General features: G+C 58.1%; 3 protein-coding genes and 1 long non-coding RNA gene across 4 annotated transcripts; 3 read left to right on the forward strand and 1 right to left on the reverse strand.

The window, feature by feature from the left end:
* Positions 1–2931: 2931 nt before the first annotated feature.
* LOC139685268 (dnaJ homolog subfamily B member 1-like) lies at positions 2932–6386 on the forward strand (the record flags this gene model as incomplete). Its single annotated transcript, XM_071581933.1, is given in 3 exon segments — positions 2932–3300; positions 6057–6170; positions 6172–6386. Coding segments are annotated over 3 exon segments (600 nt in total), but the record flags the coding sequence as incomplete, so codon positions are not given.
* A 5822-nt stretch (positions 6387–12208) lies between these two features.
* Positions 12209–26750, forward strand: LOC139685264 (PDZ domain-containing protein GIPC1-like). The gene is given in 8 exon segments (XM_071581928.1): positions 12209–12579; positions 15190–15375; positions 19152–19199; positions 19201–19333; positions 20133–20242; positions 20579–20660; positions 21926–22062; positions 26662–26750. Coding segments are annotated over 8 exon segments (1002 nt in total). The 5' UTR covers positions 12209–12291; the 3' UTR covers positions 26680–26750.
* Positions 26689–30259, forward strand: LOC139685263 (zinc finger protein 852-like). Its single transcript, XM_071581927.1, has 2 exons — positions 26689–26830; positions 29023–30259. The coding sequence occupies exons 1-2, from the start codon at positions 26689–26691 to the stop codon at positions 30027–30029; spliced, it is 1149 nt and encodes a 382-aa protein (XP_071438028.1). The 3' UTR covers positions 30030–30259.
* Positions 30260–55300: 25041 nt separating this feature from the next.
* Positions 55301–56872, reverse strand: LOC139685265 (uncharacterized). The gene is made up of 5 exons (XR_011700068.1): positions 56839–56872; positions 56495–56620; positions 55821–55943; positions 55556–55672; positions 55301–55469 (listed from the first exon to the last, which is right to left on the reverse strand). It is a non-coding gene; the product is annotated as an uncharacterized lncRNA (long non-coding RNA).
* Positions 56873–69620: the final 12748 nt, after the last annotated feature.

The following is a 69620-nucleotide window of genomic DNA, read 5'->3' on the forward strand; positions in this document are numbered from 1 at the left end:
AGGCCTGACTTCTTGGCCTATTTGGTTAAACCCATAACAGTGTGTGTGTACACACACATATTTGTACATATATGTATATGTGTGTGTGTGTGTGTGCATATGTATAGATGTGTGTAAATGTATATATATGTACATATGTGTATATGTGTATATATGAATATGTGTGTGTGGCTCGGCTTCGTGAAGGAAGAGTTGGGAAGGGCTGTCCCCATGAAGGAAGAGTTGGGAAGGGCTGTCCCCACAAACGAAGAGTTGGGAAGGACTGTCCCCATGAACGAAGAGTTGGGAAGGGCTGTCCCCATGAATGAAGAGTTGGGCAGGGCTGTCCCCATGAATGAAGGGTTGGGAAGGGCTGTCCCCATGAATGAAGCTTTGGGAAGGGCTGTCCCCATGAATGAAGAGTTGGGAAGGGCTGTCCCTATGAATGAAGATTTGGGAAGGGCTGTCCCCATGAATGAAGATTTGGGAAGGGCTGTCCCCATGAAGGAAGAGTTGGGAAGGGCTGTCCCCATGAAGGAAGAGTTGGGAAGGGCTGTCCCCATGAATGAAGCTTTGGGAAGGGCTGTCCCCACGTGCCCTTCCAGCCTGCGCAGTGGATTTTAGGTGAGGCTCAGCGTGCGCAGAACTGGCCCCACCGTTTCAGTCCTGAGGTTCATCTGCCACGGCCGAGCGAGCTTGGACAGTGCCAGTGAAGTCCTCGGGACTGTCACAGCACCCGGACTAACCGGGGCTGACCCTGCTGAGCTTCTGAGATCTGACGGGATCGGATGGCAGGGAGGCATTTAACTGCCTCTTATATACATATATACACAGACATATATACATATATATATATATATATATATACATGTATATATATATACATGCCCTGGGCTGGTGATCACAGTGAGGTTGGATCAAGGGTTGGACTTGAGGTTGGATCAAGGGTTGGACTTGAGATTGGATCAAGGGTTGGGCTTGAGGTTGGATCAAGGGTTGGACTTGAGGTTGGATCAAGGGTTGGGCTTGAGGTTGGATCAAGGGTTGGACTTGAGGTTGGATCAAGGGTTGGGCTTGAGGTTGGATCAAGGGTTGGGCTTGAGGTTGGATCAAGGGTTGGACTTGAGGTTGGATCAAGGGTTGGGCTTGAGGTTGGATCAAGGGTTGGGCTTGAGGTTGGATCAAGGGTTGGGCTTGAGGTTGGATCAAGGATTGGGCTTGAGGTTGGATCAAGGGTTGGGCTTGAGGTTGGATCAAGGGTTGGGCTTGAGGTTGGATCAAGGGTTGGGCTTGAGGTTGGATCAAGGGTTGGGCTTGAGGTCGGATCAAGGCTTGGGCTTGAGGCTGGATCAAGGGTTGGGCTTGAGGCTGGATCAAGGGTTGGGCTTGATGATCTTGGAGGTCTTTTCCAACCCAATCCATTCTCTGATTCTGTGATTATTTCTTCATGCATAAACATTGGCCACTGAGATCAGCTCAGGTGGTTAAAACTTGGTTGTAGAAACACCAAGGTCGTGGGTTCGACCCCCTGTGTGGACCTTGGACTGAAGGGTTGGACTCGATGATCTTTGTGGGTCCCTTTGATGATCCTTGTGGGTCCCTTTGATGATCCTTGTGGGTCCCTTTGATGATCCTTGTGGGTCCCTTTGATGATCCTCGTGGGTCCCTTCCAGCTCAGAATAGTCTGGGATTCTTTGATTACTTTTGATTCTGGGATTATTTTTAATTAGCCAAGGCAGGGTTGTTACAGTGAGTTCCAAGGACTGATTTGTCACCCCAGTTTGTTGTGGTGGACAAAGAGGGCCCAGCTGTGACGAGTTTATGATACCACAGCAAAAAAGATCATGAAAAAGGAAAAAAAAAAAAAAGAAAAAAGAAGCAAACCCAAGCAGAGAGAAAGACTAAGCACAAACCTTTTACTTCCCCAAGATAACATGGTGGTGAGCTGGGGCTGGGCCTGGGCCTGCCATCCCTCCTGGGACTGAGACAAAGCCCCAAAGAGGCAGAAGCTCCTCCTCCCTCTCTTTCTATATTTCCTGATTATGTCAGATGATATGAAATACCTCTTTGGTTGCTTTAGTCAGGTGGTGCTTGTCCCTCCTGATCTGTGTCCCATCCTCTGGGCCTGCAGAGTTGAGGCCTAGACAAGGCCTAGGGCTGAGTTGAGGCCTAGCTGAGGCCTGGCACTGAGTTGAGGCCTAGGGCTGAGTTGAGGCCTGGCACTGAGTTGAGGCCTGGCACTGAGTTGAGGCCTGGCACTGAGTTGAGGCCTAGGGCTGAGTTGAGGCCTAGCGCTGAGTTGAGGCCTGGCACTGAGTTGAGGCCTAGGGCTGAGTTGAGGCCTAGCTGAGGCCTGGCACTGAGTTGAGGCCTAGCGCTGAGTTGAGGCCTGGCACTGAGTTGAGGCCTGGCACTAAGTTGAGGCCTAGACAAGGCCTAGGGCTGAGTTGAGGCCTAGACAAGGCCTAAGGCTGAGTTGAGTCCTAGGGCTGAGTTGAGGCCTAGGGCTGAGTTGAGGCCTAGCTGAGGCCTGGCACTGAGTTGAGGCCTAGCGCTGAGTTGAGGCCTAGCGCTGAGTTGAGGCCTGGCACTGAGTTGAGGCCTAGGGCTGAGTTGAGGCCTAGGGCTGAGTTGAGGCCTAGACAAGGCCTAGGGCTGAGTTGAGGCCTAGACAAGGCCTAGGGCTGAGTTGAGGCCTGGCACTGAGTTGAGGCCTGGCACTGAGTTGAGGCCTGGCACTGAGTTGAGGCCTAGCACTGAGTTGAGGCCTAGGGCTGAGTTGAGGCCTAGACAAGGCCTAGCGCTGAGTTGAGGCCTAGCGCTGAGTTGAGGCCTAGACAAGGCCTAGGGCTGAGTTGAGGCCTAGGGCTGAGTTGAGGCCTAGACAAGGCCCAGGGCTGAGTTGAGGCCTAGCGCTGAGTTGAGGCCCAGCTGAGGCCTGGCTGCAATTAAAGCCCAAACTCCCCCAATGTCTGGATTAATAAGACTCTCCCCCCCCACCCCAGGCAGGACCCCCCCGTGCTGTACGAGCTCAGGGTGTCCCTGGAGGAGATTTACAGCGGCTGCACCAAGAAGATGAAGATCTCGCACAAGCGCCTGGGCCCCGACGGGAAGACGGTGAGGACGGAGGATAAGATCCTGACCATCGAGGTGAAGAGGGGCTGGAAGGAGGGCACCAAGATCACCTTCCCCAAGGAGGGCGACCAGACCCCCACCAACATCCCCGCGGACGTCGTGTTCGTGCTCAAGGACAAGCCCCACGACGTGTTCCGCAGGGACGGCTCCGACATCGTGTTCCCGGCCACCATCAGCCTGCGCGAGGTGGGGGGCGTTGGGGGGCTGGGTGGGGACATGGGGGGGGACATGATGGGGACATCAGGGGACATGGGGGGGGACACGGGGCTGGGGGGGGACGTGGAGGACATGATGGGGACATCAGGGGGACATGGCGGGGGACATCGGGGTGGACATCGTGTTCCTGGCCACCATCAGCCTGCGCGAGGTGGGAGGCGTTGGGGGGCCTGGGGGGGACATGGAGGACATGATGGGGACATCAGGGGGACATGGGGGGGGGACACGGGGCTGGGGGGGACGTGGAGGACATGATGGGGACATCAGGGGACATGGGGCTGGGGGGGACATGGAGGACATGATGGGGACATCAGGGGGACATGGGGGGGGGACACAGGGCTGGGGGGGACGTGGAGGTCATGATGGGGACATCAGGGGGGACACGGGGCTGGGGGGGACGTGGAGGTCATGATGGGGACATCAGGGGGACACGGGGCTGGGGGGGACGTGGAGGACATGATGGGGACATCAGGGGGACATGGGGGCGACACGGGGCTGGGGGGGGACGTGGAGGACATGATGGGGACATCAGGGGGACATGGGGGGGACCTCAGGGGGTTCTGGGGGGGGACATGGCAGGGACATCGGGGTGGACATCGTGTTCCCGGCCGCCATCAGCCCTGCGCGAGGTGGGGGGCGTTTGGGGGTCTGGGGGGGACATGGGGGGGACATCGGGGGGGGTTCAGGTGGGTTGTTGGTGATGAGGGCGATGTGTGGGGTTGGGTTGGGGGGGATGTGGGGGCTGGGTGGGTCTGGGTAGGGACATCAGGTGGGGGTTTCAGGGGGGTTGATCTTGGTGGAGATGTGGGGGCTGGGGTGGTCTGGGTGGGGATCTCAGGGTGGGGTGGTCTTGGTGGGGCCATCAGGTGGGGCCATCAGGTGGGGCCATCAGGGGGATGTCAGGACTGGGCTGGTTTTGGTGGGCACACGGGGGGTGGGTTGTTGGTGAAGAGATCGTTGTGTGGGGTTGGGTTGGGGGGGAATGTGGGGGTGGGGTGGTCCTTGTGGGGACATCAGGGTGGGGTGGTTTTGGTGGGGACATCAGAGCTGGTTTGTTGGTGATGAGACTGTTGTGTGCGGTTGGCTTGGGTGGAGACCTCGGGGTGGGGTGGTCCTGGGGGGGGACATCAGGGATGGGTTGATCATGGGGGGCACATCAGGTCTGGGGGGGGTCCTGGTGGGGACCTCAGGATGGGGTGGTCTTGGTGGGGACATCAGGGGGATGTCAGGGCTGGTCTGGTTTTGGTGGGGACATCAGGGGTGGGTTGTTGGTGATGAGGGCGTTGTGTGGGGTTGGATTGGGGGGTCTGGGTGTGGGACATCAGGTGGGGTCTGTTCGGTGATGGTTGGGCTGAGTTGGTGTTGGGGACATTTTGGAGGGGCCACTGGGTGGGGGGGACATGGCGGGTGTTGGTGGGGACGTTGTGGGTGGTGGTGGGCACACAGGTGGGCTCTGGTGGTGGGGACCGAGTGGGGGGGGGGGTGGGCACACAGGTGGGCTCTGGTGGTGGGGACGGGGGGGGGGGGTGGGCACACAGGTGGGCTCTGGTGGTGGGGACAGAGTGGGGGGGGTGGGCACACAGGTGGGCTCTGGTGGTGGGGGTGCCACGTGGGGTCACCAGGGCTGGTTTTGGGTGGGTCACGGTGGTTGTGGGGACGTTGGGGCTGGACTGGGATCAGTGGGGACATCTTGGTCATAGTGGGACATCAGGGGTGGGTCACTGGGTGCTGTTGGGACACAGAGGGTGCTCAGGGGGGTCACTGGGTGCTGTCGTGGACACGGAGGGTGCTCAGGGGGGTCCTTTGGGGTGCTGTTGGGACACAGAGGGTGCTCAGGGGGGTCACTGGGTGCTGTTGGGACACAGAGGGTGCTCAGGGGGGTCCTTTGGGTGCTGTTGGGACACAGAGGGTGCTCAGGGGGGCCTTTGGGTGCTGTTGGGACACAGAGGGTGCTCAGGGGGGCCTTTGGGTGCTGTTGGGACACAGAGGGTGCTCAGGGGGGTCACTGGGTGCTGTCGGGACACGGAGGGTGCTCAGGGGGGTCCTTTGGGTGCTGTTTATCCCCCAGAGGTGGTCAGGGAGTCTCTCCATGTGCCCCCTCTGTGCCACAGGGCCGTGCTGGGGTCCCAATGCCCCCCAGTGCCCACCTATGCCCCCCCCGTGCCCCCTCCATGCCCCTCTGTGCCCTCCTGTGTGCTCCTGTGCCCCCATGTGCCCCCCATGCCCCTCCATGCCCCCCTGGCGCTGTGCAGCTGCACACTGATGGTGCCCCCTCTGTGCCCCCTGTGACCTCATGTGCCCCCCCCTATGCCCCCCAGGCTCTCTGCGGCTGCACACTGACCATGCCCGCCCTGGACAGGGGTCCTGGTGCCCCCATAGGCAGGTGCTGATGGTGCCCCCTGTGCCCCCCAGGCTCTCGTGGCTGTACCCTGATGTCCCCCCTGTGCCCCCCCAGGCTCTCTGTGGCTGCTCCCTCTCAGTGCCCACCCCTGGACGGGCACACCCTGCCCATGGTTGTTCCAGGACCTGCTCAAGCCAGGGGTGTCCTGGTGCCCCCCTGTGCCCCCGTGCCCACCCTGGACGGGCACTGACGATGCCCCCTGTGCCCCCCAGGCTCTCTGTGGCTGTGCCCTGATGTCCCCCCTGTGCCCCCCAGGCTCTCTGCGGCTGCTCCCTCTCGGTGCCCACCCTGGACAGGCACTGACGATGCCCCCTGTGCCCCCCAGGCTCTCTGTGGCTGCTCCCTCTCGGTGCCCACCCTGGACGGGCGCACCCTGCCCATGGTGTTCCAGGACGTGCTCAAGCCGGGGGTGAAGCGGCGGGTCCCGGGGGAGGGGCTGCCCCCTGCCCCGCAGTCCCGACCGGCGCGGGGATCTCGTGATCGAGTTCGACGTGAAGTTCCCCGACAGGATCCCCCCGTCGGCCAAGCCCCTCCTGGAGCAGCTTCTGCCTCTCTAGTGCCCCCCCGTGCCCCCCGACCCCTGCCCGGGGGGGCCTGGGGGGGCGTTTGGACTCGGGGGGACCCACCGGGACTTGGGGGGGTCTCGGGGGGACCCACCGGGGTTTGGGGGGGGGGGGCTTGGGGTGCTCCTCTTTGGAGGTCTGGGGGTGTCCTCACCTCGGGGGTCTTGGTGTCCTCCCCCTGATGGGTCTGGGGGTGTCCTTGGTGTCCTCCCCCTGATGGGTCTGGGGGTGTCCTTGGTGTCCTCACCTCGGGGGTCTGGGGGTGTCCTCCATCCCACCTGAGGGGTCTGGGGGTGTCCTTGGTGACCTCACCTCGGGGGTCTGGGGGTGTCCTTGGTGTCCTCACCTCGGGGGTTGGGGGTTGTCCTTGTCCCCATCTCTTTGCTCTGGGGGGCTCAGGGTGTCCCCATCCCCCTCTTGGGGGGTCCCCCCCTCCCCTCCTTGGGGGTCTCAGGGTGTCCCCGCGCCCCCCCTCCCCTTGCCTCCTTGGGGGTCTCAGGGTGTCCCCGCCCCCCTCCCCCTCCTTGGGGGTCTCAGGGTGTTCCGCCCCTCCCCCCCCCTCTTTGGGGGTCTCAGGGTGTCCCCACCCCCCATCTCAGAGCTTGGAGGAGTCCTGGGGGTCCCACTCCCACCTTGGGGGTCCCCAGATGGCCTCGTCCCCCCGTGTCTCAGGGGTCTTTGTGCCCCCTCCTTGGAGGTCCCAGAGGGTCCTCACCCCCCACTCTTTGGGAATCTGAGGGTCTTGCCCATCCCCCCCCCCCCCCCTTGGGGGTCTCAGGGTGTCCCCATCGCCCCCTTTCTGTACCTTGGGTGGTCCCGGGTGCCTTTGGGTGGTCCTGGGTGTCTCCGTGCCCCTCCCCCCTTGGAGGGTCCTCACCCCCCCCCTTAAGGCTTTGAGGGTCCTGGGGTGTCCTTGGAGCTTTGAGGGTGCCCCGTTTTGGGGGTCTTCAGGTGTTCTTGCTCCCCCCATCTCTGCCTTGGGGGTCCCCTGGGCCCCCCTATCTCTTTCCTGGGGGTCTCTGGGGGTCTTTGACCCCCCATCTCTGCCTTGGGGGTCTCTGGGCCCCCCCATCGTTTGCTCTGGGGGTCCCCCCTCCCCATAACTCGGGGGTCTCTGGGTGCCTTTGACCCACCCACCCTCCTCCTTTGGGGGTCCCCTGAGCCCCCCATCTCTTTCTTGGGGGTCCCCTGGGCCCCCCCATCTCTTTCTTGGGGGTCCCCTACCCCGCCCCCCATCTCTGGGGGTCCCCTGGGTGCCCTTGGACCCCCCCCATCTCTTTCCTGGGGGTCTCTGGGTGCCTTTGACCCCCTTCCTCATTTGGGGGGTACCCCCTCCCCTCCATCTCTACTCTGGGGGGTCCCCTCGCCCCCCATCTTGGGGGTCTCTGGATGCCTTTGACCCCCCCCCTCCTCCTTTGGGGGTCTCTGGGCCCCCCCATCTCTTTCCTGGGGGTCCCCTTGCCCCCCCCCCCCCCCCATCTCGGGGGTCTCTGCTGCCCTCCCCCCTCATTTGGGGGTCCCCCTGTGTCCCCCCAGGTGCCCCATCAGGTTTGAGGGTCCTGAGGTGCCCCCTGGGGGGTGCCCCTGTCCCCCCTCCCCCCTCCCCAGGCCGGGGGGGACCCCCGGGGGGGCCGCGGGCGGCTCGGGGGGGGGGCGGGGCGGGGCCCTCGCGATTTTGGGGTAAAACTCCCCGGAAAAGGGGTCCGTTGGGGCCGCGATAAAACAGCGAAAAATGTCCCGGCTCCGAATTTTGGGGGGCACGGGGGGGAGGGGGCGTGGACTGGGGGGGCAGAGGAGTCACCGATTGGGGGGGTGGGGGGTCTGTGGGGTCAGGGATTGGGGGGGTTTGGGGGGGGTGGGGGGTCTGTGGGGTCACGGATTGGGGGGTTTGGGGGGGTGGGGGGGCAGGGATTGGGGGGGGTCAGGGATTGGGGGGGTCTGTGGGGTCAGGGATTTGGGGGGGTCAGGGATTTGGGGGGGTCAGGGATTGGGGGGGTCAGGGATTTGGGGGGGTCAGGGATTGGGGGGGTCAGGGATTGGGGGGGTCAGGGATTTGGGGGGGGTCAGGGATTGGGGGGGTCTGTGGGGTCACGGATTGGGGGGTTTGGGGGGGTGGGGGGGTCAGGGATTGGGGGGTTTGGGGGTGTGGGGGGGTCTGTGGGGTCAGGGATTGGGGGGGTTTGGGGGGGGTCAGGGATGGGGGGTCTGTGGGGTCAGGGATTGGGGGGTTTGGGGGTTGTGGGGGGTCTGTGGGGTCAGAGATTGGGGGCGGGTTTGGGGGTCTGTGGGGTCAGGGATTGGGGGGTTTGGGGGGTCTGTGGGGTCAGGGATTGGGGGGGGTCAGGGATTGGGGGGTCTGTGGGGTCAGAGATTGGGGGCGGGTTTGGGGGTCAGAGGGGGGCTGTTCTGCCCCTCCCCCAAAATAGCGCCGTGGGAAGGGAGGGGGGGGTGACCCCCCCTCGGTGCGTCGACCCCCCGAAATGGGGGTCTGTGCCCCCCCCAGGGATCTGTGCCAGCCCCCCCCTCCCCAAAATGGGGGGTCTGTGCCCCCCCCAGGGATCTGTGCCAGCCCCCCCTCCCCAAAATGGGGGTCTGTGCCCCCCCCCAGGGGTCTGTGCCAGCTCCCCCTCCCCAAAATGGGGGTCTGTGCCCCCCCCAGGGGTCTGTGCCAGCTCCCCCTCCCCAAAATGGGGGTCTGTGCCCCCCCCAGGGGTCTGTGCCAGCTCCCCCTCCCCAAAATGGGGGTCTGTGCCAGCCCCCCCACTCCCCAAAATGGGGGTCTGTGCCCCCCCCAGGGGTCTGTGCCAGCCCCCCCTCCCCAAAATGGGGGTCTGAGCCCCCCCCCAGGGGTCTGTGCCAGCCCCCCCTCCCCTTTATTCCATTCCCTGGCCCCGCCCACTCCCAGCTCCGCCCACCATTGCCACGCCCCTCTATTGGCCCCGCCCGTCTATTGGCCCCGCCCTTCTCTAACCCCGCCCCAATGACCCCGCCCCTTTGGCCCCGCCCCCTGCGCCCGCACGCGCCGTCCCGGCCCCTGATTGGCTGAGCGCGGGCGTGCCCATTGCCCCGGGCGGGGGGGCCCGCCCTTTCCTGCCCCCTCCCCCGCGCTCGCTTCCTATTGGTCCGGACGGGGCGGGGCAGCGGCGCTGATTGGTCAGAGCGGGTTTGGCCACGCCCTCCCGGAAGTGCCGGTCCGGCGGCAGCGCCTGCAGAGGGTGAGGGGGTCGGGGGGGGTTTCTGGGGGGGTTCTGGGGGGGATCTGGGGGTTATTTCGGGGGGTCTGGGGGAGTTTTGTGGGGAACGGAACTTGGGGGGGCTGGGGGAGGGGATCTGGGGGAGGTGGGGTGGGGACGGAGATCGGGAGGGGCCAAGAGTGGGGGGGGGCTTGGGGGGGCTCGGAGGGGGCCCTGGAGGGGCCCAGGGGTGTCTTAGAACAGGGGGGGCCTTTTGGGGGGGTCTGGGGTGAAACAGAAGGGGCTGGGGGCGATCGGGGGGTCCTGGAACAGGGGGGAACTTGGGGAGCCCTGGGGGGGACCGGGGGCTTGGAACAGACGGGGCGTTTTGGGGAGGGGGCTGGGACCGAGGGGGTGGGGGGGACACAGAGGGGGCTTTGGGGGCGATCGGGGGTCCTGGAGCCGAGGGGGCCTTGGGGGGGTGTGGGGGGTGTCGGGTCCAAGGGGGTGAGCCCCTCCCGGGCTGTCCCATCCCCCCCCGGGATCTCCCACACCCCCCGACTGTCCCACCCCTCCCAGAGGGTCCCATTCCCCTCCCGGCTGTCCCATCCCCCCCCCCCCCCGGGGTCTCCCCCTCCCCCCCCCTTCGCCCCCCGACTGTCCCACCCCTCCCAGAGGGTCCCACCCCCCCAGAGGGTCCCATTCCCCCCCAGGCTGTCCCACCCCCACCCCCCGGGGTCTCCCACCCCCCCCTGGAATGTCCCATTTCCCCTCAGGGTCTCCCACCCCTCTCAGTGTCTCCCCTCCCTTTGCAGCCCCCAGAAACACCGCAGGACCCCCCCAGACGCCCCCAGACCCACCAGGGTGTCCCAACCACCCCCCCCAGCGTGTCCCACCCCCCTTCCCAGTGTCCACCCCCCCTTCCCAGTGTCCCGCCCCCCCTTCCCAGTGTCCCGCCCCCCCTTCCCAGTGTCCCACCCCCGTTCCCAGTGTCCCACCCCCCCTTCCCAGTGTCCCACCCCCCCCTTCCAGTGTCCCACCCCCCCCCTTCCCAGTGTCCCACCCCCCCTTCCCAGTGTCCCACCCTCCCTTCCAGTGTCCCACCCCCCTTTCCAGTGTCCCACCCCCCTTCCCAGTGTCCCCACCCCCCCCTTCCCAGTGTCCCAACCCCCCCCTTCCCAGTGTCCCCACCCCTCTTCCCAGTGTCCCACCCCCCCCAGCGTGTCCCACCCCCCCTTCCCAGTGTCCCACCCCCCTTTCCCAGTGTCCCATCCCCCTTCCCAATGTCCCACCCCCCCAGCGTGTCCCACCCCCCTTCCCAGTGTCCCCCCCCACCCCCCCCCCTTCCAGTGTCCCACCCCCCTTCCCAGTGTCCCACCCCCCCTTCCCAGTGTCCCACCCCCCCCTTCCCAGTGTCCCACCCCCCCCTTCCCAGTGTCCCACCCCCCTTCCCAGTGTCCCACCCCCCTTCCCAGTGTCCCATCCCCCTTCCCAGTGTCCCACCCCCCCTTCCCAGTGTCCCACCCCCCCCTTCCCAGTGTCCCACCCCCCCTCCCAGTGTCCCATCCCCCTTCCCAGTGTCCCACCCCCCCTTCCCAGTGTCCCACCCCCCCTTCCCAGTGTCCCACCCCCCTTCCCAGTGTCCCACCCTTCTCGGGGGTCTCCCACCCCCCCTCAGTGTCTCCCCTTCCAGCCCCGCCAGAAGCACCACAGGACCCCCCCCGGCCCGTGACCGCTCCCTGGACCCCTCCCCAGACCCCCGTGGGGTACCCTCAGCCCCCCAGACGCCCCCAGACTCCCCTGGACCCCTCCCCAGACCCCCGTGGGGTACCCTCAGACCCCCCAGGATGTCCCACCCCCCCCTCCCCAGTGTCCTTCCTTCCCACAGTGTCTCCCCTCCCCTTCCAGCCCCCCAGAAGCACCGCAGGACCCCCAGCCCGAGACCGCCCCACAGACACCCCCAGACCCCCGTGGGATCCCCCAGACCCCCCCCCCCCGATCCCTCCAGACCCCCGTGGGATCCCCCAGACACCCCCCAGACCCCCGTGAGATCCCCCAGACCACCCTCCCAGATGCCCCCAGACCCCCGTGGGTCCCCCAGACACCCCCAGACCCTCGTGGGTCCCCCCAGACACCCCCAGACCCCCGTGGGTCCCCCCAGACCCCCAGGGTGTCCCCATCCCCGCCCCGAGTGCCCCACCCCCCCTCCCCAGAGTGTCCCCCCCCACCTCGGGGTCTCCCACCCCCTCTCAGTGTCTCCCCTCCCCTTGCAGCCCCCCAGAAGCACCGCAGGACCCCCAACCCGGGACTGCCCCACAGACACCCCCAGACCCCCGTGGGATCCCCCAGACCCCCCCCCAGATGCCCCCAGACCCCCGTGGGTCCCCCCCAGACCCCCATGGGTCCCCCAGACACCCCCAGACCCCCGTGGGATCCCCCAGACCCCCCCCCCCAGACGCCCCCAGACCCCCATGGGTCCCCCCAGACACCCCCAGACCCCCATGGGTCCCCCCAGACACCCCCAGATCCCCGTGGGATCCCCCAGACCACCCTCCCAGATGCCCCCAGACCCCCATGGGTCCCCCCAGACACTCCCAGACCCCCGTGGGTCCCCCCAGACCCCCCCAGACCCCCAGGGTGTCCCATCCCCCCCCGAGTGCCCCACCCCCCCTCCCCAGAGTGTCCCCCCCTCCCAGGGTCTCCCACCCCTCTCAGTGTCTCCCCTCCCCTTGCAGCCCCCAGAAGCACCGCAGGACCCCCCGTGGGACGCCCCCAGCCCCCCGCGTGTGCCCCCCGTGCCCCCCGTGCCCCCCCGTGCCCCCCGATGCCGCTGGGGCTCGGCCGCCGCAAGAAGCCGCCGCCGCTGGTGGAGAACGAGGAGCGCTCCGAGGGCTCGGGGGGTCGCGGGGCTGCCCCGGGGGGCGACCCCGGGGGGGCCGCGGGGGGCGGGGGCGCCGGGGGGGGCACCGGAGCGACCCCCGCGCTGCGGCCGCGCCTGGTGTTCCACACCCAGCTGGCCCACGGCAGCCCCACGGGCAGGGTGGAGGGATTCGGGAATGTCCGGGAGCTGTACGGGAAGATCGGGGAGGCCTTCGGGATCCCCCCGGGAGAGGTGAGGGGGGGCTGAGGGATCCCCCCCGGGAGAGGTGAGGGGGGGGCTGAGGGATCCCCCAGGGAGAGGTGAGGGGGTTCAGGGGGACTCTGGGGGGGCTTTGGGATCCCCCGGGAGAGGTGAGGGGGGGGCTGAGAGGTGAGGGGGGGGCTGAGGGATCCCCCCGGGAGAGGTGAGGGGGGGGCTGAGGGATCCCCCCGGGAGAGGTGAGGGGGGCTGAGGGATCCCCCGGGAGAGGTGAGGGGGGGGCTGAGGGATCCCCCCGGGAGAGGTGAGGGGGGGGGCTGAGGGATCCCCCCGGGAGAGGTGAGGGGGGGGCTGAGGGATCCCCCCGGGAGAGGTGAGGGGGGGGCTGAGGGATCCCCCCAGGAGAGGTGAGGGGGCTCAGGGGGGCTCTGGGGGGCTTTGGGACCCCCCGGGAGAGGTGGGGGGCTCAGGGGGGCTCTGGGATGCCCCCGGGCAGGGTGGAGGGGTTTGGGAATGTGAGAGAGCTATACAGGAAGATCAGGGAGGCCTTTGGATCCCCCTGGCAGAGGTGAAGGATTGGGGGGCTTTGGGGGGTGTCAGGGGGGCTTTGGGGGGTGTCAGGGGGCTTTGGGGGGTGTCAGGGGGGCTTTGGGGGGTGTCAGGGGGGAGGGTGGAGGGATTTGGGAACGTGAGGGAGCTGTATGGGAAGATCGGGGAGGCCTCCGGGATCCCCCTGGGAGAGGTGAGGGGGGTCAGGGGTGGCTTTGAGGGGGGCTGAGGGATTCCCCCGAGAGAGGTGAGGGATTTGGGGGGTGTCAGGGGGGCTTTGGGGGGGTGTCAGGGGGGTTTTGGGGGGCTTTGGGATCCTCCTAGGGCAGGATGGAGGGATTTGGGAATGTCCGGGAGCTGTATGGGAAAACTGGGGAGGGCTTTTGGATCCCCCTGGGAGAGGTGAGGGGTGTCAGGGGGGATTGGGGGGGCTTTGGGGGGGTGTCAGGGGGGCTCTGAGGGGCTTTGGGATCCCCTGGGCAGGGTCCAGAGGTTTGGAATGTCCAGGAGCTGTACGGGAAAATCGGGGAGTCCTTCGGGATCCCCCCGGGAGAGGTGAGGGGGGTCAGGGGGCTTTGGGATCCCCCCGGGAGAGGTGAGGGGGGTCAGGGGGCTTTGGGATCCCCCCCGGGAGAGGTGAGGGGGGTCAGGGGGCTTTGGGATCCCCCCGGGAGAGGTGAAGGGGGTCAGGGGGCTTTGGGATCCCCCCGGGAGAGGTGAGGGGGGTCAGGGGGCTTTGGGATCCCCCCGGGAGAGGTGAGGGAATAGGGGGGCATTGGGGGGTGTCAGGGGGGCTTTGGGATCCCGCACGGGCAGGGTGGGGGGGTTTGGGAATTTGAGAGAGCCCTGTGGGAAAATTGGGGAGGCCTTTGGGATCCCCCCCTGGGGAGAGGTGAAAGGATTTGGGGGGCTTTTGGGGGGCTTTGGTATTCCCCTGGGAGGGGTCGGGGGGTCACGGAGCCCTTTGGGTTCCCCCCAGCCAAGGGGGGGGTGGGGAGGGCTGGAGGGTTTGGGGGAGGGGGCTGAGGTGGGGGGAGTTTGGGGTCCTCCCTGGAGGGGTCAGGGCTGGGTTTGGGGTCTCCCCATGGGGTGGAGGGTGGGGGTCAGGGGCCTCAGGGGGGTCAGGGCTGGGTTTGGGGACCCTCTTGGGGGGGGTCAGGGGAGTCAGGGCTGGGTTAGGGTCCCCCCCATGGGGTGGGGGTCAGGGGCCTCAGGGGGGTCAGGGCTGAGTTTGGGGTCCCCCCCATGGGGTGGGGGTCAGGGGCCTCAGGGGGGTCAGGGCTGGGTTTGGGGTCCCCCCTATGGGGTGGGGGTCAGGGGCCTCAGGGGGGTCAGGGCTGGGTTTGGGGTCCCCCCATGGTGTGGAGGGTGGGGGTCAGGGGCCTCAGGGGGGTCAGGGCTGGGTTTGGGGTCCCCCCTATGGGGTGGGGGTCAGGGGCCTCAGGGGGGTCAGGGCTGGGTTTAGGGTCCCCCCTATGGGGTGGGGGTCAGGGGCCTCAGGGGGGTCAGGGCTGGGTTTGGGGTCCCCCCCCATGGGGTGGGGGTCAGGGGCCTCAGGGGGGTTCAGGGCTGTGTTGGGGGGGGGCTGGGAGTGCTCAGGTTCAGGACCTGGAGGGGTTTGGGGGCACTTTTAGGGGTGGGGGTGGGGTAAATGGAGGGGTTGGGGGCGGCCCCAGGGCCATTGAGGACCCCCGAGGGGTGGGGGGGACACCTCTCGGGGTGACTGTGGAGGGTGTGGGGACCCCAAGGGGTCCCTCGCGCCCCCCAGAGGTGTCCTGGCTGTCCCCAGGGAGGGGGGTCCCACCTGTTGCCCAGAGGGGTCTCACCTGTCCCCAGGTGTGCCCTGGGGGTCCCCCCAGGTGACCTCAGCCCCCCACACTCCCCCCAAGCCCCCCCTGACCCCAGGTGGGTGCCCCCTCGACCCCAGTAACACCCACCTTCCTCAGGGGCCCCTGGGTGCTCTCAGGTGCCCCCCGATCCCCTGTGCCCCCCTGAGCCCCCTGTACCTCTCCATGCCCCCCATGCCCCCCCAGGTGCCCCCCATGCCCCCCCAGGTGCCCCCCAGGTGCCCCCCTGACCCCCCTGTGCCCCCAGGTGCTGTTCTGCACACTGAACACGCCCAAGGTGGACATGGAGAAGCTGCTGGGGGGGCAGATCGGGCTGGAGGATTTTATCTTTGCCCACACGCGGGGGCAGCGCAAGGAGGTGACGGTGCTGAAGAGCGAGGAGGCCCTGGGGCTGACCATCACTGACAACGGGGCGGGGTACGCCTTCATCAAGGTGAGGGGGCACCTGGGCACACCTGGGCACACCTGGGGCTGACCATCACTGACAACGGGGCGGGGTACGCCTTCATCAAGGTGAGGGGGCACCTGGGCACACCTGGGCACACCTGGGCACACCTGGGCACACCTGGGGCTGACCATCACTGACAACGGGGCGGGGTACGCCTTCATCAAGGTGAGGGGGCACCTGGGCACACCTGGGCACACACCTGGGCACACACCTGGGGCTGACCATCACTGACAACGGGGCGGGGTACGCCTTCATCAAGGTGAGGGGGCACCTGGGCACACCTGGGCACACCTGGGCACACCTGGGCACACCTGGGCACACCTGGGGCTGACCATCACTGACAACGGGGCGGGGTACGCCTTCATCAAGGTGAGGGGGCACCTGGGCACACACCTGGGCACACCTGGGGCTGACCATCACTGACAACGGGGCGGGGTACGCCTTCATCAAGGTGAGGGGGCACCTGGGCACACACCTGGGCACACCTGGGCACACCTGGGCACACCTGGGCACACCTGGGGCTGACCATCACTGACAACGGGGCGGGGTACGCCTTCATCAAGGTGAGGGGGCACCTGGGCACACACCTGGGCACACCTGGGGCTGACCATCACTGACAACGGGGCGGGGTACGCCTTCATCAAGGTGAGGGGGCACCTGGGCACACCTGGGCACACCTGGGCACACCTGGGCACACCTGGGGCTGACCATCACTGACAACGGGGCGGGGTACGCCTTCATCAAGGTGAGGGGGCACCTGGGCACACCTGGGCACACCTGGGCACACCTGGGCACACACCTGGGGCTGACCATCACTGACAACGGGGCGGAGTACGCCTTCATCAAGGTGAGGGGGCACCTGGGCACACCTGGGCACACCTGGGCACACACCTGGGCACACCTGGGGCTGACCATCACTGACAACGGGGCGGGGTACGCCTTCATCAAGGTGAGGGGGGCACCTGGGCACACACCTGGGCACACACCTGGGGCTGACCATCACTGACAACGGGGCGGGGTACGCCTTCATCAAGGTGAGGGGGCACCTGGGCACACACCTGGGCACACACCTGGGGCTGACCATCACTGACAACGGGGCGGGGTACGCCTTCATCAAGGTGAGGGGGCACCTGGGCACACCTGGGCACACACCTGGGCACACACCTGGGGCTGACCATCACTGACAACGGGGGCGGGGTATGCCTTCATCAAGGTGAGGGGGCACCTGGGCACACCTGGGCACACCTGGGGCTGACCATCACTGACAACGGGGCGGGGTACGCCTTCATCAAGGTGAGGGGGCACCTGGGGCACACCTGGGCACACACCTGGGCACACACCTGGGGCTGACCATCACTGACAACGGGGCGGGGGTACGCCTTCATCAAGGTGAGGGGGCACCTGGGCACACCTGGGCACACACCTGGGCACACAACCTGGGGGCTGACCATCACTGACAACGGGGCGGGGTACGCCTTCATCAAGGTGAGGGGGCACCTGGGCACACCTGGGCACTCCTGGGCACACCTGGGCTGACCATCACTGACAACGGGGCGGGGTACGCCTTCATCAAGGTGAGGGGGCACCTGGGCACACCTGGGCACACCTGGGGCTGACCATCACTGACAACGGGGCGGGGTACACCTTCATCAAGGTGAGGGGCACCTGGGCACACCTGGGCACACCTGGGGCTGACCATCACTGACAACGGGGCGGGGTACGCCTTCATCAAGGTGAGGGGGCACCTGGGCACAACTGGGGCTGACCATCACTGACAACGGGGCGGGGTACGCCTTCATCAAGGTGAGGGGGCACCTGGGCACACCTGGGCACACCTGGGGCTGACCATCACTGACAACGGGGCGGGGTACGCCTTCATCAAGGTGAGGGGGCACCTGGGCACACCTGGGCACACCTGGGGCTGACCATCACTGACAACGGGGCGGGGTACGCCTTCATCAAGGTGAGGGGGCACCTGGGCACACCTGGGACTGACCATCACTGACAACGGGGCGGGGTACGCCTTCATCAAGGTGAGGGGGGCACACCTGGGCACACACCTGGGCTGACCATCACTGACAACGGGGCGGGGGTACGCCTTCATCAAGGTGAGGGGGCACACCTGGGCACACCTGGGCACACACCTGGGGCTGACCATCACTGACAACGGGGCGGGGTACGCCTTCATCAAGGTGAGGGGGCACCTGGGCACACCTGGGGCTGACCATCACTGACAACGGGGCGGGGTACGCCTTCATCAAGGTGAGGGGGCACCTGGGCACACCTGGGCACACCTGGGCACACCTGGGGCTGACCATCACTGACAACGGGGCGGGGTACGCCTTCATCAAGGTGAGGGGGCACCTGGGCACACCTGGGCACACACCTGGGCACACACCTGGGGCTGACCATCACTGACAACGGGGCGGGGTACGCCTTCATCAAGGTGAGGGGGCACCTGGGCACACCTGGGCACACCTGGGGCTGACCATCACTGACAACGGGGCGGGGTACGCCTTCATCAAGGTGAGGGGGCACCTGGGCACACCTGGGCACACCTGGGGCTGACCATTACTGACAACGGGGCGGGGCACGCCTTCATCAAGGTGAGGGCACACCTGGGCACACCTGAGAGGACACCTGGGTGGTCCCTGAGCTGTCCCAGGGGCCCTGGGGACACACCTGGGACAGGTGAAGGGACACGAGGAGCCCTCAGGGGCATCGGGGGGTTCCCAGGGCACTGAGGGGGGGGTGGGGAGGGGACCCCAGGCAGACTTAAGTGATCCCAGGTGGGCCCAATGACCCCTGGTGGGCCCAGGTGGACCCAGGTGACCCTCCTGACCCCTGGTGACCCCAGGCCCCCAGTACCCTCCAGTGACCCCAGGTGAGCCTCAAGTGCCCCCAGTACCTCCTGGTGGCCCCGTGTGAGCCCCAGGTGCCACAGGTGGCCACAGGTAGCCCGGGTGACCACAGGACCCCCAGATGACTTTGTATGACCTCAGGGGCCCCAGGTGACCACAGGGCTCCCAGGTGGTCCCAGGACCCCCCTGTGACCCCAGTTTTCCACAGGGGGTCCCAGGTGATCCCAAATGCCCCCCCCAGCTGCCCTCAGATACACCCAGGTACTCCCAGATGCCCACAGGTACCCCCCAGGTGTTTCCAGCTGCTCCCAAGTGTTCCCCCAGGTTGTCCCAGGTGGTTCCAGATGCCCCCAGGTGGTCCCAGGTGCCCTCAGGTGCCCCTAAATGTCCTCAGGTGTTCCCAGGTGGACTCAGGTGACCCAGCTGGTCCCAAGTGAACCCAGATGGTCCCAAGTGGTCTCAGGTGCCCCCAGCTGCCCCCAGATGCTCCCAGGAGGTCTCAGGTGCCCCCAGGTGGCCTCAGGTGACTCCAGATGGTTGCAGGTGGTCCTGGGTGACACAAGATGGTCCCAAATGCCCCCAGGTACCCCCAGTTGCTCCCAGGTGTCCCCAGGTGGTCTGAGGTGGTCCCAGATGCCCCCAGTTGCCCTCAGGTGTTCCCCTGGCTGTCCCCAGGTGCCCCCAGATGTCCTCAAGTGGTCCCAGGTGTCCCCAGGTGGACTCAGGTGACCCAGCTGGTCCCAAGTGAGCCCAGATGGTCTCAGGCGCTTCCAGGGTGGTCTCAGGTGTCCCCAGATGGTTGCAGGTGGTCCTGGGTGACACGAGATGCCCCCAGGTGCCCCCCCAGTTGCCCCCCAGTGCCCCCCAGCTGCCCCAGCCCTTCACCCCCCGTGCCCGCAGCGCATCCGCGAGGGCTCCGTCATCGCCCGCGTGCCCCTGATCGGCGTCGGGGGACGTCATCGAGGCCATCGACGGGCGCAGCCTGGTGGGGGCGCGACACTTCGAGGTGGCAAAGCTGCTGCAGGAGCTGCCCCGCGGGCACCGCTTCACCCTGCAGCTGACCGAGCCCAGGAGGGCCTTCGGTGGGCACTGGGGGGGACTGGGAGGGCACTGGGGGGCACTGGGAGGGCACAGCTTCACCCTCCAGCTGACTGAGCCCAGGAGGGCCTTCGGTGGGCACTGGGGGGCACTGGGAGGGACTGGGAGGGCACAGCTTCACCCTCCAGCTGACCGAGCCCAGGAGGGCCTTCGGTGGGCACTGGGGGGGACTGGGAGGGACTGGGAGGGCACAGCCTCACCCTGCAGCTGACTGAGCCCAGGAGGGCCTTCGGTGGGCACTGGGGGGCACTGGGAGGGCACTGGGGGGCACTGGGAGGGCACAGCTTCACCCTCCAGCTGACTGAGCCCAGGAGGGCCTTCGGTGGGCACTGAGGGGGACTGGGAGGGCACTGGGGGGCACTGGGAGGGCACAGCTTCACCCTGCAGCTGACCGAGCCCAGGAGGGCCTTTGGTGGGCACTGGGGGGGACTGGGGGGCACTGGGAGGGCACTGGGGGGCACTGGGAGGGCACAGCTTCACCCTGCAGCTGACCAAGCCCAGGAGGGCCTTCGGTGGACACTGGGGGGTACTGGGAGGGCACTGGGGGTACTGGAGGGCACTGGGAGGGCACAGCTTCACCCTGCAGCTGACTGAGCCCAGGAGGGCCTTCGGTGGGCACTGGGGGGGACTGGGAGGGCACTGGGAGAGCAGTGGGGGTACTGGGGGACACTGGGAGGGCACTGGGGGTACTGGGGGACACCGGGAGGGCACTGGGAGGGCACTGGGGGTACTGGAGGGCACTGGGAGGTCACAGCTTCACCCTGACTCTCCTGTGCCCCCCAGACATGATCGGGCCTCGCTCGGGGGGCAGTCGGGGCGGTGCCCCCCAGGTGGGCACGGGCAGGGGCACTCTGAGGCTGCGCTCCCGTGGCCCTGCCACCCTGGAGGAGCAGGTGAGAGACCCCCGGGGGGCAGGGGAGACCCCCAAAATACCCCCTGTGCCCCCCAAGATACACCCCTGTGCCCCTCCAAACCCCCTCTGACCCCTCTGTGCCCCCCAGTTCACCCTGTGCCCCCCCAAATCCCCTCTGTGCCCCCCAAACCCTCCCTGTGCCCCTCCCGACCCCTGTGCCCTCCCCATGCCCCCTGTGTCCCCCAAACCCCCCAAATCCCCCCCATGCCCCCCAAACCCTTCCTTGCCTCCTTGTGCCCCCCAACCCCCCCCCATGCCCCCCAAACCCTCCCTTGCCCCCCCGTGCCCCCCAAAATACCCCCCTGTGCCCCCTCAGCCTTCGGCCTTTGAGGAGCGAGCGGTGGCCAAAGTGGACGATCTGCTGGAGAGTTACATGGGCATCCGAGACAGTGAGCTGGGTGAGCCCCCCAAAATACCCCCCGTGCCCCCCAAAATACCCCCTGTGCCCCCCAAAATACCCCCCGTGCCCCCCAAAATACCCCCTGGGCATCCGAGACAGTGAGCTGGGTGAGCCCCCCAAAATACCCCCTGTGCCCCCCAAAATACCCCCCGTGCCCCCCAAAATACCCCCTGGGCATCCGAGACAGTGAGCTGGGTGAGCCCCCCAAAATACCCCCTGTGCCCCCCAAAATACCCCCCGTGCCCCCCAAAATACCCCCTGGGCATCCGAGACAGTGAGCTGGGTGAGACCCCCAAAATACCCCCTGTGCCCCCCAAAATACCCCCTGGGCATCCGAGACAGTGAGCTGGGTGAGCCCCCCAAAATACCCCCTGTGCCCCCCAAAATACCCCCCCGTGCCCCCCAAAATACCCCCTGTGCCCCCCAAAATACCCCCTGGGCATCCGAGACAGTGAGCTGGGTGAGACCCCCAAAATACCCCCCAGGGACCCCTGAAACCCCTCCAACCCCTGGCTGTCCCTGATGCCCCCCTGATGTCCCCTGTCCCTGATGCCCCCAGTGCCCCCCCTGTCCCCACAGCCGCCACCATGGTGGAGTTGGGCCGCGATGCCGCCTGTCCCTGATGCCCCTGATGCTCCCCATGCCCCCCTGATGCTCCCCATGCCCCCCTGATGCCCGCCATGCCCCCCTGATGCCCCCCTGTCCCTGCAGCTGCCACCATGGTGGAGCTGGGCCGTGATGCCCCCCTGATGCCCCCCTGTCCCCACAGCTGCCACCATGGTGGAGTTGGGCCGCGATGTGCCCTGTCCCTGATGCCCCCTGATGCTCCCCATGCCCCCCTGATGCCCCCGATGCCCCCTGTCCCCACAGCCGCCACCATGGTGGAGCTGGGCCGCGATGCCCCCCATGCCCCCTGATGCCCCCCTGTCCCCACAGCTGCCACCATGGTGGAGTTGGGCCGCGATGTGTCCTGTCCCTGATGCCCCTGATGCTCCCCATGCCCCCCTGATGCCCCAGATGCCCCCTGATGCCCCCGTGATGCCCCCCTGTCCCCACAGCCGCCACCATGGTGGAGCTGGGCCGTGATGCCGCCTGTCCCTGATGCCCCCTGATGCTCCCCATGCCCCCCTGATGCCCCCCATGCCCCCCTGATGCCCCCTGTCCCCACAGCCGCCACCATGGTGGAGCTGGGCCGCGATGTGCCCTGTCCCTGATGCCCCCTGATGCCCGCCATGCCCCCCTGATGCCCCCCTGTCCCCACAGCCGCCACCATGGTGGAGCTGGGCCGCGATGCCGCCTGTCCCGACGCCCTGGCCGAGGCTCTGGATTCGCAGCTCGGGGATTTCGCCTTCCCCGACGAGTTCGTGTTCGACGTGTGGGGGGCGATTGGGGACGCCAAGGTGGGGCGGGGCTGAGCCCCCCAGTGGGGTGGGGGCACCAGGGGGTGCCAAGGTGGGGCGGGGCTGAGCCCCCCAGTGGGGTGGGGGCACCAGGGGCTGCCAAGGCGGGGCGGGGCTGAGCCCCCCAGTGGGGTGGGGGCACCAGGGGCTGCCAAGGTGGGGCGGGGCTGAGCCCCCCAGTGGGGTGGGGGCACCAGGGGCTGCCAAGGTGGGGCGGGGCTGAGCCCCCCAGTGGGGTGGGGGCACCAGGGGTGCCAAGGTGGGGCGGGGCTGAGCCCCCCAGTGGGGTGGGGGCACCAGGGGCTGCCAAGGTGGGGCGGGGCTGAGCCCCCCAGTGGGGTGGGGGCACCAGGGGGTGCCAAGGTGGGGCGGGGCTGAGCCCCCCAGTGGGGTGGGGGCACCCTGACCTGGGGGGACCCCTGGGATGGGCACAGCACCCCCAGGAATGGGCACAGCACCCCTAGACCAGGGACAGCCCCCCCTGGAATGGGGACACCCACCAGAGTGGACCCCCAGACCAGGGACACCCCCCCGGGAATGGGGAACCCCCCTCAGGACCAGCAAACATCCCCCCTGGCACCAGGGAACCCCCCCATGGAGACCCCCCAGGACCAGGGCCCCCCCTGGCACCAGGGACACCCACCAGGATTGGGGAACATCCCCTGGGATTGGGGGCCCCCCCCGGGATTGGGGAATTCCCTCTGGGATTGGGGACAACCTCCCACCCCCCTCAACCCCCCCCCCCCCCAAGGATTGGGGACCCCCCAGGGATGAGAAGACCCCCAGGACCAAGAACCCCCCTGGGACTGGGGCCCCCCCGAGATGGGACCCCTGTGATTGGGCCCCCCCCAAAAGCTGGACCCCCCCCAAACCTGCTGGAGGGGAGGGACCCCCAAAGTGCCCTCAGATCCCCCCGGGGGGGGCCCTGACCCCCCCAAATCTCCCCCCAAGGACATGGGTGCCCCCCCAACTCCAGACCCCCAGATTAGTTGCCTCCCCACCCCATGGGACCCCCTGGTGCCCCCCCCAAATGAGCCCCCAAAATGGGCCCCCCCAAAGCACTCCTGGGCCTGAAGCCCCCCCTGGGCACCCCCCACTGTGGGGGGGCCCCCAGGACACCAATTGCCCCCCAGGACATTAATTATCCCCATGACACTAATTGTCCCCCCCAGTGCCAATCTGAGCCTGTCACACACTGTCCCCTCTCTGGTGTCACCCCCCGGTGTCACCCCCCGGTGTCACACACTGTCACCTCTCTGGTGTCACCCCCCCGGTGTCACCCCCTGGTGTCACACACTGTCCCCTCTCTGGTGTCACCCCCCCAGTGTCACCCCCTGGTGTCACACACTGTCACCTCTCTGGTGTCACCCCCTGGTGTCACACACTGTCACCTCCCTGGTGTCACCCCCCAGTGTCACCCTCTGGTGTCACACACTGTCACCTCCCTGGTGTCACCCCCCCAGTGTCACCCCCTGGTGTCACACACTGTCACCTCCCTGGTGTCACCCCCCCGGTGTCACCCCCTGGTGTCACACACTGTCACCCCCCCGGTGTCACCCCCTGGTGTCACACACTGTCACCCCCCCAGTGTCACCCCCTGGTGTCACACACTGTCACCTCCCTGGTGTCACCCCCCCGGTGTCACCCCCTGGTGTCACACACTGTCACCCCCCCAGTGTCACCCCCTGGTGTCACACACTGTCACCTCCCTGGTGTCACCCCCTCTCACACACTGTCACCCCCCATGGTGTCACCCCTATGGTGTCACCCTCTGTCACCTCCTATCACCTCTCTGGTGTCACCTCCTGTCACACACTGTCACACACTGTCACCCCCCTGGTGTCACCCCCCTGGTGTCACCCCCCGGTGTCACACACTGTCACCTCCCTGGTGTCACCCCCTGGTGTCACACACTGTCAGCCCCCAGTGTCACCTCCTGGTGTCACACACTGTCCCCTCTCTGGTGTCACCCCCCCAGTGTCACCCCCTGGTGTCACACACTGTCCCCTCTCTGGTGTCACCCCCCCGGTGTCACCCCCTGGTGTCACACACTGTCACCCCCCATGGTGTCACCCCCTGGTGTCACACACTGTCACCCCCCATGGTGTCACCCCTATGGTGTCACCCCCTGTCACCTCCTATCACCTCTCTGGTGTCACCCCCTGTCACACACTGTCACTCCTTGTCCCCCCCTGCACTGACCATCTTTGGGGGGGGTTTGGGGGTCCCAGGGGTGCCCCTCCCCCTGTCCCCTCCCCCTGTCCCCAGGGGGTCCCCAGGGGGTCCCAGGCTTGCCCCTCCCCCCTCCCAATATTTTTGTATTTTGATGGAAAATGATTTTAACATAAAATGGAGAAATCAGAGAGAGGCTGTTCATGGTCTGTGCACCCCCTTTTTACAGAGTTGGCACACCCGGGGCTGGGGGGGGGGGGAAGGGGGACAGGGGCTCGGGGGGGGGCTGGGTTGGGGGCTCCTGGATGTGTCACCTGGATGGGGGCGTGTCCCGTGTCCCCCCCATTCCTGGATGTGTCACCTGGATGTGTCCCCTCTCCTGGATGTGTCACCTGGATGGGGGCGTGTCCCGTGTCCCCCCCATTCCTGGGATGTGTCACCTGGATGTGTCCCCTCTCCTGGATGTGTCACCTGGAGGGGTCACTTCAAGTCCCCAAATGTCTCAGTTCCTTCAAAGGGCTTTGGGTTTTTCCCACCCTGAGGGAGCACCAGGAAAAGCTCCACAGGGAAAAGCTCCAGAGGGGAAGGATCCAGAGGGAAAAGCTGCACAGGGAAAAGCTCCAGAGGGGAAGGATCCAGAGGGAAAAGCTCCACAGGGAAAAGCTCCAGAGGGGAAGGATCCAGAGGAAAAGCTCCACAGGGAAAAGCTCCAGAGGGGAAGGATCCAGAGGGAAAAGCTGCACAGGGAAAAGCTCCAAAGCCTTCTCAGGGTGGAGCACAACCAACTTTTCCCGGGAAACTTCAGGAAATGAGAGAATTTAGGAATGAGGGATCTGGATTAGAATTGGGAACAGGGATTGGATCTGGGACAGGCCTGGGAACAGGGATTGGATCTGGGACAGGATTGGGAACAGGGATTGGATCTGGGACAGGCCTGGGAACAGGGATTGGATCTGGGACAGGATTGGGAACAGGGATTGGATCTGGGTCAGGATTGGGAACAGGGATTGGATCTGGGACAGGCCTGGGAACAGGGATTGGATCTTGGACAGGATTGGGAACAGGGATTGGATCTGGGTCAGGATTGGGAACAGGGATTGGATCTGGGTCAGGATTGGATCTGGATTAGAATTGGGAACAGGGATTGGATCTGGGACAGGATAGGGAACAGAAATTGGATCTGGGAACGAGGATTGGATCTGGGTCAGGATTGGGAACAGGGATTGGATCTGGGTCAGGCCTGGGGAGACACTCCAGCCCCTGCCCCGGAGCCCAAACCTCCCCAGCTTTACCAAACCCTTCCTTGGTCTCCTAATCCCTCTGTCCTTCCCTCTGTCCTTCCCTCTGTCCCTCTCTTTGTCCTTCCCTCTGTCCCTCCCTCTGTCCCTCTCTTTGTCCTTCCCTCTGTCCCTCATCCTGCCCCTCGTGCCTTCCTAACCTGCAGCTGTAAAACCTTCACTCAGGTCCTCTGGCAGCCTCTTTTCTCCCTCCCTGCCTCCCTCCCTCCCTCCCTCCCTCGTCCCTTTCTCCCTCCCTCCCTCCCTCGACCCTCCCTCCCTCCCTCGACCCTCCCCATCCCAAATCCTGTTGGTGCCGATGACGGTTCAGTCCGGTCGAGGGGAGGGGACAGAGGGGACAGAGGGGACAGAGGGGACAGAGGGGACAGAGGGGAGGGGACAGAGGGGACAGAGGGGACAGAGGGGAGGGGACAAAGGCGGGGCAGGGACAGGAAGAGGAAAAGGATTCCCCTCCATGTGACCGGGCCGGGGAACTTGTTCCGAATGACCTGGTTGGTGGTTTTTGTTTTTTTTATTGTTTTTTTAAGTTTTTGTGGCTATTTTTCCGGGAGGGGCAATGGGACAGAGGGTTTGGATCTCGCAGGACTCCCAGGCTGAGCCCGGATGTCCCTCGGGGGGGTGTTGGGGGTCCCCGGGAGGTGTTTTTGGGGGGTCCCGGGGGGGCTGCGGGGGGCGGGGGCTGCGGGTCCCCCCCGGGGGCGGGTCGGTGTTCCCGGGTCGGGCACCGCCGGTTCCATCGCCAGCCCGGGAGCGGCGGGGGGGACACAGCGGGTTGGGGAGAGCCGGGGGTGGGGGGGACCCCCGGGGTGGGCAGGGCGGAGAGGGGCCATAGCGGAGCGGGGGGACCCCCGGCAGCCCGGAGGGGAACACGTGGGGGGACCCCGAGATCCTGAATCGGGGGATGGAAACGGGAGACTCCACAGAGGCTGGAAAAGGGGGAGGCTGCAGAGGGGCGACCCCTGGGAAGGCAAAGGGGGAAGGGCAGAGTGGGGAGACCCTCGGCATTCCTGGCACCCGCTGCAGCCTCGATAGGGGGGGGTTTATAACCCCAAAATGGAGAGACCAGAGAGGGAGAAATCCTTGGAGGGTTTTCTGGGGCTCAGTCTTGGTGGTTTGGGTGTTTTTACAGACACGAGATGCCCACTGAGTTCTGGAGATGGACTTGGGCAGGAGGAACCCCAGCCCAACACACCCACTCCTTGTTTTTCCTCCAAACCTGGATTTCTCCTTCTCAAACCTTGGCTGGATGGAGGAGGAGGCTGCGAGGAAGAGGAAGATGCCCCAGGACCCCCAGGCAGGTGAGGAAGAATCACAGAATCAGTTGAGTTGGAAGAGACCTCCGAGATCATCAAGTCCAACCCTTGGTCCAACTCCAGTCCCTTTACCAGATCATGGCACTCAGTGCCACGGCCAAGCTCAGCTGAAAAACCTCCAGGGATGGGGAATCCACCCCCTCTCTGGGCAGCCCATTCCAATGCCTGAGCACTCTCTCTGCAAAGGATTTCTTGTTGATATCCAACCTAAACCTCCCCTGGCAGAGCTTTAAGTCCCTCTTGTTCTCCTGCTGGTTGTCTGGCAGAAGAGACCAACCCCCACCTGGCTACAACCCCCCTTCAGGGAGTTCCAGACAGTGCTGAGGTCACCTCTGAGCCTCCTCTTCTCCAGGCTGAACACCCCCAGCTCCCTCAGCCTCTCCCCACAGCACTTGTGCTCCAGTCCCTTCTCCAGCCTCGTTGCTCTTCTCTTCTCACTTGGGTTGGAAGAGACCTCGGACATCATCAACCCTTGATCCAACCCCACTGTGATCACCAGCCCAGGGCACTCCGTGATTCTCTGCCCCTGGAGGTGTTTCAGAGGACACTCAGTGCCACATCCAGTCCCTTCTCCAGCCTCGTTGCTCTTCTCACTTGGGTTGGAAGAGACCTCTGAGATCATCAAATCCAACCCTTGATCCAACCCCACTGTGATCACCATGACTTGATCCAACCCTGACTTGATCCAACCCTACTGTGATCACCAGCCCAGGGCACAGAGTGCCCTGGGCTGGTGATCACAGTGGGGTTGGATCAAGACATGTTGGATTCTCTGTCCCTGGAGGTGTTTCAGAGGACACTCAGTGCCACATCCAGTCCCTTCTCCAGCCTCGTTGCTCTTCTCTGGCCCCGCTCCAGCCCCTCAGTTTACCAGCTGATGAAGGAAATTGTCCTCAATACACTCCAGGAATCTCCTTGACTGCCTCTTCTCTGCAGTATGAAGCTCCCAGCAGATTTCTGGCAGGTTAAAGTCACCCACAAGAACAAGGGCTGGAGATTTTGAGACATCTGCCAGCTGCTTGTAGGAACAAGGCTGGAGAAGGGACTGGAGCACAAGTGCTGTGGGGAGAGGCTGAGGGAGCTGGGGGTGTTCAGCCTGGAGAAGAGGAGGCTCAGAGGTGACCTCAGCACTGTCTGGAACTGCCTGAAGGGAAGTTGTGGCCAGGTGGGGGTTGGTCTCTTCTCCCAGGCACTCAGCAATAGGACAAGGGGGCACGATGGGCTCAAGCTCTGCCAGGGGAAATGGAAGTTGGAGATGAGAAAAATATTCTTTGCAGAGAGAGTGCTCAGGGATTGGAATGGGCTGCCCAGAGAGGGGGTGGATTCCCCATCCCTGGAGGGTTTTAAAGGGAGATTGGCCGTGGCACTGAGTGCCATGATCTGGTAAAGGGACTGGAGTTGGACCAAGGGTTGGACTTGATCATCTCCAAGGTCTTTTCCAACCCAATCCATTCTATGATTCCATGAAAGGCTGTGACTCCACCAATGAATTTCCCTTGACTCTCCCTTCTGCTTCTGAGCCTTTCCACCTCTTCCTTTAGCTCTGCCACCATGCACAGCAAATCATTCCCCTGCTCACATCCCATGCAGGTGCTTCTCACACCGTCCCTTGGCAGCAGTTCAAGGCTCAAACAGTCTGTGCAGGCAGAGCCCTGAGTGGCTGCACCCCTTCTAGAGGGTTCTGTCTGTGTTCACACACCTCTGCAGGTAACAGCAGCAACGGCTTTCATTGTTTTGGAAACCGTGACTGCCCTGAGTTGTGTGGGGGGGAAAACCACAAAAACCCCCCAAACCAACCAAAGAAAAGCAAAAAACCCCCTAGGCCTGTGCCCTGCCTGCTCCCCCTGCCAGTGTGAACTGCCGTGCCCTGTTTGCCCACTCCTGTTTGCCACCATCCCCAGAGATGTTTTCAAAGCCTTTCCAACCCCCTGCTAACAAGCAAGCCCGGCCTGTCCCTCACCTGAAAACAGGTGGAGGAGAAGCAGCCAAACCCCAGCAGGAAGTCAGTGCCCCTTTGCCCCTCTCTGTGCTGCATCTCCCAGCCCAGCATGGCCCCGGCTGCAGGACAGCCCCGCTGCCGACGCCGTCCTGCCGGGGACGCGTTTGGGGGATCTCCTTGGCCTTCCCTGTGGGCCGGAGGCAAATCCCCTTCCTGCCCTTGTTCCTTCCTGCCCCAGGCCCTGAGCTGAGCACGGAGAGCACGGAGGACAAATCCCCCCGGCAGAACCTCGAGGCAGAGGCCGTTTTGAACATCTCCAGGGCACAGGAGGTCACTGGGGAGGAAAAGCCACCAAGATGCCACACAGGGAGGGACTCCAATCCCAGCCCATGTTGGTCTGAGGAGGAAAGCCCCATTCAGTGCTGGGAAGGCGGCCAGAGCTTCAGGGGGAGCTCTGACCTGGTGGTCCATGAGAAGCTTCACAATGAGGAGAAGCCCTACAAGTGCTTGGAATGTGGGAGGAGCTTCAGCTGGAAATCCCAACTGATCCAGCATCAGATGATCCACACTGGGGAAAGGCCCTACAAGTGCCTGGAATGTGGAAAGAGCTTCAGCCGGAACTTCAACCTGATCCAGCATCAGATGATCCACTCTGGGGAAATGCCCTACAAGTGCCTGGAATGTGGGAAGAGCTTTGTCAGTAAAAACCACCTGATCCGCCACCAGATGATCCACACTGGGGAAAGGCCCTACAGGTGCTCGGAGTGTGGGATCAGCTTCCACCAGAGCTCCTGTCTGATCCGCCACCGGGTCATCCACACCGGAGAACACCCCTACAAGTGCTTGGAATGTGGGAAGAGCTTCAGTGACCCCTCAGACCTGAGGAACCACCAGCGCCTGCACTCCACAGAACGGCCCTACAAGTGTTTGGAATGTGGGAAGAGCTTCAGGCAGAGAACTGGCCTGAGCAGCCACCAGAGGTTCCACTCCGAGGAACGGCCCTACGAGTGTCCTGAGTGTGGGAAGAGGTTTAAGACCAGCTCCCATCTCGTCAGGCATGAGACGACACACACAGACGAGAGGCCCTTCCACTGCTCCGACTGCGGGAAGAGCTTCAGCCGCAACTTCAGCCTCGTCCTCCACCAGCGAATCCACACTGGGGAGAGGCCCTACAAGTGTGATGAGTGTGGGAAGAGCTTCAGCAACAGCAGTAACTTGTCCACACACCAACAGACCCACAAGTAAAGGAAGTCCTGCCAGTGCCCCACCTGTGGGAAGAGTTTTGTCCACTGTTCCAACTCCATCACCCATCACAGAACCCATGTTGGGCACACACCTGGTGACCCACGTTCTGGGTGATCCATGCTGGGCACACACCTGGTGACCCACGTTCTGGGTGATCCATGTTGGGCACACACCTGGTGACCCACGTTCCAGGTGTCCATGCTGGGCACACACCTGGTGACCCACGTTCTGGATACTCCATGTTGGGCACAGACTTGGTGACCCACGTTCTGGGTGATCCATGTTGGGCACACACCTGGTGACCCACGTTCTGGGTGATCCATGTTGGGCACACACCTGGTGACCCACGTTCCAGGTGTCCATGCTGGGCACACACCTGGTGACCCACGTTCTGGATACTCCATGTTGGGCACACACCTGGTGACCCACGTGCTGGGTGATCCATGCTGGGCACACACCTGGTGACCCACGTTCTGGGTGATCCATGTTGGGCACACACCTGGTGACCCACGTTCCGGGTGGTCCATGCTGGGCACACACCTGGTGACCCACGTGCTGGGTGATCCATGTTGGGCACACACCTGGTGACCCACATTCTGGGTGGTCCATGCTGGGCACACACCTGGTGACCCATGTTCTGGGTGGTCCATGCTGGGCACACACCTGGTGACCCACATTCTGGGTGATCCATGTTGGGCACACACCTGGTGATCCACATTCTGGGTGATCCATGTTGGGCACACACCTGGTGACCCACGTTCCAGGTGTCCATGCTGGGCACACACCTGGTGACCCACGTTCTGGGTGGTCCATGCTGGGCACACACCTGGTGACCCACGTTCCGGGTGGTCCATGCTGGGCACACACCTGGTGACCCACATTCCAGGTGTCCATGCTGGGCACACACCTGGTGACCCATGTGCTGGGTGATCCATGTTGGGCACACACCTGGTGACCCACGTTCCAGGTGTCCATGCTGGGCACACACCTGGTGACCCACGTTCTGGATACTCCATGTTGGACACACACCTGGTGACCCACGTTCTGGATACTCCATGTTGGGCACACACCTGGTGACCCACGTTCCAGGTGTCCATGCTGGGCACAGACCTGGTGACCCACGTTCTGGATACTCCATGTTGGGCACACACCTGGTGACCCACGTTCCAGGTGTCCATGTCGGGCACAGACCTGGTGACCCACGTTCCAGGTGTCCATGCTGGGCACACACCTGGTGACCCACGTTCCAGGTGTCCATGTTGGGCACACACCTGGTGACCCACGTTCCAGGTGTCCATGCTGGGCACACACCTGGTGACCCACGTTCTGGGTGGTCCATGCTGGGCACACACCTGGTGACCCACGTTCCGGGTGATCCATGCTGGGCACACACCTGGTGACCCACGTTCTGGATACTCCATGTTGGACACACACCTGGTGACCCACGTTCTGGATACTCCATGTTGGGCACACACCTGGTGACCCACGTTCCAGGTGTCCATGCTGGGCACAGACCTGGTGACCCACGTTCTGGATACTCCATGTTGGGCACACACCTGGTGACCCACGTTCCAGGTGTCCATGTCGGGCACAGACCTGGTGACCCACGTTCCAGGTGTCCATGCTGGGCACACACCTGGTGACCCACGTTCCAGGTGTCCATGTTGGGCACACACCTGGTGACCCACGTTCCAGGTGTCCATGCTGGGCACACACCTGGTGACCCACGTTCTGGGTGGTCCATGCTGGGCACACACCTGGTGACCCACGTTCCGGGTGATCCATGCTGGGCACACACCTGGTGACCCACGTTCCGGGTGATCCATGTTGGGCACACACCTGGTGACCCACGTTCCAGGTGTCCATGCTGGGCACATACCTGGTGACCCACGTTCTGGGTGGTCCATGCTGGGCACACACCTGGTGACCCACGTTCTGGGTGGTCCATGCTGGGCACACACCTGGTGACCCACGTTCTGGGTGGTCCATGCTGGGCACACACCTGGTGACCCACGTTCTGGGTGATCCATGCTGGGCACACACCTGGTGACCCACGTTCTGGGTGATCCATGCTGGGCACACACCTGGTGACCCACGTTCCAGGTGTCCATGCTGGGCACACACCTGGTGACCCACGTTCCAGGTGTCCATGTCGGGCACACACCTGGTGACCCACGTTCTGGGTGATCCATGTTGGGCACACACCTGGTGACCCACGTTCCAGGTGTCCATGCTGTGCAGTGTATTGGGTTTGGGTGCCCAGGTTTTGGTAGTGGGGGGGTTGCAGGGGTGGGTTCTGTGAGCAGCTGCCAGAAGCTTCCCCCATGTCCAGCAGGGCTCCAGGACAGACTCAGCGCTGGCCAAGGCCGAGCCCAGCAGAGATGGCAGTGATGCCTCAGGGAGAACATATTGAGGGAGGAAAAAGTGCTTGTGCAGATGGAATTGGGTGCAGAGAAGTGCAGGGGGAGAACATGGCAGAGGAACAGCTCTGCAGAGCCCAGGGCAGTGCAGAGGGAGGGGCAGGAGGTGCTGCAGGTGCCAGAGCTGAGGTTGCCCTGCAGCCCAAGGAGGAGCCAGCCCAGAGCAGAGGGATGCCCAAAAAGGCAGAGACAGAACTGCTCAGAGACAATTTGGGGTCTTTAAGCAGCAAAGGTATTTATTTAGAGCAACAGCAGCTCCTGCTCACAAACAGCTCCAAAGTTCTCTGGGAAAAGGCAGGAGGTTTATCAATCTTCCATAGGGGTTTACAACCCTTGTTCATGCATATTCATTGAATTTTCATACAAGAGGCAGATCTTGGGGTGCAGTTGTTCTTTCAGGGCATTCTCTGGGGGGTCGTTCGGGTTCTGCGACCTCATGATGGGTCTTTTTCTTCTCCTCTTCATCCATGAAGTTTTCAACCTTTCCTGACTGTGCTTGGGTGTGCTGGTTTAAAGGTAAACCTGCAGGAGAAACCAACCCAAAATACACTCAGGGGAAGGTGTGTTTAATTGGAATTCTGTTTAAATGGAAGGTGTGATGCATTGGAAGGTGTAGTTAATTGGAACTGTGTTTAATTGGAAGGTGTGTTTGTGCTGGTTTCAAGGTAAACCAGCAGGAGAAATGAATCCAACACGAAAGAGATTCTAAGTCATAGTTAGAATTTAATAACAATATTACAATCAATGCAATGGCACAAAGAGAAATTGGGTTTCACCCACAAACCCCAGAAGTGTAACCCACCCCCTGGGGCACAAACACGGGGGTTTGGTGGCCTCTGTGCTGAGCCCCACGTGGTTCCCCCGAGGCCAAATTAGAAATAAGGGAAAGAAAAATCCTGTCGGTGCAGATGATGTCACAGTCTGGTCCAGAGTGGTGGTGTCCTCCTGTCGAGGGTCTGCTCCCCATCTGGGTCTGACAAATGGTCCCAGAAGTCCCCAGACCCCAAGATTATACACCCTCTGGTTCAGGTGGGAGCACCCAGTACCTCCCCCAGGGTGGGGAGTTCCACACTGGGTGATCTGACTCTGGGAGTCAGGGGGGATTTTGGAATCACTGATGGCCCATGAGCAGAGCTGAGCCCCCAGGTGGGTGGGAAGGTGCCAAGGACTCCCTGGAGGGGAGTTCTCCCAGCTCTTATCTCACAGGCTGGTTTCACACCCAGCTCCCAGCCTGGGGGGTCAGGTGTGCCCTGGGCAGCTGCTGCAAATGGTTCACTGTTAACAGTTCTTGGGAAACGAATAAAGGGTGGAGAATGCACAGCTTTGGTCACACCCACACAGTGATGAGCTGGTCCCACCTGCTGAACTGGGACTCCCCTGCCCAAGGAGATCTCTAGAAGTCACTGGGCATCTTGTGTCCAAAACCAATCAGCTTTCCCAAACCCATGCACTTGCAGACCACATAATATAGCAAGGGATGCACAAGAATGTCTGAAAGAAATAGAAAGTTTGGGAATGGTTTAGGAGAGAGTCATTTTATTCAGTGACCTTAATTTTTACTCCCCAGAGTCAAGTGTAAAAAGCAGAAATTCCCCAAAGGGTGGAATTTTTATTTATAAAACTGGAACTTGTCAGATCTGGCTGACAAGTTCATATTAAACTTGGGAGTTTGAGCTAGAGGAATTTGCAGAGTCCCTGAGACTAAATAAATGAGGAATTCCTGGAACTCGGGAGAACTCCAGAGACCTGGAACCTGTTTGTCCACGTCGATCCCAAACTGCAGCAAAGGGATGTGCTGCCACTTGAGGTCACTGCACCTTTGCTGAGGGAGGGAATGATTAGAAGCTCAGAGAATCACCAAATCATGAGATGGTTTGGGTTTAAGGGACCTGGAGCCCATCCAGTGCCATCCCTGCCATGGGCAGGGGCACCTCCCACCAGCCCAGGGTGCTCCAGGTCCCGTCTGGCCTGGCCTTGGACACTGCCAGGGCTGGGGCAGCCACAGCTGCTCTGCCCAACCTGTGCCAGGGCCCCCACTGGATAAATGAGGATATTGACCCTCAAGTGAATGGTAAAGTCATCTCCAAAGGACAGCAGAAAAATGTGCTGCTCAGTGTGCAACACCCCCAGGAACTTCAAGTAGCCCTTTTTATTGTTTTTTTTTTAAGATTTCTCTTTTGAGGAAGGGATATCCATTTCTAATTTCCCTCCAAATGAAATCAGCAGCTGTGAGAAAACTACCCAACAGAATGGGTTTAACGAGGAATACCTCTCTGTACACTGTCAATCTTCCACATCAGTGAAGGCTCTCTCAGAGTTCCTCCTCTAAGCCTGACAGGAATGAGAGCCACGATGAAAATATTCCAGCTTTATGTGGCAACCACACACTTGCCTGTCCATGTTCAATAAACAAAAATAATTAGAAAAATGCTACAACCACAGGTTTTTGAAAATCCAAAAGAACAAGAACAAAACCACTTGCACACAATTTCTCAAGCCAGTCTTTCCCTAATGCCAGGTAAACTCCAGCCTTTGCTTCAAGCCCAGTTCACTTGAGTCTTTCTCTGCTGAGATGAATCCAACTCACAAGTGCTAAAGGCACATTCAAGGGACAGGTAGACCAGAACAATGCCAGAGTTGACCACAAGTTATTTCTTAAAGTCAAGCTTATATCTGTTATTAGTTCAATTGACATAGATATGGTGCCAGCTCAAGACAGAAACTCAGAAGGGATTTTTGTTATTTGAAGGAAATAGTTAACACTGATATCATCCAACTGGCAAATCTGGAGAGTAAGAGATCAGAGTAATCTGTTAGAGATTGGGAAGGCTTGGGAAAAAAGGATCACAGAATCACAGAATCATGGAATGGATTGGGTTGGAAGAGACCTCCGAGATCATCAAGTCCAACCCTTGGTCCAACTCCAGTCCCTTTACCAGATCATGGCACTCAGTGCCACGGCCAAGCTCCCTTTAAAACCCTCCAGGGATGGGGAATCCACCCCCTCTCTGGGCAGCCCATTCCAATGCCTCATTACTCTCTCTGCAAAGAATTTTTTTCTCATCTCCAACTTCCATTTCCCCTGGCAGAGCTTGAGCCCATCGTGCCCCCTTGTCCTATTGCTGAGGGCCTGGGAGAAGAGACCAACCCCCACCTGGCCACAACTTCCCTTCAGGCAGTTCCAGACAGTGCTGAGGTCACCTCTGAGCCTCCTCTTCTCCAGGCTGAACACCCCCAGCTCCCTCAGTCTCTCCCCACAGCACTTGTGCTCCAGTCCCTTCTCCAGCCTTGTTGCTCTTCTCTTCTCTTCTCAGTTGGGTTGGAAGAGACCTCTGAGATCATCAAGTCCAACCCTTGATCCAACCCCACTGTGATCACCAGCCCAGGGCACAGAGTGCACAGAGTGCCCTGGGCTGGTGATCACAGTGGAGTTGGATCAAGACCTGGTGGATTCTCTGTCCCTGGAGGTGTTTCAGAGGACACTCAGAGCCACATCCAGTCCCTTCTCCAGCCTCGTTGCTCTTCTCTGGCCCCGCTCCAGCCCCTCGAGATCTTTCCTGAGCTGAGGGGCCCAGAACTGAACACAACACTCAAGGTGTGGCCTCCCCAGTGCTGAGTCCAGGGGAAGGGTCCCTGCCCTGGGCCTGCTGGCCACGCTATTCTTGATCCAGGCCAGGATCCCATTGGCCTTCTTGGCCACCTGGGGACTCTGCTGGCTCATGTTTTAGGGACCAACTGAGGGATTTGGGGAAAAATCCCACATTTTGGGGATAAAATCTTGGGATTTGGGGATAAACCCCTGAGATTTGGGACAAACTGAGGGATTTGGAGATAAAAATCCCATATTTTGGGGGCCAGACTGAGGGATTTGGGGCCAAACTGCGAAATTTGGGGAAAAACTCTCATATTTTGGGATAAACTGTTGGATTTGGGGACAAACAGAGGGATATGTGGGAAAAATTCCATATTTTATGGACAAATTGAGGGATTTTGGAGATAAAAATCCCATATTTTGTTCCTAAGAATTTTTTATTTATTTTAAATCTTTCCTAAGATTTTTAATATTTTTTTAAATCTTTCCTAAATTTTGTTTTAATTTTATTTTTAAATTTTTACTAAGAATTTAAAAAAAAATATTTTAAAAATCTTTCCTAAGAATTCTTTAATTTTTTTTTCAATCCATTCTAAGAATGTTTTTTAAAATAGGATTGGGATAAAAATGGGATTGGGATAAAAAATGGGATTGGGATAAAACTGGGATTGGGATAAAAATGGGATTGGGATAAAAATGGGATTGGGATAAAACTGGGATTGGGATAAAAAATGGGATTGGGATAAAAAATGGGATTGGGACAAAAATGGGACTGGGATAAAAAATGGGATTGGGATAAAAATGGGATTGGGATAAAAAATGGGACTGGGATAAAAATGGGATTGGGATAAAAATGGGACTGGGATAAAAATGGGACTGGGATAAACTGGGATTGGGATGAGATTGGTAAATCCCATAATTTGGGGAGACACTGAGGGATTTGGGGATAAAATCCCGTATTTTTGGGCCAAACTGAGGGATTTGGGAGTAAATCTTATATTTTGGGAACAAACTGCTGGGTTTTGAAGAAAAATTAAATATTTGTGGGACAAATTGAGGGATTTGGTGATAAACTGAGGGATTTGGGTATAAATCCCACTTTTTGAGCACAAACAAAGGGATTTTGGAGAAAAAAATCCCATATTTTGGGGACAAAGTGAGGGATTTGGGTAAAAATCCCGTATTCTGGGAAAAAACAGAGGGATTTGGGGATGAATCCCATATTTTGAGCACAAACAGAGGGATTTTGGAGAAAATAAGAGTGGACATTAAAGAGGAAGAGCCCTGTTGGAATTTCATTGCTGTTAGACCTAAAGGGCAAACCGTGTAGCTCTAATGCTGAACTTCCCTCTGTGACTGAGTGTGATGGAGCTTTAAGGAACCAGTAACTGAGATCAGAAGGGGCTGCAGCCACAGCCTCAGCAGATGTGCATAATTAGCCCATTACAGTGAGGCAGTAACGGCATCATTAGCCAATGATTAGTGGCCAAGTGGCAAAGCCTGTGGGTGAACACGGGGCCAATGTGTACATGAGTTTTACACCTGCAATAATAAAGGTGTGGAGCAGCTAATTCGTGTTGAATTGTCTGTGCCATCCAGACCCACGTCTCCCTTCAGAGCCCAATCAGAAGCTGCTGTTATTATAAATTTAAGGGTTACATTCCATGTGTAATTTTTACTGTTCCCTTGGGAAGATCCAATGGTGATAAATGTTGTTCAGTGCAAATCAAACTGTCAGTGTAACGTGATTCTATAGTAAAAATTGGCATGGGCTCTCAGGTCACATATATGAGACTAATAGTCTCCTGTCCCCTCTATCCCCTCCTGTCCCCTCTATCCCCTCCTGTCCCCTCCTTTCCCCTCCTGTCCCCTCTATCCCCTCTGTTACCTCCTGTCCCCTCTATCCCCTCCTGTCCCCTCTATCCCCTCCTGTCCCCTCTATCCCCTCTGTCCCCTCCTTTCCCCTCCTGTCCCTCTGTCTCCTCCTGTTCCCTCCTGTCCCTCTGTCCCCTCCTGTCCCTTTCTGTCCCTTCCTGTCCCCTCCTGTCCTCCTATGTCCCCACCTATCCCTCTGTCCCCTCCTGTCCCACTGTCCCCTTCTGTCCCCTCCTGTCCCTCTGTCCCCTCCTTTCCCCTCCTGTCCCTCTGTCCCATCCTTTCCCCTGCTGTCTCCTCTGTCCCCTCCTGTCCCTTCCTGTCCCTCTGTCCCCTCCTTTCCCCTCCTGTTCCCTCTGTCCACTCCTATCCCCTCTGTCCCCTCCTGTCCCTCTGTCCCCTCCTGTCCCCTCTGTCCCCTCCTGTCCCTTCCTGTCCCTCTGTCCCCTCCTTTCCCCTCCTGTTCCCTCTGTCCACTCCTGTCCCATCTGTCCCCTCCTGTCCCTGTGTCCCCTGTGTCCCCTCCTATCCCCTCTGTCCCCTCCTGTCCCTGTGTCCCCTGTGTCCCCTCCTGTCCCCTCTGTCCCCTCCTGTCCCCTCCTTCGATAATAAAGACACAGTCACTTCAAGACTATAGGTCTGGTTTCCTATTTGTCCTTCAGGTTTTGTTATAAAATGCCCTGTTCTTGTTTCATTCCCCATTGGAAGTTCTGGAACTTTCCCTGTCCCCTCATGGCTGTGGCCCCTGCCCTCCTATTGGTCAGTTTTTGCTGCATTGCAGACCCTTTCCATATATGGTTATCCCCGCCCTTGCTCCGCCCTTGGCTCCGCCCACACTCCACCCGACCCTATAAAAGGCTCTGCCCAAAGGCCTGAGGGAACAGCTCCAGGAGAAGCCTCAGCAGAAGATGCAGCCAAATCCCCTGTGGTGAAACACCTCAGGGAAAAAGCTTCTGCCAAACCACTTTGGCCAAAGTGCCTCGGGCCAAAAGCCTCAGGGAAAAGGCCCCAACAAAAAGCTTTGGGAAATTCCTCAGGCAAAAACCCCCTGGCCAAACCAGCTTGGGCAAAATGCCTCAGAGAAAAGGCCTCGGGCAAAAGGCCTGGGAAAAGCAACGCAGCCAAATGGCTTTAGGCAAAAGGTCTCAGCAAAAGGCCTTGGGCAAAACAGTGTGTCCAAAATGCCTCGAGCCCTCCTCGTGCCCACTGAGGCTGTAATATGTATTCTATATACTTTAGAGGGATATCATTATCTAATGCTATAAAATCTCTATGTTTTCAGTTACATAGGATTTATGCTGTATATAATAAAACAACATTACAGTAGCAAAACCAGTAATACTATTTGTAATAATAACAATCCCAATAACAGTAGCAGCTGTTAAGGATATAAGGATAGTGATGATAATATCAGTAGAAATATTACCAGTAATAATAACAATAATAGCGATGGCTCTGAAATTCCAGATCCTTTTCAGGAAACTCGCCCTGACTCCGTATTAGTCCAAAAAAGTCAGTCGGAGGGGGCAAATCCAAGGCCATACTTTGCAGTCATTTAAACAAGATTCTTAATAGACTTTGGAATGGAATTCCAGGTTGATGTGGAGATGTGTCAGAAGCTGGTGAGGGGAAACCAACACTGGGGTCCTTGTCCCCTTGCCCAGGGTGCCCCCTGGCCTGGATCCTCTGCCGCCTCATGCCCACCAGGGCTGGGGAACCAGCTGGGACTGGGCCTGGCCCCACGACCGGGGTGGTTTAGATTAGATACAAGGAAAAGCTTTACACCAAAAGGCTTGTCAAGAATTGGCCCAGGGAAGAGCCTGAGTCACCATTCCTTGAGAGTATTTAAAATACATGTGGATGTGTTTGGGACATGGTTCAGTGGTGGACTTTGCAGTGTTGGATTAATGGCTGGGTTCAGTGACCTTAAAGGTGATTTCCAATCTAATCTGAATTCTAAAGATGGGTATATGGTAACCTCTTTTACACAGAAACAAAAATTATGTGCTGATTTTGCACACCTTTCTAGTAAGAAAGGCGCTTGTCAAAATTTTAAAGTCAGCAGATATAAGACACTTACATAATGGAATTTCTGAGCCTATTTCATGCTGAATCTACATATACCTTACCTTCCAAATATCTTTCATACGTTCCTTCTAAAAATGTATTTTCACTTTGAGAAGGAGCTTAATACAGCCCTCTAACTCAACATTTCCCCAGGAACCCCAAAACAACTCTGGCCCCCCCAGAGCCAGAGGTGACCATTCCCAGGGACACCAAATCCCCCAGGGACCCTCCCCAGGAACCCCAAAACTCCCCAGAGACCCCCAAAACACCCTAGAGACCATAACCCCACCCCCCGATCTCTCCCAAGGACCCCAAAACCTTCCCGAGGGACCCCAAACCTCCCCCAAGGATCACGAAACTCCCCCAGGGAACCCCCAAGTGCCCCCAGACCCCCTCCAAGGACCCCAAATCTACCCCAGACCTCCAAACCCTCCAGGATCTACCCCCAGGGACCCCAACGACCCCAGACCCCCCTTCCCAAAGGCCCCCAGACCCAGCATTGATGAGGGCCCCCAGTACCCCCCAGTGTCCCTCGCGCAGCTAAATAACCACAGCGACTCCAATTTTTATCCAATTACCTTTATTCATGTGCTTGCCTCGCCCTGTCCATAGGCCTCATTCTGCTGAAGGAAGCTCAGCGCCAGCACAGTAACAAAGGGCCAACCCTCCTCAGTACGCCGACCAGTGCCATGCCGGCCCGGGCGAGGGCGGTGCCGGCCAGGGCGAGAGAGACCCCAGCTGCAAACATGCTTCAAACAAGCCCATGCTAAAACCGAACCTAAACCAGCCTTAAATCCAGATCTTAAGCAGCCCTAAATCCAGCCTGTAAACAGCCAGAAAAAGAGACCGAAACCAGCTCGAAACCATCTCCAAACCAGCCCTGAACCAACCCTAAACCAGACGGAAATAAGCTCTAAACCAGTCCGAATCCAGGCCATAAAGCAGCCCTAAATCCAGCTCTAATCCAAAAGCTAAACCAGCTCTAAAGCAATCCAAACCAGCTCTAAACTAGCCCTAAAAGCAGCTCTTAAAACCCCCAGTAAAACAGACCCAAACCATCTCCAAACCAGCCCTAAACCAATAATAAGAACTGTAAATGATCCACACCATCCCCAGCCCTCCCGGGGGTGGTCCCCAACCCGCAGTGTCCCCCCCGCCGCTCCCGGGCTGGCGATGGAGCCGGCAGTGCCCGACCCGGGAACACTGACCCGCCCCAGGGGGGGACCCGCAGCCCCCTCGTAAGGGTCGGGGGGGGTCGAGAGGCACAGGGTGTTCGGGGGGCCAGGGGGGGCCCCAAAATCACCTGGGACCCCCAGGTTCACCCCAGGACACCCAAACTCCCCCCTAGCCCTCCCATCAGGGTCCAGCTCGGGGTGGACACAGGGGGGTCTGGGGGGCCAGGACACCCCAGGAATCCCCCCAGGGACCCCAAAACCCCTCAAAGCACTCCAAATCCCCCCAACCCCCTCTTGGGACCCCAAACCCCTTCCAGGGACTCGCAAAACCTGCAAGGACCCTCCCCAGGAACCCCAAAACTCCCCAGAGACCCCCAAAACGCCCCAGAGACCATAAACCACCCTCTGATCTCTCCCAGGGAGCCCAAAACCTTCCCGAGGGACCCCAAACCTCCCCCAAGGATCACAAAACTCCCCCAGGGACCCCCGAAGTGCCCCCAGGCCCCCTCCAAGGACCCCAAATCCACCCCAGACCTCCAAACCCTCCAGGATCTACCCCCAGAGACCCCAACGCCCCCAGACCCCCTTCCCAAAGGCCGCCAGACCCAGCATCGATGAGGGCCCCCAGTACCCCCCAGTGTCGCTGGCGCAGCTAAATAACCACAGCGACTCCAATTTTTATGATCAATTGCTATTCACGCCCCGCACCGCCTCAATGTGTAGAGGAGGGGAGGGCCATGCCGGCCCGGGCTCGGGTCAGGGAGGTGCCGGCTACGGCGAGGTCGGTGCCGGCCAGGGGGAGAGCAGTGCTGGCCAGGGCCAGGGCGGTGCCGGCCAGGGCGAGAGCGGTGCCGGCCAGGGCGAGAGAGACCCCAGCTGCAAACATGCTTCAAACAAGCCCTAAACCCATGCTAAAACTGACCCTAAACCAGCCTTAAATCCAGATCTTAAGCAGCCCTAAATCCAGCCTTTAAACAGCCAGAAAAAGAGACCGAAACCAGCTCGAAACCATCTCCAAACCAGCCCTGAACCAACCCTAAACCAGACGGAAATAAGCTCTAAACCAGTCCGAATCCAGGCCATAAAGCAGCCCTAAATCCAGCTCTAATCCAAAAGCTAAACCAGCTCTAAAGCAATCCAAACCAGCTCTAAACTAGCCCTAAAAGCAGCTCTTAAAACCCCCAGTAAAACAGACCCAAACCATCTCCAAACCAGCCCTAAACCAATAATAAGAACTGTAAATGATCCACAGCATCCCCAGCCCTCCCGGGGGTGGTCCCCAACCCGCAGTGTCCCCCCCGCCGCTCCCGGGCTGGCGATGGAGCCGGCGGTGCCCGACCCGGGAACACTGACCCGCCCCAGGGGGGGACCCGCAGCCCCCTCGTAAGGGTCGGGGGGGGGGTGTCGGGAGGCACAGGGGGTTCGGGGGGCCAGGGGGGGCCCCAAAAGCACCTGGGACCCCCAGATTCACCCCAGGACCCCCAAACTCCCCCCCAGCCCTCCCATCAGGGTCCAGCTCGGGGTGGGCACAGGGGGGTTGGGGGGGCCAGGACACCCCAGGAATCCCCCCAGGGACCCCAAAACCCCTCAAAGCACTCCAAATCCCCCCCAACCCCCTCTTGGGACCCCAAACCCCTTCCAGGGACTCGCAAAACCTGCAAGGACCCTCCCCAGGAACCCCAATACCCCTCTGGGCCCCCCAGAGCCCCCCCCCACCATTCCTAAGGACCCCAAAACCCACCAGGAACCCTCCCCAGGAACCCCAAAACTCCCCAGAGACCCCCAAAACGGCCCAGAGACCATAAACCACCCTCTGATCTCTCCCAGGGAGCCCAAAACCTTCCTGAGGGACCCGAAACCTCCCCCAAGGATCACGAAACTCCCCCAGGGACCCCCCAAGTGCCCCCAGGCCCCCTCCAAGGACCCCAAATCCACCCCAGACCTCCAAACCCTACAGGATCTACCCCCAGGGACCTCAACGCCCCCAGACCCCCCTTCCCAAAGGCCCCCAGACCCAGCATCGATGAGGGCCCCCAGTACCCCCAGTGTCGCTGGCGCAGCTAAATAACCACAGCGACTCCAATTTTTATGATCAATTCCTATTCACGCCCCGCACCGCCTCAATGTGTAGAGGAGGGGAGGGCCATGCCGGCCCGGGCTCGGGTCAGGGAGGTGCCGGCTACGGCGAGGTCGGTGCCGGCCAGGGGGAGAGCAGTGCCGGCCAGGGCCAGGGCGGTGCCGGCCAGGGCGAGAGCGGTGCCGGCCAGGGCGAGAGAGACCCCAGCTGCAAACATGCTTCAAACAAGCCCTAAACCCATGCTAAAACTGACCCTAAACCAGCCTTAAATCCAGATCTTAAGCAGCCCCAAATCCAGCCTTTAAACAGCCAGAAAAAGAGACCGAAACCAGCTCGAAACCATCTCCAAACCAGCCCTGAACCAACCCTAAACCAGACGGAAATAAGCTCTAAACCAGTCCGAATCCAGGCCATAAAGCAGCCCTAAATCCAGCTCTAATCCAAAAGATAAACCAGCTCTAAAGCAATCCAAACCAGCTCTAAACTAGCCCTAAAAGCAGCTCTTAAAACACCCAGTAAAACAGACCCAAACCATCTCCAAACCAGCCCTAAACCAATAATAAGAACTGTAAATGATCCACACCATCCCCAGCCCTCCCGGGGATGGTCCCCAACCCGCAGTGTCCCCCCCGCCGCTCCCGGGCTGGCGATGGAGCCGGCAGTGCCCGACCCGGGAACACTGACCCGCCCCAGGGGGGGACCCGCAGCCCCCTCTTAAGGGTCGGGGGGGGTCGGGAGGCACAGGGGGTTCGGGGGGCCAGGGGGGGCCCCAAAAGCACCTGGGACCGCCAGGTTCACCCCAGGACCCCCAAACTCCCCCCCAGCCCTCCCATCAGGGTCCAGCTCGGGATGGGCACAGGGGGGTCGGGGGGGCCAGGACACCCCAGGAATCCCCCCAGGGACCCCCAAACCCCTCAAAGCACTCCAAATCCCCCCCAACCCCCTCTTGGGACCCCAAACCCCTTCCAGGGACTCGCAAAACCTGCAAGGACCCTCCCCAGGAACCCCAAAACTCCCCAGAGACCCCCAAAACGGCCCAGAGACCATAAACCACCCTCTGATCTCTCCCAGGGAGCCCAAAACCTTCCCGAGGGACCCCAAACCTCCCCCAAGGATCACGAAACTCCCCCAGGGGGTCCCTGGGGGTGATCATGTCAGATCTGGGAGTTTCGAGGGGGGATTTTGGGCTCCCTGGGGGTTCCAGCTCCCCCAACCCCCTCCAGGGAGCTGCTGTGGTTCCTCATGATCCTGGGGGGCGTCCTGGGTTGGGGGTGGGGGATCTCCAAGGGGCTGATACGAATTTAGGGGTCCTTGGGGGCCTTTGGGGGTCCCTGGGAGGGTGGTCTCAGATTTGGGAGGTCCATGAGAGGGTTTGGGGGTCCCCGGGGGGGTGATCTCGCATTTGGGGGGTCCCTGAGAAGGTTTGGGGGCCCCAGCCTGACCCCCCTGCCCCTCCCAGGGAGCTGCTGCGGCTCCTCACGACCCTCACCCGGGCCCTGGGGCAGACCCTGCTCAGCTTCTCCGCTGCCCTCCAGCCCCTCCTCGAGGGACCCTCAGCCCGGGCCCCCGTCGGGGGGCACTGACCTCCCCCCAGCCCCAGACCCCGCCCCCTTCCTGGAAACCCCGCCCCTTTCTGCTCGGACCCCGCCCCTTCCATTGAACCTCCATTTCAACCATTAAAAAGGCCCTAAAATCTCAGGAAATTGGCCCAAATTCCAGAGGGGACTTGAGGAGGGGTGTTGGGGAGAGCAGGAGAGGGGGGAAAAGAAGTGAAAAAAATTGAGAAAAATGGTTTAAAAAGCTAGAGGATTTATTTTTCTTAAGCTACTGCTCTGTTGGGGTGAATTTGAGGGGAGTCCCATCACCTTGGGGGTCTTTGGGGAGTCCCAGGAACCTCTTTTGGGTCTTCTCTCCCCTTCTGGAGCCTTTCCCAGCCCCCCCAGCAGTGACTGGGTGGGGTTTCCCATCACCCTTGGGGGTTCCCTCAACCCAGGGGGGCAGTTGGGGTGAAGTTAGGAGGGGTGTCACTTCTCCAAGGGAGGTCCCAGGAACCTCTTCCTGGTGTGTCCCCCACCCTCTGGAGCCTCTCCCAGCCCCCCCTGTCACTCAGGAACAGCTCCAGGTGGACTCTGCAGACCACCCGCGGCCCGTGGGGTCTCACAGCAGCTCCTGCAGATGGGGGGCTGTGGGGGAGGAAGGGCTTAGAGGGGCTTTGGGGGGACTCAGAGACCCCCTGGAGGGGTTAGAGGGGCCTGGGGAGCCTGTTCAGTGCCCAACCAGCCTCTGGGGGAAGATCCTCTTTGTTGTGACACTGCAGGGCCCAGGGGACACTGTGACACTGCAGGTCCCAGGGAACACTGTGACACTGAGAGGACCAGGGGACACTGTGACACTGAGAGAACCAGGGGACACTGTGACACTGCTGGGCCCTGAGGACACTGTGACAGTGCAGGTTCCAGGGGACACTGTGACACTGCTGGGCCCAGGGGACACTGTGGCACTGAGAAACCCAGGGGACGTTGTGACACTGGGAGAATGAGGGGACACTGTGACACTGCAGGGCCCAGGGGACCCCAGTGTTCCCCTGTGCCCCCCAGAGTCCCTCTGTCCCCCTCTGGGACCCCCAGGAGATCCCTTGTGCCCCTCCTGTGCCCCCCAAGGTCCCTCTGTGCCCCCCAGAGTCTCCCTGTGCCCCCCTGAGACCCCCAGAGTCCCCAGGCCCAAGACCACCGAGCCCCCCAAGCCCCCCCACCCCACTTCAGTGAGCCCCCCAGACCTCCACAAATACCCCCCAGTCCCCCCTTACTCAATGGTGCCAATTCATAGCACTGGTTGTACAGGTACAAGACCCTCTTTGTCCCCCTCCTATTGCCCCCCTGAGCCCCCCCAGACCCCTCAGACCCCAATGAGCCCCCTAGACTCCTCTGTGTCCCCCTGACCCCCCCAGGGGGGCTGCGGGGGGCGGGGGATGCGGGTCCCCCCGGGGCGGGTCGGTGTTCCCGGGTCGGGCACCGCCGGCTCCATCGCCAGCCTGGGAGCGGCGGGGGGGACACAGCGGTTTGGGGACCCCCGGGAGGGCTGGGGAGGGTGTGGATCCCAGGGCCTACTGTGCTGTGCCTGGCAATGTTGGACCATGGCCATGTGCCCAGGCTGGCAGGGGCCAGGGAATTGCTGCTGCCCTGGGCAGGTTGAAGTCCATGTGAACTTGAGTTGAAGGGCCTGTGAGCTGTGGATGAGTCCAGGATGGAGCAGAGACCCCCCTGCAGCCAAGGCATGAGCCCATGGCAGAGCAGATTTGGTGGCAGGACTTGTGACCCTGTGGGGGATCCACACTGAAGCAGCCTGTTCCTGAGGGACTGAGCCCGTGGATGGACTCCCACTGGAAAAGTGCTTGGAGGGTTGTTTCACATGGAAAGGGACCCCACGCAGGAGCAGGGGAAGGACTCCTGTCCCTGAGGGTGTAACAGCAGCACAAACATGGAATGAACTGATCATAATTCCCATTCCCATCTCCCAGTGCTGCTGCAGGGGAGGAGGGAGGGAATCAGGGATAAAGTGAAGCCTGGTGGTGTTTCAGGATTTCTTTTATTTCTCATTCCCATACTCTGATTTGATTGGTCATAAATTCAGTTAATTTCCCCAAGTGGTGTCTGTCGTGCCCATGACAGCAATCAGTGAGTGACTCTCCCTGCCCTTATCCCGACCCACAAGCCTTTCCTTCTGTGTTCTGTGCCCTGCCTGGGTGAGGAGGGCACTGAGGGAGCAGCTTTGGTGGCATCTGGCACCAGGCAGGGCCAGCCCAGCACATCTGCCTTGGTTGGGAGCTCTTAACCATGAAGGTTAAGGCAAACAACTGTTTCTGCAGCTGGTTTCTGCACCCCTTTCTCTTGGCAAGGAAACACTGAGAACAAAATCACAAAGTTGCTGGAGAACAGCCAAGTGTTCAACTGTGGCCACTGATAACTAATTCCTGTCCTGGTTAACGATGGGGAGTGATGGAGCAGCTTTGGTGGCACCTGGCACCCAGGCAGGGCCAACCCATCACAAATGCATTGATTTTATTTACCCCCCAAAAGGGAAAAAGGCCCCAAATCCCTTTTGACTGAGCAGAAGAAGGGACAGATTTCTGGCTGAAAACTCCAACCATCAGTTTTCTCAGTTTGGGAAGAGCAAAGCAAACCAAACTGAGGTGAGACCTCCCAGCAGCATCTCTGCCATCCCCATCTAAAGCCCTCCCTGGGGTGCAGCAGCAGCATTGTCACTGTGTGTGTCCCACAAGGACTTTGACCATTCACATGGCAGCACCTGCTGGAGTGCATATACACAGGGTTATGTATTTATATAGGGTTAGTGTACAAATATGTACTGTTAGAGAAACAGGGTAACGTCTGGGATGGTTCCAGGAAGGAGAAGGAAACCCAGAGCCCCAGTCCAGGCAGCCACACCTCAGCTTCCACTTCATCTGCCCTTCCTGCGGGTTCCTCTCCTGGAAACCTGACACTCAGGTGATCCCAGAGCAGGCACTGAGTGACCCTGAGAATAAGTGCCAGGCAGACGAGCAGCTGCAGAAGGACATCCCCGTGCTGTGAGAAGAGCTGTGAGTGCCCAGCACAGAGAAGGTCCTTCCTCCATCACCTCTGTGCCAGGTGAGCTCAGCAGAGGTACTGCTGCTCATTTGAGCAGATCCCACTCCCGAGTTTCTCATCAGCCAGGTGCACACCCTGTGCATTGCCAAGGACGGGGACCCTGCAAGGAGCAGCAGAGACAGAGCTGGCACAGGACAGGTTGTCCCCCCGTCCCCTCCATCAGATGAGGACACAAGCACTGCCCACGAGGGACAGTCCCAGCAACTTCGTTCCCCCCAGGCTTGCCCTGTCCCCCCCATGCCCTGCCCTGTCCCTCCCAGGCCCTGCCCTGTCCCCCCTGGCCTAGCCCTGTCCCTTCAGACCCTGCCCTGTCCCCCCAGGCCCTGCCCTGTCCCCTCAGACCCTGCCCTGTCTCCAGGACTCTGGAGGAGCTGAAGCTGCTCCGTGCCCCCACTGCAGCCACTCGCCCCATCTCCTGAGCCCGTGCCAGTCACTGGCAGTGCCCCTGAGGAGGAAGAGGGAGAGCTGCCCCGGCCCCTTGGGGTGACCCATGCCCGGGGCTCCTTCCCAGCACTGTGAGCACCAACCCTGGGGGCTGCAGGGCTGTGCCTGACCCAGGAACCCCCCCAGCCTCCCCTGTGCCACCCCACACCCCCCACAGCCCCTCACTCACCATTTCCTCATCCTTCAGCATGGCCAGGGGTGCCCCAAGCTCATAGCACCAATCCTGGCCCTGCTCCCACCTCCCCTCAGCCCTCAGAGGCAGTACCAGACCCCACAGTACCCAACCCAGTCCCAGGGACAGGCTGGCAGCAGCAGTGGAGCCACAGGGGTAACTGGAATCTCTCCCCAGCTCATTCCTGGAGAGGGAAGGGGAGAATGTCTGAGGATTCCCCTCCACAGGGAGCAGGGACCCCGCTCTGTGCAGAGAGGCCGGGCTGGGGCAGCTGCTCCTCCCTGACCTGGCAGCACAGCCAAGGCCACCCCCAAAGGCAGGGCCAGGAGCAGGAGCAGAGGCAGCAGCTGGGTGAGCACTGGGTGGGATCTGAAGCACTTGTTGGAGCAGGAAAGAGCTGCTGGACATGAGGACAGGGCTGTCCTGAGCAGGCCCAGCCCTCAGATCCCCCACCCAACGCCGACTGCCTGGGGAGTGCAGGAGGGACCCCCAGCCCGAGTGCCCCACACTCAGCTGGCAGTGAGAGAGGCAAGGGACATGGCCAGGGACACCAGCAGGGAGACAGGGGAGGGCACAGCCTGTGCCAGGAGAGCTGCCCAGGGCTGGGGGCAGACAGGGGGGTCAGCACTGGCCACTGATGGGGCCGAGCAGAGCATGAGGCCTCTTCCAGATACCTGGAGCAGCCTCACACTTGGCAGTCCTGTCCTTGTGGGGTGACACTGTGCCCTCCCTGTTGGCCACAGGGGTGGCCCTGCACTCACCCAGAAATCTTCTGAGGGTCCTTTTAGCTGTGTATCCCTGTAACAGGGAGGGTTAGGAAGGACGCCAGAAGTGAGACTAAACACCGTCAAGAGTTCAGCAAAACAGTATCTTTATTACCAGTATTGGCCAAGTGACCAGGAATGAGAGGGAGAGAAGGAGAGAAAACAAGCCCTGCATGTAACACCCTCACTCACCCAGGGGTTACTCACGAGGTTGTCTTACTGACCCAGAACGCTCAGGCTCCCCAGAGGCAGAGACTGCAATCTCTGGGCATTGACCGGCTTGGCTGGTGTCTCTGCCACAAGACAACGTTGTCCTTCATGTGAAGCAAACCAGCACCAGAGCATGAGCCATCTTGCCCTTTCTTCAGTCTGCCAGTGGCATCTGCCTGGCCAGGTGTGGCCAGGACTGCCCAGCCTGTCCCTCTTGTTATGTAAGTGGTACTTCTGCACACGTGTGTGGGTGTCAAAGGCTGACCTGGCAAAATGCCAATTGCCAGGCACAGAGTCAGAGACACCCCCCCCCGGCCCTGAGGGAAACAGGGGCACATAAACTAAACCTTGAAACAGAAAACTGGGTTATATATTTATACAGAAGAGGGAAAATTAGAAGGTAAAAGAAACAATAACTCCCCAGTCCCCATCAACACAAATCACAAACCACTCCAGACCCACAAAGCACCCCAAAAGACACGACCCAAGAGAGCTCAGCCTCCTGAGGGACAGACCAAGCAGAGAGAAAACTAAGAATAAACATTTACTTCCCCGTAGATAACACAGTAGCAAGTGGTGGTGGTGGGGCCTAACCCAGCAGAGCAGCAGCAGCAGCAGCAGCGTCCTGTCTTCACTCTGTCCTAGTTCAGCGAGCTGGGGCCAGTTTATCACTGTGTGGGTGTGACCAAAGCTGTGTATTCTAAACCCTCAGTAATTTTTCATGAACTGTTAACAATGGACTATTTGCAGCAACTGCTCAGGACACACCTGACCCCCCAGGCTGGGAGCTGGCTGGGAAAGAAGCCTGTGAGATAAGAGCTGGGAGAACTCCCCTCCAGGGAGTCCTTGGCACCTTCTCACCCACCTGAGGGGTCATGTCTGCTCATGGGCCATCAGTGGTTCCAAAATCCCCCCTGACTCCCAGAGTCAGATCACCCCTTGGGGCACTCCTCACCCCAGGGGGAGGGACTGGGTGCTCCCACTTGAACCAGAGGGTGTATAATCTTGGGGTTTGGGGACTTCTGGGACCATTTCAATAGATCCAGAGGAGGAGCAGAACCTCAACAGGGGGAGACCACCACTCTTGACCAGACTGTGACCATCATCTGCACCAACAGGTTTTTTTCCCTTTTAATTTGGACTCAGGGGAACCACGTGGGGCTCACCACAGGGACCAAGAAACCCCATTGTATTTGTGCCCCAGGGGGCTGGGTTATACTTCTGGGTTTTGTGGGTTAAAACAAATTTCTCTTTTTATCATTGCATTTATTGTAATATTTTTATTAAATTGTAACTCAGACTTATAATCTTTTTTGTGTCGGGTTCATTTCTCCTGCCAGTTTTCCTTTAAACCAGCACACTTATATTTATTTGATTTTTAAACTTGTCTTTTTCTACTTTCCTTTATTGTTATTTTTTCCTCCTTATCTTTTTTAATCTTTCTCCCTCCCTTCTCTTTCCCTCCCCTCTCTTTTCACCTTCCCTCTCTCTCTGTCTTTTCTGCCTCCTCTTCCTGCTGATGCGTGTTCAGCTCAGGACAAACCCTGCCCGGCCCTGCTTCCCAAGGTGCCTCTTGGCCCTCCAGCCCAGGGGCTGCAGAGCCCCAGCCAGGCTGTGCTGGCTCCACAGGATGTGGCAAACGCCGGGGCTCGGCTGCCTGCAGGTCTCCTCAGCCTTGCCCTGGGCACAGGCGCCCCAGAGGATTCACCTGCAGGGGCCGTGAACAGCAGCCCTGGGCTCTGAGGCTTCTCTGCTATGATGGAGAAAGAAACCCAGGAGACTAATCCTTCAGGCCAAAAGGAAGCATTGAACACCTGCAGTGATCCGGAGGAACAGTCCAAGTGGGGCAATGCTGGGAAAACCAACGTTCTGGGTGAGGGCAGGGGGTGGAAAGAGCATCTCACTCCAGGGGAGCACCAGTGGGATGGGGATGGAGCCTTTGGGTGGGTGTGGAGCAGCCCGGGAACACCGACACTAAATTCCAGGCTGTGGCCACATCCGAAGGCTGAAGATCCATCTCCAGTCCTCAAACACACACTGGTGTCTGAAGAACCCCTGTCAGCTCTCCCACCCTTCGGAGCACCAAGAGGGTCCCTGTCCTGGGTGGGACTCGGCATGGACTGAGGATCCAGCAGAGAGCGGCAAAGCAGAGGGGAGAGGACCCAGCCCACTCTTTTCTCCCCCAGGGTGCAACAAAGCAAGTCAGACTGGAAAACATCCCACACTGTGTGTGTTCTCCTCTCTCTGAGTGTGTTCCTGGGGCCCCTCAGCTTCAGCCTGGTTGTGGCACTGACTGGTGAGTCCCAGCCAGGCACCCTGTGGGGAGGATCTGGGCCAGGCACCTCCATTCTGGGGAGATGGGAGGATCCCAGGATTTTCCTGCCATTGAGGGGTGCTCCCCAAGAAAAGTTCCCTTTGGGGATGACTCCTTTTCTTTCCCTCCCTGTGGTCACTCCTCACTCAGTCACACCCATTCCCTTTTGCAAAAGCATCATTCCCAATTGCCCCCTTTCGGTTTCTAGAAAAAAACAATGAATAAATCCCAATTTCCTGCCATTTTAGGGCTGCCCACGTGTCTCGCTCATCTTTCTCTGTTTCAGTTGTTGGAGATCCCATTTCCCTCAGCTGGAATTCTCTGGGGTGTGCCCAAACAGCCAGCCTGGTTTCCAAGGAAAATGCTATTACTTTTCTGAGTCTGAGGGCAACTGGACCACGAGCCAGGAAAGGTGCCAGGCCATGGGAGCTTCACTGGCCATCAGAAGCACCAGGGGTGAACTGGTGAGAACTAGGCCCGAGTCTCTGTGCCAGCACCAGGGTGGGAGATATGTGGGGAAGTGGAGTATAAACCCAGCTCCAAACCTGCCTGGCCCCAAAGTGCTCCCAGTGCTGGAGCCAACACATTGGGAAAAGCCCCATCTCTGGGTGGGGGATGGACACAGGTGGGGAAGGCAAGATTGGCCAAACCCTGGTGTTTCTTTGCTTTCCAGGCCCTCATTCTATGCTATAAAGGTGAAGGGCACCACTGGTTTGGGCTGGAAAAGAGGGATAAGGGCTGGTGGTGAATCAATGGCACAGCCTTCAAAACCAGATGGGTCCCTCTGTCTGTGCTGGGGCTCAGGGTCAGCACTGGGGGCAGGGCTCCCTCTGGGTGTGGCTGGAAAGGGCCTGGGGGGCTGCTCCCGCCTGGAAGGGATTTCATGGAGTCTGGGATGACCCATCCTGGGATGGGGACCTTCTCCTGCCCCCATGTCCAGGCAGGTCCTGACTTTCCATGGGATGTTGAGATGGGCCGAGGTTGCTGCCCACCAACCCTCATTGGAGAACAGGAGACCCTCAGCCAAACACTGCCCCTTCTCTCCTGGAGGGGAAGTCCCAGATTTTCTTGATGTTTTGGGGTAGTTTTATCAAAGTCCAAAGATGGGTCAGTGCATTCAATCCATCACTGAAGTGTGCAGTCACAGCACAGGCACCCTGGAGTCTCATGCCAGTCCTCAGACTAAAGGAATGTCCACGAGGAAAGTAACATATTCACCAAGTCTTCTGATTTGTCTTCTGATTTCTAGCCCAATTTTCAGGCTTTCAGAAGTTAATCCAGCATTTACAGGGAACATGCATATAAACATTGCTATGAGCCTCAGCTCTATAAATCTCTTCTAAACTACTGTAATAAAATTATGCCTAGACATACTCATAAAATCACTTTGCACCATTGGAATCTTTGTAAATTAAATTGATATCACTGGAAACTACATCTGTGTGAAGAGAACAGTTCCCACACCCACACAAATCACATACTATAACTTTGGAAAACTACATAAGAAAATCTTAATGGAAAGCCCCAAATTTGACAGACATGTCTGACAGAAAAGGAAAACAAAAAACCCCAAGTAACTGAAAATACTACTCTCTGCAGTTGCCAAACCCCATTCACAGGGCTGGCCTCCTTTGTGCTGCTTTTTATTTCTTCCACACTAGCTTGATAATACCCTGCTAACTACAGGGGAAAGGGCTGGGCCAGTGAGTTCCCTGAGCCTGCTGAACAGTCCTTGGAAAGGGCTGCACTCAATGCTGGAGCACCACCGCAGGCTCAGCCTGCAGATCCACGTGCTCAGGCTGCTGGTGCTGTCACAAGCCCACGAGGAGTTGGCTCAAAGTGCCTCAAACACCTTTCGCACGGTCTCCAGTTCCTTCTGCTTGTTCTCGTTCGCCGTCTGCAGTTCCTTCATCTGCCGCTCCAGCTCCTCCTGCTCAGCCAACAGCTTCTGGCGCAAGTCCTTCCGCTTCTGGCGCGCTTCTTTGTGGGGTGGACATTGTGGTAGTTTTGGCTTTAGTCACCATAGGTCCCCAAACACCATTCCCAACCCCTCAGAGTCCAGCAGGACCCGGTGCCTCCAGCACTCCCTGCGCAGATGGTCTCAGGTGAGCCAGGGAGGATCCCTCACTCCAGGAAGCTTTTTTCACTTGAACTTTGTATAGGATGGTGTGTCTGTTACGTGCAGTAGTCGAACTAATGAGAAGGACAATTATGTTTCTATAATTAAATATGAGGAACCATTTCTGCTCTTGCTGTGTCTTCTCAGTAAAGCAAACTCCTTTCAAGGCTTTTATTGCTGTCCCAGCTCTATCGACCCCACTGCCCAAGGCACAGACTTCGCTGCTTCCCCAGCTTGGGGGCTCATCCTCAGCCCCAAACTAGTCCTGACCCGCCTGGGAAGTGGATTTGCAAACCTTGAAATCCCCCGCAGAGCCAGAACAGGGAACAGACCTGACCTGGGAAGCCCCAAACCCCCCGTTCCGCCCCAAATTCCCTTCCAGCAGTTCCCCCGCTGCTGCAATCCCTGCCCGGGCTGGTGGCGCTGCCGCTGCTCGGCCGGGGAGGTCACGGGGCACAAACTTGACGAAAAGTTTCTTTATTCCATCGGGGCGATTTCCCGGCGTTTCTTGGCGGCAGCGGGACATGCGGGACCCGGGCGGTGCGGGAGGACCCGGCTGGGAACTGCTAAACAGAGCCGGCTGGGAACAACCCTCCGATACCCCCCCGATGCCCGAGGGCTGAGCGGACACGGCTGGGAACACTCCGCTCGTCGCCGCCGCTGGAGCCGCTTCCCAGCTCCGGCTGCCGCCGCTCGGCCCCGGCGGGTCCCGCGGGGCGGCTCTTTGATTGTTCTTTATTCTCCTGATTTTCTTTATTTTATTCCCTTCACGCCTCCCACCCCTCTCGGCGCAGCCCTCCTGGGGACACCCCACAGTGCCCGTCCCTCGGGGCGGCTCTTCAGTGACACGGAGGGGCGGGGACTCGTCCGTGAAGCTTTTAATTCTCTTTATTTTCCTCTCTTCTCTGTAGTTTATTCTATTCCCGCGCCTCCCGTCGCTCGGGCAGCTCTTCCAGGCGCGGGCGGCGCAGACCCCCCGGTGCGGCTCTTTGATTGTATTTTCCTCTGTTCTCTGTATTTCGTTCCATCCGCACCCGCCCGTCCGGCTCCTTCAGTGCCACGGCCCGGCGGGGACCCCTCGGGGCGGCTCTTCCAGGGCTTTTTCTCCTTCCCGACGGGATTCCCCGCCCGGGTCCCTCCTCCCGCCCCAGCGCTGCCGCTGCCGGAGCCGAGCCGGGCCCTTCCCAGTGCTCCCAGTCTGCCCAGTCATCCCGGAGCGCCCCAGGGAGGGCTTCGGGTGGGCACGGCACGGGAGAGTTGCTGGGGTGTCCCTGGGCTGCCCAGAGAGGGGGTGGATTCACCATCCCTGGAGATTTTTAAACGCAGATTGGACGTGGTGCTGAGTGCCATGGTCTGGTAAGTGGACTGGAGTTGGACCAAGGGTTGGGCTCGATGATCTCGGAGGTCTTTTCCAACCCAATCCATTCTATGATTCTATGATTCAACAACTGTTTATTAACCAAGAAAATACAAACAGTGGGCAGACTGGATAGACTGATTTTTTGCTTTAGCTGTAATTGTCACTGTTCAAAACCTCTTCTCTGAACTCCTGGCACTATTGCTCTCTAGAAAGAGCAAAAGAAATGACTGAGAGTTGAGAATGTTGTTCTCTCAGAAAGAAACTATGAAAGAAAACTAATGTTTTTCTTACCAATACAAGCTGTGTGATGTTGTGTAAAACCAGGTGAACACTTGCATGTGAAGCCTCCAAGGGTATTGACACAGAGAAACTGACAATTGTGCTGCTTGGTTTGACACTCTTCAAGATCTGAAAGTAAGAGATGTTGTCTTAAGAAAAGTCAACAAAGAAGAGGCACATTGAGTTTAATTTCATCAAACCATCACACTTCAAAACTACTTCCTTCTAAGTCAAGTTAAAATGAAATTAAAAACTTAGTGTGTGTAACTTTCTTTACCTTTACATGTCTTTCCATCTTCCTGAAGGACATAGCCCCGAGGACATGAGCACTGGTAGCTGCCTTCTGAGTTCTTGCAGATGAAATTGCATGGTCTGGGAGACTGGGAACACTCATCAAGGTCTAAAGAGAGAAAATATTAGTATCTCTTGTACTGATTTCCTTGACAGAAAGATGGTTGCTAAACAGCACCACATTTAAGGGGAAAATGTTAGTGGAAAAAGCCCCTGATTCACATGTGGTCAGAATTTCTATTCCTTTCCCTGTGAAGATGTTGATGTGGAGTTTATATGGGGTTGCCTCTACCAAGAAAAACTGTCTTGAAAGAGTGAACAGTGACATTACTATTTTCATCTAAGGAACAACTATTTAATTTTTGGCATCCTATGGTCTACTAATATGTGTTAACCAACAAAAAAAAGTGGGGAAATAGAGACCAATCAGTTAAAGTGATGACACAGCTGAAACAGCTCAGGGATCATTGTACTGCAGGAATATTGCCAGCAGAGCCCCTGTCTTGATTTCTCCAAATCAAATACAGAAACAAAGGGGCTTATTAGGTAAAGACAGAAACGAGGGGAAAGAGAGAAAAGAGAAAAGAATGGTTTGCTACAAGGTTTACAGAGGTTGTAGCCAACAAAAAACTTACTGCTGATTGAGACACTGAATCTCACCATTACAGGATGTGCCACTTATGTCAGTGGTATATCCAGCTCTGCAGAAGCATCTGAAGGAGCCCATTGTGTTAATACATTGTCCATTTCTGCACAGCTTTGGCATGACCTCACATTCATCAATATCTGCACAGAAAATATTCAATAGGTCATCTCTCAGTTTTAACTCCCCAGTCCCCATCAACACAAATCACAAACCACTCCAGACCCACAAAGCACCCCAAAAGACACGACCCAAGAGAGCTCAGCCTCCTGAGGGACAGACCAAGCAGAGAGAAAACTAAGAATAAACATTTACTTCCCCGTAGATAACACAGTAGCAAGTGGTGGTGGTGGGGCCTAACCCAGCAGAGCAGCAGCAGCAGCAGCAGCGTCCTGTCTTCACTCTGTCCTAGTTCAGCGAGCTGGGGCCAGTTTATCACTGTGTGGGTGTGACCAAAGCTGTGTATTCTAAACCCTCAGTAATTTTTCATGAACTGTTAACAATGGACTATTTGCAGCAACTGCTCAGGACACACCTGACCCCCCAGGCTGGGAGCTGGCTGGGAAAGAAGCCTGTGAGATAAGAGCTGGGAGAACTCCCCTCCAGGGAGTCCTTGGCACCTTCTCACCCACCTGAGGGGTCATGTCTGCTCATGGGCCATCAGTGGTTCCAAAATCCCCCCTGACTCCCAGAGTCAGATCACCCCTTGGGGCACTCCTCACCCCAGGGGGAGGGACTGGGTGCTCCCACTTGAACCAGAGGGTGTATAATCTTGGGGTTTGGGGACTTCTGGGACCATTTGTCAGATCCAGAGGAGGAGCAGAACCTGGACAGGAGGAGACCACCACTCTTGACCAGACTGTGACCGTCATCAGCACCACCAGGTTTTTTTCTTTCCCTTCTTTCTACTTTGGACTCGGGGGAACCACGTGGGGCTCAGCACAGGGGCCAAGAAACCCCATTGTGCTTGTTCCCCAGGGGGCTGGGTTATACTTCTGGGTTGTGTGGGTTAAAACCAATTTCTCTTTGTATTGTTCCATTTATTATAATATTTTTTATTAAATTGTAACTCTGACTTATAATCTCTTTTGCGTTGGGTTGGTTTCTCCTGCTGGTTTGCCTTTAAACCAGCACACACTCCAGCCACAATCAGGAGAGACAGAAGCTCTTCCTCCCCATTCTTTTTATACTTGAGGTGATGTCAGATATGATATGAAATACCATTGGCCAGCAGGAGTCAATGTCTGCTGGTCTGACCCAGTTTGGGTCAGCTGATAATCCGAGGCCTACTCGAAAAACTAAAGCCTAAATTTAGGCCTACACCTACTTAAACCCATAACAGTGGGCATTCGAATTCCCCTCATGTCTGTTATCACTCAGAGGGTCTTTGTTAAATGGGTCTGGGGGCTCCCTTCATGCTCCTCCTTGTCACTTCCTCCTTCAAATGTCCTCTAAAGGCTGTTAGACAATGAGAGAGACCAAATTAATTGTAGTTTTTACAGAGCTTTATCCCAAGGACAAAACTTTCACTTATCAGTGTCTTCTCCCTATGACTTGGCAGGAAAAGTATAAACTTTCCAAGGTGGCTGAGCAAAACACAGATCAAAAATATCAACATGTAATTAATCCCAGATGCAATCCCCATTTGCTAATCCTTCCTGGGGACCCGAGGAAGCCTCTGCAATCCCAGCACTGCAGCAGGATCCACTTCTCACCTTGACTCACTGCAGAGTAACAAGTGCCACCTCCCTGCTCATGAGGAGCTGGGTCTGGCACCTGAGGCCTCACTGGTGATAACGAGGCCTCGTTTAGTGCAGTGTGGGGAGCAGTTTTACCATCACTGTCCTGGCAGATTGAATGGACCATGATAAGAGGCCACTCCTGGGCCCAGTGACTTGTAGAGATGAAGCCAATGCACTCACACCTTGTTTTTCCCCCAAACCAGGATTTCTCCTTCCCAAACCTTGGCAGGATGAAGGAGGAGGCTGCAAGGAAGAGGAAGATGCGCTGGGACCCCCAGGCAGGTGAGGAGGAAGTCAGTGCCCCTTTGCCCCTCTCTTGTGCTGCATCTTCCAGCCCAGCATGGCCCCGGCTGCAGGACAACCCCGCTGCCGACGCCGTCCTGCCGGGGACGCGTTTGGGGGGATCTCCTTGGCCTTCCCTGTGGGCCGGAGGCAAATGCCCTGCCTGTCCTTGTTCCTTCCTGCCCCAGGCCCCAGTCTGAGCATGGAGAGCACGGAGGACAAATCCCCCCGGCAGAACCTCGTGGCAGAGGCCGTTTTGAACGGCTCCAGGGGACAGGAGGTCACTGGGGAGGAAAAGCCACAGAGACGCCGCACAAGGGAGGCCTCCATTCCCAGCCCATGTTTGTCTGAGGAGGAAAGACCCACCCTGTGCCAGGACAACCAGATCTGTGACCAGAGCTCTGACCTGGTGGTCCATGAGCAGCTTCAGATCAGGGAGAAGCCCTACAAGTGCTTGGAATGTGAGAAGAGCTTCAACGTCAGCTCCAACCTGATCCGGCATCAGCAGATCCACACTGGGGAATGACCCTAAAAGTGTGGGGAGAGCTTCAACTAGAGCTGTGCCTTGACCAAACACCGTTGGGAAGAGCTTTGTCTGCTGCTTCAACTCCATCACCCATCAGAGGATCCAAGCTGAGCACAGACCTGGTGATGCACGTTCCAGGTGATCCACACTGGGCACAGACCTGGTGATCCATGCTGGGCACAGACCTGGGGACCCACATTGCAGGTGATCCATGCTGGGCACAGACCTGGTGACCCACATTGCAGGTGATCCATGTTGGGCACGGACTTGGTGACCCACGTTCTGGGTGATCCGTGCTGGGAAGTGTATTGGGTTTGGGTGCCCAGGTTTCGGTAGTGGGGAGGCTCCAGGGGTGGGTTCTGTGAAGAGCTGCCAGAAGCTTCCCCTGTGTCTTGATACCTGTCCCATCCCCCCAAGAAGGTGAGGATGACCCAGGTTCTTGTTCACCGATCCCTTGGGCCAGATAAGAGTGAAAGGACAGCGAATGGTTCGTTTTTATAAATATATATGTGTAGGGTTTACTTTACAGCAATTTGGTTGCCACGTAAAGCAGCTTTGGAGCTGTTTTGGTTCCTATCTATAGTGATACAAAAGCATAAAAATAACCCTTAAGAACATGTATAAGGGAAAGGAAAGTATTAGAATAGAAAGATACAGAGTCATCCCCTGAGAATTCACCATAGACTTGGTTGTTGCAATTCGCACGTTCCTTGGTCCAAGGGATGGTCAAAGTGTTGATCCATTGTGGTGGGGAAGACCCAAACCCCAAAGTTCAGTGGGTTAATACACATTCCTGTTCAGGTGGGAACAGTCAGATACCTCCCCCGGAGGGAGTTTGACACTGTCTGATGGAACCCTGGGTGTCACGGGGCACTTTGGGGATCTCTGATGGGTTCTGGCCCCTTCTCAGACATGACCTGCCTCTCCTGTCAGTAACTGAGCCATGCGTGACCCCTGAGAAGGGATGAAAACCTCTAGTCCTACGTACAAACAGGAATGTCCCGGTACTTCCCAAGGCAGTTGTGTAAGGGAGGACATTGCCCTGATCCAAAGCACTGTCCTGCCTGGAAGGATCTGGTCCTTATTGGCCTCTTTCCTCCTCTGACCCCAGTCCTAGGTTGTTGCTGAACAAAGGGGGTGTGGTAGTTTTGGCTTTAGTTTCAGCGAGCCCTCAGTTCAGCAGGCCCAGAGAGTCTACATAGATTAGAGGGGACAAGCATCACCTGACTTAAGCAACCAAAGAGATATTTCACATCATTTGACATCAAAATCAAGTATAAAAGAAGGTGCAGGAACTGCCCAGCTCAGCTCTTTCACGGCCTGGTGCTGAGCAGACCTGCTCTCACTGTTGCTTGGGGTGTTGGGCCTCATTCACCACTTCACGGCTATTTGGCTTGGGAAATACCTTTTTTCTTTGTTGTTCCTTTTCTCCTCTCTTGCTGAGTATCCCTTGGGGGAGCTGGTTGGAGTGTTTTTGTGAGCTGGAGTGGTGGAGGTCTATTTTGTTTGGGTGAGCAACTCTGTGATTATTGTTGGTTTGATTTTTTTCCACATTTGTAAATGTATGTATTATATCATATTCTGGTTTTAATTGTCTCTCTTTTGTATAAATTTAAAGCTTGCTATTTCAGGGTTTGTTTTTTTCCTTTTTTTCCCCTCCTCTTTAGTTTGTTTTTTTTTTCCTCCCTCCTCTTCCCTTGATGGGATGGATTCTCTTTCTCTGTGTTGGGCAGTTGGCATTTTGCCAGCTCAACCTAACACAGGGGGCTCGGTCATGGTCCCCCTCAGCAGTGGGTGCTCATGCCCTCTGCCCCCTCTCCAAACTCCCCTCCCAACAGAGAGCAGGAGCTGAGTCTGGAGCCCTGTGGGGAGTGACAGAGGGATGGGGTTTCCCATGGGGCACACACACCCCAGGCAGGGACACAATGCCCGGGGACCCCCCCTCACCTTCTCCCACAGGCAGAGGACGAGCACCAGCCCAGAGAGATGGACCCCGACACAGAGCCCCCAACCCCCATCAGCACCCTGAGGGGACAGCATCTGGGGCAGCTCTTGGGGGTCTGCAACCCCCCCTAAATCTCTCACAGACCCCTCGGTATCTCCACCACAGCTGATAGGGCAGCTGTGATTATTCATTTTTTGTTCCCCGCATTCCTGTTACTTATTCATTACATTTCCAAACACTAATTAGCATCTGTGCATATCCTTGTAAGGTCTCTGAGGGGCTTCATTGAGGGTCTCTGGTGGCCTTCTCTGGCTCAAACCCGTAAAGTTCTAAGTGACTGCCTTATGAACTTCTTTAAGACAATTCACTGGGTTAAAGAGGAACTGGGTGTTGCTTGGCTGGTTGCCTCAGATCCCTTCTACATTGTTTCTTTACTTTGCTTGGTTAATCCCTTTAAATCACTTGGCTCAGCTCTGTGGAGTTTCTGAGGTACATTCCATTGAAGTTCTTGTAACATCTTTAAACCCCAACATTGCTCCCCCTTTTTCCTTGAGACTTGGCCATAAGGTCAGAACAATAAGGTCAGAATACATTTCATTAACAGTCCAATTTTAGATGGTGAATATGGCAAAAATAGCCATTCTAGAACTTGCAAAGGGTCTGGTTCATATTGGTCCCACTGAAACAAAACTGCAAATGGCTGAAGTTTATTTGCTAAAATAGCAAGCTGAATAGGTAAGTCTTGGTGACATCTTGAGCCCTGCTTGTTTTCCAGAGCATCAGAGCACACTTGCAAGGCCTGCTTTGCTTCCTTTATTAAAGTTCTGGTGGAAGATAAGACAGGTTCACCTTTTAGCAGTTAAAATAAAGGATGCAAGTCTTCTGTAGAAATGCCCAGAACCAGTCGGAGCCAATTTACGTCTCCTGTTTAATTGCTGTAATTCATTTAAAGTAATAGTGTCTTTTACCTTGAGTTTCAGAGGCTGTGATGTGATTTTCTCCTGAGCAATTCTCCATCCAAGGTAGTTCCAGGGCTCTGTCTTCTATATCTTTTCTGGTGATATGCAGAGACCTGCTGCTTGAATAGCATCAGTTAAAGCTGTTAGTGTGACCTGTAAGTCTCTGTCCCATGTGGCAGCTACCAAGATATCATCCATGTAATGGTAAAGGACAGCTGATGGATGTAGTTTCCACACTGGCAGTATTGCAGCTGCTACTGCTGTTTGACAAAGAGTTGGACTTTTTCACATACCTTGTGGCAATACAGCTCAGTGGTAATCGTGCATTGGTTCTGCCTGGTTTAAACTCAGGACAGAAAAGGCAAACCTTGAGGCATCTTCTGCATGCAAAAAAATAGAGAAGAAAGAGTCTTTCAAATCAATAGTCATCAAAGGCTACCCAGCAGGTAACATAGAAGGTGAGGGAAGTCCTGGCTGCAGTGCATTCATCAGCTCAGTGATTGCATGAATAGCTCTAAGATCATAAAACATGCACCAATTGGGAGCTGTGATGGTCAAGAAAGCAAAAGCAGATCCAAGATACAGCAGTATTTGCAGCCAGCAGCAAGTCTTTGTTCCAGGAGAGCCAGCCCCCCTTCCTGGTCACAGCTTTCTCTTTGTATCTTTAATACAACATTAGGCCTATTCACAATTGTTTATTCAGTTCTCTCAAAGATAGATACAAACATATCAGAAAGCTACAAGGTCTGCATATACTACTAGTGCTACACACCCTGTTCTACTGTGAATAGCTCTTCTAACTTGCTTATCAGTTACTTTGCCTGCACGTCTTTCTCTGTTTCAAGGGTACACTTTAAAATATTCAGGATTGATTACTTCAGGAGTCAGGGGGTCAGCAGACCTGCTGTCAACCCCATTGACATACACCATGTACCACTTTTCTTGGGAAGACAAAACATGGAGGTATTCCATGGAGTTGAGGTTGAGACTATATGTCCTGCACTCAGTTGCTCCTGTATCAAACTATGCAAAGAGGTTCCTTCTTTAGAGGGCACTGATTGACCCAAATTGAGTCATTTGTTTTCCACATTAGTTTACAGATGGTTCGAATAGTTTTTTGGAATGGCTGATCAATGACCCCTAAGAAAAATCCTATCTTTTTTCCAGGTGTGATTTGCATCACTACACCAAATTGACCTAGGACATCCCTCCCCCACAGTGTGCAGGATATAGAAGCTGTGAAGGGAGGGGGCTATCCCAGCAACTTGCCCCTCTGGCCCCACCACTGTGCACAGGTGAGTACTTTGCTGAGGTCTTTCTATGCTGCCAAATCCCACTGTAGTATGTATGGCTGAACATCGTGAATGAAGATTTGGGAAGGGCTCTCCCCACGTGGGGGTGTGCCCTTCTAGCCTGCGCAGTGGACTTTTTAGGTGAGGCACAGCATGTGCAAACTGGCCCCAACGTTTGAAGTCCTAAGGTCCATCTGCCATGGCTGAGCGAGCTTGGACGGTGACAGTGAAGTCCTCGGGACTGTCTACAGCACCCGGACTAACCGGGGCTGACCCTGCTGAGCATCTGAGATCTGACAGGATCAAATGGCAGGGAGGCATTTAACTGCCCAGGGGACACTCCCCACTGAGACTCAAACTCACGACCTTGGGAATCGGAGTCCAGAGTGCTCTCCATTACACCACGGGACCGCCTTATAGTAGAAGCAGGGGAAACAGTGGCCCAGACAGAAGGCTATTCAGCACTTTGAATAATAGGTACATCGGCTCCTGTGTCCACCAATCCCTTAAATTTGCATCCATCTATATGACAAATCATCATTGGTTGGGAAGTTGTAGTTTCTTTTGCCCAAAAGATCTGAGGTTGACCTGTGCTCCCAAAGGCTTCGCAATCCCTTTTCTCCTGTTCCTGAAGGAGAGGCATTGTGAAAAGGAATCAGTTGAGTGAGGCACTGTCCCTCAGGAACAAAACAAGGTGGTACAGGGGTCTGAACTATAATTTGTATTTCTCCGGTATAATCTGAGTTGATTACTCCAGGTAAAACAGACAAGCCCAATTTTGTTGTTGAGGATCTGCCAATTGCAAGTGCATGGACCCCTGTTCCCAAGCGTCCCCATACCCCAGTGGATATAAATGCCAGTGCAGTAGATGTCAGGGTTATTGACTTGCTTCAGGCCAGATCTAGACCTGTGCTCCCAGCTGTGGCTGGGATGAGGTCACTGATAAAGCATTTGGACTCAGATTTGTTTGTTTTGGGGTGTGAGACTTCGTCCCCCCTTTCCCTTTCCGGGTGGTAAGGGCTTCCCCTTGTGGTTGAGTCAAGATCAACACTCACCATTCCAGTGTTTCCCTTTGTGGCATCTGGGGCAATTTCTCAGGGCAGGGGACAGTCCTTTTTAGAATGATCTTCTGCCCCACATCGGTAACATCCCTCCTTCCTTTTGCCCCTACAAAGCATGTAATTGGGCAGCCAGGACTGTAGCTAGTGAATCATAGAACCTTAGAATCATAGAAGGAACTGGGTTGGAAGAGACCTCCAAGATTAACCAGTCCAACCCTTGATGCATCACCACTGTAATTACTGTTCATGGCACTAAATGCCACATCCAGTCTCATCTTAAAAACCTCCAGGGGTGGTGAATCCACCACCTCTCTGGGCAGCCCATTCCAATGCCTGATTATTCTTTCTGGAAAGAACTTCTGATATCCAACCTAAACCTCCCCTGGCAGAGCTTAAGCCCCTCTTGTTCTCCTGATGGTTGCCTGGGAGAAGAGACCAATCCCCATCTGGCTACAACCCCCTTTCAGGTAGTTGTAGGGAGTGATGAGGTCTCCCCTGAGCCTCTTCTTCTCCAGGCTAAACACCCCCAGCTCCCTCAGCCTCTCCCCATAGGACTTGTGCTCAGGTCCCTTCACCAGTCTCATTGCTCTTCTCTGGACCTGCTCCAGCACCTCAATCTCTTTCCTGAACTGAGGGGCCCAGAACTGAACACAACACTCAAGGTGTGGCCTCACCAGCACTGGGTACAGGGGAAGGATCACTTCCCTCTTCCTGCTGGCCACACTATTCTTGATACAGGCCAGGATGCCATTGACCTTCTTGGCCACCTGGGTACTCTGCTGGCTCATGCTCAGCCTCCTGTTCGTCCAAACCTCCAGGTCCCTTTCTGCCTGGCTGCTCTCCAGCCACTCTGTCCCCCAGCTTGTGGAACAGTGTGGTTATCGACCAAGCCTATGTTTTGGCAGACTCTCACCATCTCAGCAATGGTGCAGTTTTCCTGTTTAGGGATGGTCTGCAGGGCTCGCTCACAGTCTTCATTTCCATTCTGAAAACCTGATTGCTTAAAAATCAATTCACAAATGTTATCATTATCCACTTGTTGCCCTAAAGCAGCTGTAATTGGTCTAAAAATTGTGGATAGGACTCTGTGGGCCCTTGTAAAATCTTAGCGATAGATAGACCGGTGTCCTTGTCCATAAAAGGAAGTTTTTGGATAGCTTGTAAAGCGAGTTTCACAATCACTTCATACACATCCCTGGGGCAGTCTGTTTGAGCTGTAGGGATTTCATAAAGTCCTTTGCCTGCCAGCTGAGCATAGTTCATGCCCCATTGTTGATAAGTGTGGTCAGTAGCTTGGGTGATACAGTTTTCTCAAAAATTGCATAACCAAACAGTGTACTGCGTTGCTGTTAAGACAATTTTCAACAGACTTCCAGTCGTGTGGTACAAGTACATAAGAAGTGCTCAATGCTACTAAAAAGATCCCATTAGGTGACGAAACACCACCTTCTCTTACTAGCTGCTCTAATTCCTTTATCATCTCCTAAGACAGGTCATGGTGTCTCAGGGGCTGCTGCTGACAGCAGATAACAGGGCACACAGTCACTGCCTCCCAGTCTCCCACAAGCACGGCTTTTCCTCGGCTTCTATCCTGCTTGTTTACGCAGACATCTTTGCACAGGTGCTGATGATCAGAGGAAGGGAAAAGGTTCATTTTTTTGGGGGTCATTTAACCCTGGCTCGTCAGAATTGCTATCTGACTCCCTGTTGTTCTTAAACATGAAAGAATGCGTTGGGTGGTTGCATTCCCTTAGGTGATTTGTAGCTCTGTTTACCTTCTGCAGTTTGCTCTGTGCTCCCTGTCTCATCCTCCTTAACAGGAGGAGCAGAGGGGTTGGGTTGGGGTGGGCAGGGCAGAGTTCACAGCTGCAGCAGTTTTTATTTCTTTTTGAGGTGTTTTAAGGTAGCAGTGAGCATGCCACATGTGGTTAAGCATTTACAAGCCCCTGAATCCCTGTTTGCTGCCTGTTCACAAAGTTTCTGTCCAGCTTGCTGCCAAGTGTCTATTTGGGAAATTAGGTAGGTGCAAAAAAATCCAATCCAAAATTGTTATTTAGTTTCAGACACTTCTTGGTTCTTACTGCTCATTAGATGTTGCAAAGCATCAAGGCTCTGCTTTTGCTCTGGAGATAACTTCCCTCCCATCTTCTGCAGCTGCTCACCTGTTCCTCAGGTGATTGGTGGCCCCATTGCAAAAGGATCTCCTTTTCCTGCTCACAGCTGGAGTTCATTACCAGACAAACATTGTCCTTTTCCAATGTTTCACTTGTCCCTGTTCTTCAGGGTGTGATTTGTAATGAATTCAAGGACAGAGACTCCCTCTGCATGGTCCAGCTAGAATCATCTATCATTGATTTCAAGCCGTATTTATACAATAGCCAGTTTTGTCTTTGGTTTGTGAACTATGCGTCACTTGGCCTGTCAACAAGCAGTACTTGACCCTATCAAAACACAGTATACATATTTCTACCTATAAGTAACTAACAAGAGTCTTTTCACCCATCAGCTGTCAACACATCAATTGTCCTTCTTCCATCGATTGTCTTCTTGTCCTGGAACACGTGAAGGTCACACGTTTGGCTCTGAACACCAGAGTAGTCACTTCCTCCTACCTTTTGCTACATTTCTTCTTCACTTCTGACTAGTCCTCAGCTCCATTAGCCCCTTATAAGATTGTTCTGATCATGATCCTTCATACTTCTTGACCCAGGTAACAGAAGGCCTTTCCAAGGGGGATGTGTTACTGGATCTGTTGGTCACCAAGGCAAGTGGTGACCTGTGGTGTCCTGGTCTGCTTCCAAAGCAGCCTGGGCAGCAGGGGAGGGGGAATGCTGCCCCTCTGCCCCCTCAGGTGAGATCCCACCTGCAGTGCTACCTCCAGCTCTGGGGTCCCAGCACAGGAAGGACATTGACCTGTTGGAGTGAGATGAGAGGAGGCACCAAGATGATCAGAGCGATGGAGCAGCTCTGCCCTGAGGGAAGGCTCAGAGAATTGGGATTGTTCAGCCTGGAGAAGAGAACCTTTGGGGTGACATAATTGTGGTCTACTCGTAAATGAAAGGAGCCTGCAGGAAAGATGGAGAAAGACTATTTACAAGGGCCTGGAGTGACAGGACAAGGGGAAATGGCTTCACACTGACAGACAGTAGGTTTCTATGAGATATTAAGATGATATTCTTCCCTCTGAGGGTGATGAGGCCGTGGCACAGGTTTCCCAGAGGAGCTGTGGCTGCCCTTTCCCTGGAGTGTTCAAGGCCAGGTCGGGCAGAGCTCTGGGCAACCTCTTCTAGTGGAAGGTGTCCCTGTCCATGTCACTGGCTTTGCAACTAGATGATCTTTTAAGGTCCCCGAAACTCAGGACATTCTATGATTCTGAGTTACTTCAGGCAGCTGTGAAAGCCCCAACATTTTGATCCAATTGGGGAAAATATCACCTTCCAAAAAGGGGAATTAAAGGCAGTAATGCAAAAGGACCCATCAGGTCCATCCCCATAGCAAGGGAAAATGATATTTCTTATGCTGTGGGTGCAGAAGGCAGTAAGTGTTGGGTTGTGCCTCAGAACACTCAAGGAGATCTAATGAAGTGCACCCATGAGCCAAGGCAAACACTGAGCAGAGTGGGGGCCTGACATGCAGAAGGATGCAGAAGGCTGGGGGAGGACCTGCCTTTCCTGTGCCATGGCCAGGGCACATCCCACTGAAGGAAAAGCCCCCAGGTCAGCACCAACACGTTGAAGGCCACAGACACAACTGCAGAGTGACTTGGTGGCATCTCTGCCAGTGAGAGCCTGAAACCATAAATGCATCTTGGCTGGAGCAGATCCTGCCAGTCCATGGCCAGGAGCCCTCCCTGGCCACCCCAGCCTGGTGGGCACCACTGCAGAGCTGCTGGTTAAGGGTGTTATTTCTTGCTGGGCTCTGCCCCCCACCACAGGGTGTGACCTCAGCAGTGACTCTGTCCCAGCTGTTGTGTCTGAGCCCTGCAAAGCCTGAAGGTCGTGTGTCCCCTGGCTCTGTCTGCCCCTGGGGCAGGGGAAGGGAAAGGCCTGTGAAGGGGCTGGGCTTGGCTGTTAAATGTGGGGCCCAGCAGAGATGAGGAGTCAAGGGAGTGGATGGAGAGAGATGAGCAAAGGCAACACAAATTATGGTGTTCAGTATGAGGCCACTTCTGTAACATGAGTCTCATTTTTCAGCAGTTGGTGCCAGTAACGTGGGGCCAAAGTGTCCATCACAAAAACGCTCGTCCCAGCAGAGACAAAACAGGGGCAGAGGAAGAGGGGAGACCCATGCCAAGGGGACACAGTTGAAATGGGGATGCTTGAGATGTCACTTCCACTGCCTTATTGGTCTCAGAAGACATCCTGACCAGAAAGGATATTAAGGCCGGCACATCAGAGAACCCACACAACACAAATATCATCCTTGGGGAGGGGAGGAGGCACAAAACTCCTGATCTTGGACACTTCCAGGGATGGAATATCCACTTCTCTGGACAAACAGTTGCAGTTTCATGCAACCCTCATCATAAAATATTTCTTCCTTGTATTTAGTTTAAATACTCCCTCATTCAGTTTAAAGCCATGTCTCCTTTTTCTGTCACTACAAGCTTCAGAAAAAAATCACGTTCCATCTTTCTTGGACTTTGACCACTATGTTTCCCTCTCCAAAGGCCTTGGAGAGGACTTTGGGAGAAATCAGAGGCCTCATTGTATGACCCTCATGTACAGACTGAGGGCCCTGGGGTCCGTGAAGTGGAGACTGAGGTGAGTAGAAGAGTAGCCTGAGGGAAAATGAAGGGTGGTTTCAGAGATGGTAGAGCTTTCCTTCACAGCAGAAAACAGCCTGAGAAAGGAGCAATGTCACCAATGGCAGCTGGGGAGGCCCAGACTGGACATGAGGAGAAAGGAATTTCCCCTCTGAGAGCAGTGCTGTGGTGAAACATTCAGCCAGAGTCTTGATCAGCCCAAGGCTTTGTGTTCCAAGGAAGAGCCAGGGAGGATGGAGAGATGTCAGCACAGGAAGGTGCCAGTGAGGTGGGACAGCCAGGGGGGTGACAACAGCCTACAGGGAAAGGGGCAGGGGATGGACACCATCGGACAGCCTGGGCTGGAGAGGAGAGAGGGATGTACAGAAGCTGAAAGGCCCTGAGAGGGCCAACTTCTCCAGGCCTTTGGCCATGGCTGCTGTGTGTGTCACTGATGGCATGAGGAGACAAGTGACCCTTGCAGCCCTGGGGCCTCATTGGCTCCTTGTCCCCCTGCTCAGCAGGCTGGGAGGTGCTGCCCCACTGTCCTGCCCTTGGCATTGCACATCCAAATATCCCAGTGCCCCAGGGA

The sequence above is a fragment of the Pithys albifrons genome, unplaced genomic scaffold (genome assembly GCF_047495875.1).
Source record: "Pithys albifrons albifrons isolate INPA30051 unplaced genomic scaffold, PitAlb_v1 scaffold_50, whole genome shotgun sequence".
In the NCBI taxonomy this organism is placed as follows: Eukaryota; Metazoa; Chordata; class Aves; order Passeriformes; family Thamnophilidae; genus Pithys; species Pithys albifrons.

Excerpts from the sequence above, each read along its gene's own strand:
- LOC139685263 (XM_071581927.1), top strand. The coding sequence starts at position 26,689 with ATGGACTTGGGCAGGAGGAACCCCAGCCCAACACACCCACTCCTTGTT. Across the intron at positions 26,831-29,022 it reads GCCCCAGGACCCCCAGGCAG|GCCCTGAGCTGAGCACGGAG; the intron begins GTGAGGAAGAAT and ends TTCCTGCCCCAG.